The 72,089-nt window shown below is 42.1% G+C and overlaps 2 protein-coding genes and 1 long non-coding RNA gene across 3 annotated transcripts; 2 read left to right on the top strand and 1 right to left on the bottom strand.

Moving 5' to 3' along the window:
• The first annotated feature begins 26,475 nt into the window (after positions 1–26,475).
• LOC127345007 (AP2-like ethylene-responsive transcription factor BBM2) lies at positions 26,476–30,837 on the top strand. Its single transcript, XM_051371399.2, has 8 exons — positions 26,476–26,791; positions 26,906–27,608; positions 27,907–27,989; positions 28,280–28,368; positions 28,538–28,611; positions 28,733–28,783; positions 28,910–28,986; positions 29,557–30,837. Exons 1-8 carry the CDS (start codon positions 26,677–26,679, stop codon positions 30,459–30,461), a joined length of 2,097 nt encoding a protein of 698 aa, XP_051227359.1. The 5' UTR covers positions 26,476–26,676; the 3' UTR covers positions 30,462–30,837.
• Positions 30,838–32,412: 1,575 nt separating this feature from the next.
• On the bottom strand, positions 32,413–35,611 carry LOC127345009 (uncharacterized). The gene is made up of 2 exons (XR_007878380.1): positions 35,404–35,611; positions 32,413–32,986 (listed from the first exon to the last, which is right to left on the bottom strand). It is a non-coding gene; the product is annotated as an uncharacterized lncRNA (long non-coding RNA).
• On the top strand, positions 32,774–34,970 carry LOC127345008 (uncharacterized). Its single transcript, XM_051371400.1, has 3 exons — positions 32,774–32,993; positions 33,473–34,509; positions 34,742–34,970. The coding sequence occupies exons 1-2, from the start codon at positions 32,774–32,776 to the stop codon at positions 34,483–34,485; spliced, it is 1,233 nt and encodes a 410-aa protein (XP_051227360.1). The 3' UTR covers positions 34,486–34,509; positions 34,742–34,970.
• Positions 35,612–72,089: the final 36,478 nt, after the last annotated feature.

Genomic DNA, 72,089 nt, shown 5'->3' with positions numbered 1-72,089 from the left:
GTCTCTCTAAAGTCTAGATATTTTCTGGTGAGGGTTTGAACAACAAGGAAGACAGTGTAGAGTCTTATAATGCTTGCAATATGTTCTTATGTAAGTTTTGCTGTACCGGTTCATACTTTTGTTTGCTTCAAACAACCTTGCTAGCCTAAGCCTTGTATTGAGAGGGATTACTTCTCGTGCATCCAAAATCATTGAGCCAAAAACTATGCCATTTGTGTCCACCATACCTACCTACTACATGGTATTTCTCTGCCATTCCAAAGTAAATTGCTTGAGTGCTACCTTTAAAATTTCATTCCTTTGTCTTTGCAATATATAGCTCATGGGAAAATAGCTTAAAAACTATTGTGGTATTGAATATATACTTATGTATCTTATCTCTTAATAAGTTGCTTGTTGAGCGGTAACCATGTTCCTGGGGACGCCATCAACTATTTCATCTTTGTTGAATATCATGTGAGTTGCTATGCATGTTCGTCTTGTCTGAAGTAAGGGAGATTTATCATGATCAAATGGTTTGAGTATGCATATTGTTAGAGAAGAACATTGGGCCGCTAACTAAAGCCATGATCCATGGTGGAAGTTTCAGTTTGGACAACAATCCTCAATCTCTTATGAGAATATTATCTGTTGTTGAATGCTTATGCATTAAAGAGGAGTCCATTATCTATTGTCTATGTTGTCCCGGTATGGATGTCTAAGTTGAGAATAATCAAAAGCGAGAAATCCAATGCGAGCTTTCTCCTTAGACCTTTGTACAAGCGGCATAGAGGTACCCCTTTGTGACACTTGGTTAAAACATATGCTATGCAATGATAATCCATGTAAATCCAAGCTAATTAGGACAAGGTGCGGGCACTATTGGAATACTATGCATGAGGCTTGCAACTTATAGGATATCTTATACATAACACATATGCTTTATTACTACCGTTGACAAAATTGTTTCTATGTTTTCAAAATAAAAGATCTAGCACAAATACAGCAATCCATGCTTCCCTCTGCGAAGGGCCATTCTTTTACTTTTATGTTGAGTCAGTTTACCTACTTCTTTCCATCTTAGAAGCAAACACTTGTGTCAACTGTGCATTGATTCTTACATACTTGCTTATTTGCATTCATCATATTACTTTGTGTTGACAATTATCCATGAGATAAACATGTTGGAGTTGAAAGCAACTGCTGAAACTTATATCTTCCTTTGTGTTGCCTCAAAACTTTCTACTAAGAATCTGTTGCTTTATGAGTTAACTCCTATGCAAGTCTTATTGATGCTTCTCTTGAAAGTACTATTCATGAAAAGTCTTTGCTATATGATTCAGTTGTTTATTCATTGTCTTTACCATTGCTTCGAATCACTTCATTCATTACATATGCTTTACAATAGTATTGATCAACATTATGATAGCATGTCACTTCAGAAATTATCTTTGTTATCGTTTATCTACTCGAGGGCGAGTAGGAACTAAGCTTGGGGATGCTTGATACGTCTCAAACGTATCTATAATTTCTTATGTTCCATGCTACTTTTATGATCATACTCACATGTTTTATACACACTTTATGTCATTATTATGCATTTTCCGGCACTAACCTATTGACAAGATGCCGAAGAGCCAGTTGCTGTTTTCTGCTGTTTTTGGTTTCAGAAATCCTACAAAGGAAATATTCTCATAATTGGACGAAATCAACGCCCAGGGTCTTATTTTTCCACGAAGCTTCCAAACGACCGAAAGGATTACGAAGTGGGGCGACGAGGCGCCGCCACGTTAGGGCCGCGCGGCCAGGGTGGGCCCCGCGCCGCCCTAGTGTGCGGGCCCCTCGTGACGCCTCCAACCCTACCCTTCCGCCTACTTAAAGCCTTCGTCGCGAAAACCCCAGTACCGAGAGCCACGATACGGAAAACCTTCTAGAGACGCCGCTGCCGCCAATCCCATCTCGAGGGATTCAGGAGATCGCCTCCGGCACCCTGCCGGAGAGGGGAATCATCTCTCGGAGGACTCTTCATCACCATGATCACCTCCGGATTGATGTGTGAGTAGTTCACCCCTGGACTATGGGTCCATAGCAGTAGCTAGATGGTTGTCTTCTCCTCATGTGCTATCATTGTTCGATCTTGTGAGCTGCCTATCATGATCAAGATCATCTATTTGTAATGCTACATGTTGTGTTTGTTGGGATCCGATGAATATGGAATACTATGTTATGTTGATTATCAATCTATCATATATGTGTTGTTTATGATCTTGCATGCTCTCTGTTGCTAGTAGAGGTTCTGGCCAAGTTGATACTTGTAACTCCAAGAGGGTGTATTTATGCTCGATAGTGGGTTCATGCCTCCACTTAATCTGGGACAGTGACAGAAAGTTCTAAGGTTGTGGATGTGTGATACGTCTCCAACGTATCGATAATTTCTTATGTTCCATGCTTGTTTTATGACAATACCTACATGTTTTATACATACTTTATGTCATATTTATGCATTTTCCGGAACTAACCTATTGACGAGATGCCGAAGTGCCAGTTCCTGTTTTCTGCTGTTTTTGGTTTCAGAAATCCTAGTAAGGAAATATTCTCGGAATTGGACGAAATCAACGCCCAGAATCTTAAAATTCCACGAAGCTTCCAGAACACCCGAGAGGGACCAGAGGAGAGCCACAGGGCCACCACACATGTGGCCGGCGCGGCCAAGAGGGGGCCCGTGCCCCCCTATTGTGTGGCGGCTCCGTAGCCCTTCCGACTCCGCCTCTTCGCCTATAAGAAGCCCCCTGACCTAAATCTTCGAGATGAATAAGCCACGGTACGAGAAACCTTCCAAAGCCGCCGCCATCGCGAAGCCAAGATCTGGGGGACAGAAGTCTCTGTTCCGGCTCGCCGCCGGGACGGGGAAGTGCCCCCGGAAGGCATCTCCATCGACACCACCGCCATCTTCATCAACGCTGCTGTCTCCCATGAGGAGTGAGTAGTCTCCCTTGGGGCTAAGGGCTCTACCGGTAGCTATGTGGTTCGTCTCTCTCCCACGTACTTCAATACAATGATCTCATGAGCTGCCTTACATGATTGAGATTCATATGATGAGCTTTGTATCATTATCAATCTATGTGCTACTCTAGTGATGTTATTAAAGTACTCTATTCCTCCTCCATGATGTAATGTTGACAGTGTGTGCATCATGTAGTACTTGGCGTAGTTTATGATTGTGATCTCTTGTAGATTATGAAGTTAACTATTACTATGATGGTATTGATGTGATCTATTCCTCCTTTCATAGTATGATGGTGACAGTGTGCATGCTATGTTAGTACTTGGTATAATTGCGTTGGTCTATCATGCACTCTAAGGTTATTTAAATATGAATATCGAATGTTGCGGAGCTTGTTAACTCCGGCATTGAGGTGCTCTTGTAGCCCTACACAATTAATGATGTTCATCATCCAACAAGAGAGTGTAGAGTAGTTTTATTATGTGATCAATGTTGAAAGTGTCCACTAGTGAAAGCAGGATCCCTAGGCCTTGTTTCCACACATCGAATCTCCGTTTGTTTACTGTTTTGTTGCATGTTTACTCGCTGCCATATTTTATTCAGATTGCTATTACCACTCATACTCATCCATATTACTTGCATCTCACTATCTCTTCGCCGAACTAGTGCACCTATACATCTGACAAGTGTATTAGGTGTGTTGGGGACACAAGAGACTTCTTGCATTGTGATCGCAGGGTTGCTTGAGAGGGATATCTTTGACCTCTTCCTCCCTGAGTTCGATAAACCTTGGGTGATCCACTTAAGGGAAAACTTGCTGTTGTTTTACAAACCTCTGCTCTTGGAGGCCCAACACTGTCTACAGGAAAAGAAGCGTGAGTAGACATCAAGCTATTTTCTGGCGCCGTTGCCGGGGAGGAAAGGTAAAAGGCACTCACACTCCGGTCCCAAGTAACTAAGTTATTTTCTGGCGCCGTTGTAAGTGCTCGAAGCTATTTCCTTTAGATCCTGCAATTGCATCTTTTTGTTTCTTGTTTTTATTTTCACTAGTTAGGCATAATGGAAAGAAACTATGAGCTTTTTAATCTATTTCCTAAGTTAAGACATGAATTGTGTGATGCGAAAATTAAAAAACCTATGGATCCTTATTCGCATGCTAGTAGCAATGTTATTAGTATGAACACAATCACTGCTAATGCTATGGAGAAGTCTAAGCTTGGGGAAGCTAGTTTTTATGATCTTTTTAGCTTTCCATCTTTAGGGGAGAAAATATGCTCTGATAATACTTTATCTCGCATATGCGACAACTCTAATGATACTTGTGATATTTTAAATCCACCTACTGCAAGTACTGCTTTCGAGATACCCATGAAAATTATTGAACGTGTTATGGATAACCGATATGAAGGGGATGGAACTGTCCATCCTGGAGATCATTTACTGTTTTTGCATGAATTATGCGGGTTATTCAAGTGTGCAGGTATCTCTATGGATGAAGTGAGGAAGAAACTATTCTCTATTTCGCAGTCTGGTAAAGCGGTGCATTGGTATAAATTGCTAAAGAATAGTCATTCTCTTGGTTGGGAGGAAATTGTATCTCTCTTTTATTCTAAATTTATCCTCCTCATGAAGTGCATATTGATAGGAATTACATTTATAACTTTTATCCTTGTGATGGAGAGAGTATTTCTCAAGCATGGGGGAGATTGAAGTCACTAATGCTCAAATGTCCCATTCATGAGCTCCCCCGTAATGTTATTATTAATAATTTTTATGCAAGACTTTCAGGACATCACAAGGACTATCTAGATGCCTGTTCGGAGGGATCTTTCACAAGCAAGGAGGTTGAAGCTAGGTGGGATCTTCTTGATCGGATTGAGGAGAACGCTGAAGGATGGGAGAACAACAAAGGTAAAGAGTCAGGTATAAATCATGATTATGAATGCATTGAAACTTTTATGGATACTGGTAAATTTCGAAATATGAGTGCTACTTATGGTCTTGACTCTCAAGTTGCTGCAAATCTTTATAAAGCTTTTGCCTCTCATTTTGAATTGCCTAAAAAGAATTTTGATAAGTATCATGAACCTTTTAAAGAGGCTTGCATGAAGGATGAAATTGTTGTTAATGATTGCAATAAACATGCTCAAACTCCTAAGACTGCTATTTCCTATAAGCATGTTAATTTTTGTGGAATGCATAGACCTTGTGGAATTAATCAAATCGAAGATGAATATTGTATCCATCATATTAATGAAAAAACTAGAAAGTGGGCTAGGGCTCTAGATGATCTTGGTAAAAAAGTTTGTGCCCTTTATCCTTTTATTTGTGAACTTTGCCATAGAGTGGGTCATTTTAATTTTCAATGCTCCTCTAATGATAATTTGAACCCCATGAGTTCCGCGAATTTGTATTGTGATGATGAAATTACTCCTAATCAGCATGATGAACTTACTTTATTTTTGTGGTGTGAAGAGCTATCAAGAAAAATCTCTTTGTTACATATGAGTGATCTTGATATTGACGATGTCCTGCATGGGTGTTTTTCTTATTGCATTGATCATTGCCATGCAAATACTTACATGCAAAATATTTTAGAAGATGACACCTTGCCAAAATATGATAGGACCGCTGTGTGTTTTGAACTTATTAATGAAAAGGAGGAATCCTCCCAAGTTTCTTCTATTTTTTCTGGAAATAAATCAGGTTATGTGGAGAAGCCTCCCTTCAAGCCTCCTCCTCCTAAAGAAGAGAACGAGGAGAAGGAAGAGAAGAAGAAGAAGAAGGGAACGAAGAAGAAGAAGAAGGAGAATAAAGAGAAAGAGGTAACGGCATATCCCCGCATGAATGAGATAACGATAGGTAACCGTAAGTATGTTGCTCCTAATGATTATTATGATAATGAATCTGAATACAATGATCTTCCTATGCCCTTTACATACATTTGTGATCATGATTTGAAAGAGCACACTACTTTTGATATTGCAAATCTCTCGGAAACTAATTCTGAAAATGATGATGTTAATAATTGCCATAGTATCAGTACTATCCATGCTTCATCCCATAATGATATAGAAAGCTCTAAGCTTGGGGAAGAGGTGTTTGAAAATCCTTTTTCTACTGGTCATTAAATGTTTGATACATCTCCTTCTAATAACAATGATGGTATGATCACAGATGAACCTACTGTGAAAGATAACTATTCTATTTCTTATGATGACACTATGCCTCCGACCTTTGATGATTAGTATAAAGAATGCTATGATATAGGTATTAACTATCCTTATGAAACTTGTCATAGTTATGATTGGATTGCCAAAAATAATTCCCTTAATATGCAACTTGTTTACCATGTTCAAATTCTTGATAATAATCTTGCTCCAATTACTATTAATGAAAAGAACTCTTCTTATGCCAAAATTAATGATACTTCTATGCATATGAACCATGATAAGAATGTTTTAAGTGATGGGTATATTGTGGATTTCATCAATGATGCTACTGAAAGTTATTATGGGAGAGGGAAACATGGTTATATGCATCTTAACAATATTAAGTTTCCCCTCTTTATGTTGATAATCTTGAAGTTACTCGTGTTTTATCTTCCTATGCTTGTCACTTTGTTCTTCATGAATTCATTTGTGTACAAGATTCCTTTGCATAGGAAGTGGGTTAGACTTAAATTTGTTTTGAATTTGCTTCTTGATGCTCTCTTTTGCTTCAACTCTTATTTCTTGGGAGTGCATCATTAAAATTACTGAGCCCATCTTAATGGCTATAAAGAAAGCACTTCTTGGGAGATAACCCATGTGTTTATTTTACTACAGCACTTTTATTTTATATTTGAGTCTTGGAAGTTGTTACTACTGTAGCGACCTCTCCTTATCTTTATTTTATTGTATTTTTGTGCCAAGTAAAGTCTTTGATAGTAAGGTTGATACTAGATTTGGATTACTGCGCAGAAACAGATTTCTGTCTGTCACGAATTTGGGCAGTGTTCTTTGTAGGTAACTCAGAAAAATCTGCCAATTTACGTGCGTGATCCTCAGATATGTACGCAACTTTAATTAAATTTGAGCATTTTCATCCGAGCAAGTCTGGTGCCTCTAAAAAATTCGTCTTTACGGACTGTTCTGTTTTGACAGATTCTGCCTTTTATTTCGCATTGCCCTTTTTGCCGTGTTGGATGGATTTCTTTGTTCCATTAACTTCCAGTAGCTTTGTGCAATGTCCGGAAGTGTTAAGAATGATCGTGTCACCTCTGAACATGTGAATTTTTGATTATGCACTAACCCTCTAATGAGTTTGTTTTGAGTTTGGTGTGGAGGAAGTTTTCAAGGATCAAGAGAGGAGGATGATACAATATGATCAAGAAGAGTGAAAAGTCTAAGCTTGGGATGCCCCCGTGGTTCATCCCTGCATATTTCAAGAAGACTCAAGCATCTAAGCTTGGGGATGCCCAAGGCATCCCCTTCTTCATCGACAACATTATCAGGTTCCTCTAGTGAAACTATATTTTTATTCCATCACATCTTATGTACTTTACTTGGAGCGTCTGTTTGTTTTTATTTTTGTTTTGTTTGAATAAATTCATGCTTGTGTGGGAGAGAGACACTCTCCGCTGGTTCATATGAACACATGTGTTCTTAGCTTTTAATGTTCATGGCGAAGGTTGAAACTGCTTCATTAATTGTTATATGGTTGGAAACAGAAAATGCTACATGTGGTAGTGGTATAATGAAACACTTGCATAATCTTGTAGATCATTGAGCTTTGATAACTTGATTCTTTGCAAATGTTTTGAGGTATTTAGATGGTAAAGCTTGCTGGATGAATAAGTTAAAATTAGTAGTGGATTGTTGTCTTTAAGCTTGTGCCGTACTACAAACTCTATTTGAATAGTTGAAGGTGTAGTTGGACTTGATAGCTTTCCATGTCTGAGAGTTCATCGTAATAACTAAGTTGTGCTGAAGGTCGAGGGAGCTAGCGGGGTACTTGTGCCACCGTGAACGGCCCTCCTTGGAGTAAATTTTAATCATGCTCTCAATGATGAACCTGCTAGTTGTTTGCAATAATTTTGTGAGTTCTTTTTGACTAATGTTAAGCTACGGTTTTTAGCACTTCCACCATCCAAATTTGCTAGCCTCTTCGGTACTGTGCATTGCCTTTTGCTCACATTGAGAATTGTGCATACTTCGCCAGTACATCCAAACCCGTGGGAGGACTTTCTCTTGTTCTCCTACACATAAGCCCATACATCTCCTCAAAACAGCCACCATACCTACCTACCACAGCATTTCCATAGCTGTTCCGAGATATATTACCATGCAACTTCCATTTTACATTACATGCTGTCATTTATCATTTATATATTGCTTTGCATGATTCTATACAACTGATGTGTGGTTTACCCATGTTACGCTAGATCATTGCACATCCTGCTACACTGGCAGAGGCATACAGTTTCATACATCATGTTTTATTCATTATGAGTTATTTGTACCAAAAAGTGTGTTGTCATATTAGGATGTTGCCCCTAAAAATGAAAAGAGCCATGGAGGCCATCAAAAATAGAAAAATAAAAGAAAGAAAAAAATAGAGAAGAAAAAGAAAAAGAAAAACAAAAAAAGAGAATAAAGAAAAAGGGGGCAGCATTACTATCCTTTATCCACACTTGTGCTCATGTTTTAGCACCTGCAGTATTCATAGTCATCATTTGTGCTCATGTTTAGCACCTACACTCCATATGAGAGAGTTTTCATGTTTTACTAGTATAACTATGTGGGGAATTTACACTATAAAACTTGGGTTGTATATTCCAATGATGAGCTTCCTCAAAAGTGCTCTAGGTCTTCGTGAGCAACCAAGTTGGATGCACCCCCACTAGTTCCATTGGAGAGCTTTCATACACATATAGCTCTATGTGCATCCGTTGCATGGCAATCACTACTCCTCGCATAGCTTCGATCATAAGACTTCCTCTTGTCTAATGATCACTTTTAGCTTTGTAAGACTTTCTTCCATTTGGCCTTCCAAACCCCCATTAACGTTCTTTATGCCATAACATCCTGGTGCCAATGCCAAATGCTTGCGCTCACCGGTTGAGTAGACTTCGAAACAGTTGATTCATGATGTTCATGTTTATGTTTACTTGACTGAATCCTTCTTATGTTGTGAAAATTTACTTGATGCTTGGAATGAAGGATAGAACTTCTATGCTGGATACTTAACACATCTTTAATGAACTTTGTACGGTTTCATGTCTTTAAAGCAATAGTTCATGAAAACTTCTAGCTTGTTTAACTCTTGCATTAGCATCTCTTATATCAATATAGACATTTGCTTTGAGTGATTTGATCTCAGTTCATATGCTTTACATCATTATTGGATCAAGATTGTGTTGGTAGCATGTCACTTCAGAAATTATCTTTGTTATCGTTTACCAACTCGAGGACGAGTAGGAACTAAGCTTGGGGATGCTGATACGTCTCCAACGTATCGATAATTTCTTATGTTCCATGCTTGTTTTATGACAATACCTACATGTTTTATACATACTTTATGTCATATTTATGCATTTTCCAGAACTAACCTACTGACGAGATGCCGAAGTGCCAGTTCCTGTTTTCTGCTGTTTTTGGTTTCAGAAATCCTAGTAAGGAAATATTCTCGGAATTGGACGAAATCAACGCCCAGAATCTTAAAATTCCACGAAGCTTCCAGAACACCCGAGAGGGACCAGAGGAGAGCCACAGGGCCACCACACATGTGGCCGGCGCGGCCAAGAGGGGGGCCGCGCCCCCCTATTGTGTGGCGGCTCCGTAGCCCTTCCGACTCCGCCTCTTCGCCTATAAGAAGCCCCCTGACCTAAATCTTCGAGACGAATAAGCCACGGTACGAGAAACCTTCCAGAGCCGCCGCCATCGCGAAGCCAAGATCTGGGGGACAGAAGTCTCTGTTCCGGCACGCCGCCGGGACGGGGAAGTGCCCCCGGAAGGCATCTCCATCGACACCACCGCCATCTTCATCAACGCTGCTGTCTCCCATGAGGAGTGAGTAGTCTCCCTTGGGGCTAATGGCTCTACCGGTAGCTATGTGGTTCATCTCTCTCCCACGTACTTCAATACAATGATCTCATGAGCTGCCTTACATGATTGAGATTCATATGATGAGATTTGTATCACTATCAATCTATGTGCTACTCTAGTGATGTTATTAAAGTACTCTATTCCTCCTCCATGATGTAATGTTGACAGTGTGTGCATGATGTAGTACTTGGCGTAGTTTATGATTGTGATCTCTTGTAGATTATGAAGTTAACTATTACTATGATGGTATTGATGTGATCTATTCCTCCTTTCATAGTATGATGGTGACAGTGTGCATGCTATGTTAGTACTTGGTATAATTGCGTTGGTCTATCATGCACTCTAAGGTTATTTAAATATGAATATCGAATGTTGTGTGATACGTCCAATTTGCATCACTATTTTATATCATAATTTGCTGTTATTCATTGATATATTCCATATTGGGACACAATACTTATGTTATTTCATCTATTTTGCATGTTTCATCATTATTGGAGGATCAAACACCGGAGCCAGGATTCTGCTGGAAAAAGCGCCGTCAGAACGCAATATTTCGGAAGATCAACTGTGGAAGGAAATTATACCAAAAATCCTATTTTTCAAGATGACGAAGGAAGCCAGAAGGAGGAGCCAGGAGGACCCAGGGTGGGCCCACACCATAGGGCGGCGCGGCCCATGGCCTGGCCGCGCCACCATGTGGTGTGGGGGCCCCACAACCCCTTTCGCCTCCTTTTCTTCGCGAAACCCTTCGTCCCGAAAACCTAAGCCACAGAGGGTACCTCGCGAAGAGTTACAGCCGCCTCTGCGGGGCGGAGAACACCAGAGAGAAAAGAGCTCTCCGGCGGGCAGGAATCCGCCGGGGAAATTCCCTCCGGGAGGGGGAAATCGACGCCATCGTCACCGTCATCGAGCTGGACATCATCTCCATCACCATCATCATCATCTCCACCATCATCACCGCTGGACACCGTCACCGCCGTAGCAATTTGGGTTTGATCTTGATTGTTTGATAGGGGAAACTCTCCCGGTATCGATCTCTACTTGTTGTTGATGCTATTGAGTGAAACCATTGAACCAAGTTTATGTTCAGATTGTTATTCATCATCATATCACCTCTGATCATGTTCCATATGATGTCTCGTGAGTAGTTCGTTTAGTTCTTGAGGACATGGGTGAAGTCTAAATGTTAGTAGTGAATTATGGTTGAGTAATATTCAATGGTATGATATTTAAGTTGTGGTGTTATTCTTCTAGTGGTGTCATGTGAACATCGACTACATGACACTTCACCATTTATGGGCCTAGGGGAATGCATCTTGTATTCGTTTGCCAATTGCGGGGTTGCCGGAGTGACAGAAACCTAAACCCCCGTTGGTATATCGATGCAGGAGGGATCGCAGGATCTCAGAGTTTAAGGCTGTGGTTAGATTTATTCTTAATTACTTTCTTGTAGTTGCGGATGCTTGCAAGGGGTATAATCACAAGTATGTATTAGTCCTAGGAAGGGCGGTACATTAGCATAGGTTCACCCACACAACACTTATCATAACAATGAAGATTATTTAGCCGTATGTAGCGAAAGCACTAGACTAAAATCCCGTGTGTCCTCGAGAACGTTTGGTCATTATAAGTAAACAAACCGGCTTGTCCTTTGTGCTAAAAAGGATTGGGCCACTCGCTGCAATTGTTACTCTCGCACTTTACTTACTCGTACTTTATTCAACTGTTGCATCAAAAACCCCTGAATACTTGTCTGTGAGCATTTACAGTGAATCCTTCATCGAAACTGCTTGTCAACACCTTCTGCTCCTCGTTGGGATCGACATTCTTACTTATCGAAAATACTACGATACACCCCCTATACTTGTGGGTCATCAAGACTATTTTCTGGCGCCGTTGCCGGGGAGTGAAGCGCTATTGGTAAGTGGAATTGGTAAGGAAAACCTTTACTGTTTGTGCTGATTTTATTTCTACCTGCTGCTATAAGTCATTATGGAGAGATCTTCTCTTCAATTTTTATTTGGGAAATCTACTACTACTGCAACGGTAGTGGATGAGGCGCCAGGTGAGGAAGTGATACCATATAAAATACCTATGAAAATTATTGAACGTGTTATGGATAACCGCTATGAAGGGGATGGAACTGTCCACCCTGGAGATCATTTATTGTTCTTACATGAATTATGCGGTTTATTCAAGTGTGCTGGTATTGCTATGGATGAAGTGAGGAAGAAACTATTCTCTTTATCGCTGTCTGGTAAAGCGGCGCATTGGTATAAATTACTGGATAATGGGGACTCTCTTGAATGGAATGATATTGTGCCCCGGTTTTATTCTAAGTTCTATCCTCCAAGTGAAATTCACAAGGATCGAAATCGCATATATAATTTTTGGCCTCATGATGGAGAGAGTATTGCCCAAGCTTGGGGGAGATTGAAGTCTTTAATGCTCAAATGCCCCATTCATGAGCTTCCTGGTAATGTTATTATTGATAATTTCTATGCAAGACTTTCTTTTCAAGACAAGACCTTGCTGGATACTTCTTGTTCTGGATCATTTACACGCAACAAAGAAGAGTTTAAAAGGGACCTTCTTGATCGGATCCAAGAAAATCGAAGGATGGGAGAACGACAAGGATAGAGAATCAGGTATAATTTATGATTATAAATGCATTGAAGCTTTTATGGATACTGATAAATTTCGTAATATGAGTGCTACATATGGTCTTGATTCTCAAGTTGCTGCAAATCTTTTTAAAGCTTTTGCCTCTCATTATGAATTGCCAAAGAAGAATTTTGATAAGTATCATGAACCGTATAAAGATAAAATTGATTCATCTATTAATAAATGCGTTGTAGTTGAAACTGCTGATCATGTTATTCCTGAAGCTTATATTGAAAAAACTCCTTTTCCTGCTAAAATGAAGGAGTACTCTGTTATAAATAGTGCGGTTCATAAAAGTGAAAAGAAACCTGTAGAACCTGAAGAACAAATAAAAGTTGAACCTGTTGTTGCAATAGTTAAAGATCTTGTGACTGAAAAATGTGGAGGATGGTCATATTATTTTCTGTGAAGATGCTTCTAATATTGTTTCACATCCTAATAAACCCAAACAAGCTAGTGTTCCTATGCTATCTGTTAGAATTGGTGATCATTGCTATTATGGATTATGTGATATTGGTGCAAGCGTTAGTGCTATTCCTTATGAGCTTTACACGGAGATTATGCACGAAATTGATTCTTGTGAACTTGAAGATATTGATGTGGTTATTCAGCTGGCTAATAGAGAAACTATTTCTCCAATTGGTATTGTTCGAGATGTGGAAGTTTTATGCGGTAAGATTAAATATCCTGCTGACTTTTTGGTACTTGGTTCTGCTGCTAGTGATTATTGTCCTATTATTTTTGGTAGACCTTTTCTAAATACTTGTGGAGCTATTATAGATTGCAAGAAAGAGAAAATTTTGACTAAATTTGCTGGTGAATCTTATGAGTTTAACTTCTCTAAATTTACCAAAACTCCTTATAAAGCTGATTTGCCTAGTGATGATTTTAAAATGGAGCAGTGTGCATCAATTGTTCTTGTTCCTAACAATCCTTTGCAGCAACATTTGGAGGATAGCGAGAGTGAAGTTTTTAGGAAAGAAAGAGATGAGCTTGAGGAAATTTTTCTTCGCCAACCTATTCTCAAGCATGATTTACCGGTGGAAGATTTGGGTACAACACCGCCACCAAAGGAAGATCCTGTTTTTGATTTAAAGCCTTTGCACGATAATCTTAAATATGCTCATATTGATGATAAGAAAATATATCCTGTTATTATTAGTTCTAAGCTTTCAGAGATTGAGGAAGAAAGGTTATTGGAAATATTGAAGAAGCACCGAGGAGCTATTGGCTACACTCTTGATGATTTGAAAGGGATTTCTCCTTCTATTTGCCAACATGCTATTAATATGGAAGATGATGCAAAGCCTGTTGTTGAACATCAGCGTCGTCTAATTCCGAAGATGAAGGAAGTGGTAAGGAATGAGGTATTAAGACTTCTTGAAGCTGGTATTATATATCCTATTGCTGATAGTAGATGGGTTAGTCCTGTGCATTGCGTTCCCAAGAAAGGAGGTATGACAGTTGTGCCTAATGATAATGATGAGCTCATCCCTCAAAGAGTAGTTGTAGGGTATAGAATGTGCATTGATTTTCGAAAAGTTAATAAAGTTACTAAGAAAGATCATTACCCTTTACCATTTATTGATCAAATGCTAGAAAGATTGTCTAAAAATACTCATTTTTGTTTTCTTGATGGTTATTCTGGGTTTTCACAAATTGCTGTTAAAGCTAAAGATCAAGAGAAAACTACTTTCACTTGTCCCTATGGAACTTATGCTTATAGACGTATGCCTTTTGGTTTATGTAATGCTCCTGCTACTTTTGAAAGATGCATGTCTGCTATTTTTCATGGTTTTTGTGAGAGTATTGTAGAGGTATTCATGGATGATTTTTCCGTCTATGGGAATTCTTTTGATAGTTGCTTGCGAAACCTTGATAAAGTTTTGCAGAGATGTGAAGAAACTAACCTTGTTCTTAATTGGGAGAAATGCCACTTTATGGTTAATGAAGGAATTGTATTGGGACATAAAATTTCTGAGAGAGGTATTGAAGTTGATAGAGCTAAAGTTGAAGCAATTGAGAAGATGCCCTATCCTAGAGATGTTAAAGGTATTCGTAGTGTTCTTGGTCATGCTGGGTTTTATAGGAGATTTATTAAAGATTTCTCCAAGATTTCAAAACCTCTTACTAATCTTCTTCAAAAAGATGTACCATTTGTTTTTGATGATGATTGTAAGGAAGCTTTTGAAACTCTAAAGAAAGCCTTAACAACTGCTCCTATAGTTGAACCTCCTGATTGGAACTTACCATTTGAAATTATGTGTGATGCTAGTGATTTTGCTGTAGGCGCTGTTCTTGGACAGCGGGTAAACAAAAAACTGAATGTTATTCATTATGCTAGTAAAACTCTTGATGCTGCTCAAAGAAATTATGCTACTACTGAAAAAGAATTATTAGCTGTAGTCTTTGCTTGTGATAAATTTAGATCTTATATTGTTGATTCAAAAGTTACTATTCATACTGATCATGCTGCAATTAGATACCTTATGACAAAGAAAGATGCTAAGCCGAGGCTTATTAGATGGGTACTTCTTTTGCAAGAATTTGATTTACATATTGTAGATAGGAAAGGTGCTGATAATCCCTGTTCTTGATAATTTGTCTAGATTGGAAAATATTGCTTATGATCCTGTTCCTGTTAATGATAGTTTTCCAAATGAACAATTGGCTGTAATAAAGATGAGCTCGCGAGACAGTCCTTGGTATGCTGATTATGCTAACTTTATTGTTTCCAAGTACTTGCCTCCAACCTTTTCAGCTCAGCAAAGGAGGAAATTCTTTTATGACTTGAGGCATTATTTCTGGGATGACCCACACTAATATAAAGAAGGAGTGGATGGTATCATGCGAAGGTGTGTTCCCGAATATGAACAACAAGAGATATTGAGTAAATGTCATTGTAGTGCTTATGGAGGACATCACGCCGGAGAAAGAACCGCGCAAAAGGTTCTACAATCAGGTTTTTATTGGCCAACTCTCTTCAAAGATGCGAGAAAGTTTATTTTATCTTGTGATGAATGCCAAAGGGTTGGTAATATCTCCAGACGCAATGAAATGCCTATGAATTATACTCTTGTTATTGAACCATTTGATTGTTGGGGATTTGACTTCATGGGACCTTTTCCGTCTTCAGAAGGTAACACTCACATACTTGTTGCTGTTGATTATGTTACTAAATGGGTGGAAGCCATACCTACAAAAAGTGCTGATGGTGAGACCTCTTTAAGAATGCTTTTAGACATTATTTTTCCTAGATTTGGAGTGCCTAGATATATTATGACTGATGGAGGTTCTCATTTTATTCATGGAGGTTTTAGAAAAACCCTTGCTAAGTATGGTATTAATCATAGAATTGCTTCCGCTTATCATCCTCAAACTAGTGGTCAAGTGGAATTATCAAATAGAGAAATTAAATCTATTTTGGGAAAGACCGTTAATAAAATTAGAAAGAATTGGGCTAGTAAATTGAAGGATGCACTATGGGCTTATAGAACTGCTTATAAAAATCCCATGGGAATGTCACCTTATAAAATGGTTTATGGGAAAGCTTGTCATTTACCTTTAGAACTAGAGCACAAAGCTTATTGGGCTGTTAGAGAATTAAATAAAGATCCTAAACTTGCCGGTGATAAGAGGTTGTTGCAATTAAGTTCTCTAGATGAATGGAGAAGTGAAGCTTATGAAAATGCTAAACTCTTTAAAGAGAAAGTTAAAAAATGGCATGATAGAAGGATTATCAAAAGAGAATTTAATATTGGGGATAAAGTCCTATTGTATCGGTCTCGTCTCAGATTCTTTGCAGGGAAATTACTCTCGAAATGGGAAGGACCATATGTTGTCGAGGAGGTGTATCGTTCAGGAGCAATCAAAATTAGCTCTCTCCAAGGCAATGCTACGCAAGTGGTGAATGGACAAAGACTCAAGCATTATATCTCAGGTGATTCTTATAATGTTGATGTTGATATTATTCAAGTGGAAACACCGGAGGCTTTCATCAAAGGGCAAATTGACAGTCCGCCAGAACTCGACTTTGAATAGGTAACAGTACTGGTAATGAAAAGTACGCAATTTACTTTTCGAACAATATTTTTGCTGTTTTTGGAAAATATGAAAAATTACGAGTTCGAAACGGAGTGGAAAGGACGCACGAGGGGGTGCCACCATAGGCCGGCGCGGCCTGGCCTGGGCCCGCGCCGCCCTATGGTTTGGCCGCCTCGTCGCCCCTTTCCGACTCTGGTTCGATCTGGTACTTTCCGTTTGTCGTGAAATTTTTTGCTATATAATCCCCCGGACCCCTGGAGGTCCGTATATCATTTTCTCGACGTGTTTTGTTTCGAGCTGTTTCTGCTAGGATCTGTTTTCAGTTTAGAAGCACCATGGTCTCCAAGAACAAGGGCAAGGAGTTTCCGGATGAAGATGATCGAGATCTTGGGTGGAAAGAGGAAGACAAGGACGTCAAGGAAGAGGATGAAGAAGAGATGGAGGAAGATTCGCGCGCACACCCGCGTGCTACCATCGCAAGCATCAAGGTGGTGGACAACCCTTTTAGTGCAAACAAGAGCGCAAGAATTCGCACTGGAGGAGCGGTTCCACGTCATTACCTAGCTCCGAAGACATCCTTATCAGGCACTCATCACCCCTTCCACAATCTAATTTTCAATAATCAAATTGAAGGGACTCCCAAGGCAGCATTGCCTAGCCAGTGGGATATAGATCGCTCTAACACTGCAGGAAGGAGGGAGCCTGAGGCTGAAGAGTGGGGAAATAACTCCAAGAGCTGGGACTCGCCATCGGACAGACTCCTTAACCGCGTCGAGCACAATTCAGAGATGATTCGCAATCTCACATACAGGATTGATGAGCTTCAGGAGCTTATTGAGAAGCTTGTCAGGAATTCATCACCACCATCGCCGAAGGAGTAATTCATCATCGGTATTGGCATCCCCTTGGTTTGTTCCAATCTTGGGGGAGTGCCGCGGTATCACATCATCACTACCTTTTACTTTTTATTGTCAAGTAGTGTCATATCATGAGTAGGTAAGTTATCATATAAGATGGGTTGCAGTTTGGAAGTATCTCTCCTGTAGTTGGTTATTTATGTATCCCTTGGTGTGAGTTATCGTTATGGAATATTAATGAGAAGTCTTATCATTTACATATTGCACATCTTATTTTAGTTTGCAATCTCTACCATATGATTTACCTTGTCATTAGTATTGGTATCGCTTTGGGAGCATTGAATAAATCTATTTGGTTTTGGCAAACTTAGCATTGGTCAATAGCAACAACACTTTGAGGTTTAAGTAGAAAAGAGAAATACATGTAGATGTTTCATTGTCTTTCTTTCTTGTTAGCTCATAGCTTATTATTCTGAAGTTAAAATTGTTTGTGCTTACAAGGAAGATGCATGATTGTTTCTATCACATGTATATTTGTTTGTTTCCCTCAACTCTTATGCTTGCTATTTAACCTTGCTAGCCAAAAACCTGTACTGAGAGGGAATACTTCTCGTGCATCCAAACCTTAGCCCAAACCTATGCCATTTGTGTCCACCATACCTACCTACTATATGGTATTTTCTGCCATTCCAAGTAAATACTTCATGTGCTACCTTTAAACAATTCAAAACTTAGTATCTCTTATTTGTGTCAATGTTTCATAGCTCATGAGGAAGTATGTGGTGTTTTATCTTTCAATCTTGTTGGGCAACTTTCACCAATGGACTAGTGGCTTCATCCGCTTATCCAATAATTTTGCAAAAAGAGCTGGCAATGGGATTCCCAGTCCCAAATTAATCAAACCAAATAGACACTCCTCCATGGTATGTGATTGATGGACGGCACCCGAAGGATTCGGTTAGCCATGGCTTGTGTAAGCAAAGGTTGGGGGGAGTGTCATCATCATAATAAAACTAAAATAAAAAGGCACTCCTTCATGGTATGAGATTGTTGGCAGGCACCCGAGGATTCGGTTAGCCATGGTTTGTGAAAGAAAGGTTGGAAGGAGTGCCACACAAAATAAAAATAAAATGGGAGCCGCTCTTTGAAGGTTTGTCTGGCAAGGGGGTTAGAGTACCCGCTACCAGTCGTTGACAACAACAAACACCTCTCAAAATGTTACTTTTATTCTCTTTGTATGATTGCAAAACTGAAAAAGCTCTAGCACATGATTTAATCCCTGCTTCCCTCTGCGAAGGGCCTGTCTTTTACTTTATGTTGAGTCAGTAAACCTATTTCCCTCCATCTCAAGCAAGCATTTGAGTAGTTGTGATCAAACCATTATATTGTGATTTGCTTCGTCATGTCTTTTATTCTTCCTTGTTTAGTACAAGTTTTATCTGAATGAATATAGCTTTGCAAGTTATCAATGATCATGAAGAGACCATTATGATTGAGTATGCAAGTTGTGCCTTATAAACTTTAACATGAGAGCGCTGTTCAATGAGATAAGTATAATCTGTTAATTGTTCTCTGACCAAGAACGAAGTTTGCCATCACCAATTACGATTTCTTATGCACCTTTATTTGTGATTACCTTATACTTGTTTCAAGTTGAGTTATAAGAGGAAGTTGTCCACTATAATGTCTTGTGCGAATGAATATGATGCTTCTTGTCCGTATTTTATTTATCGACTCTTCACTCCATAAACATGTGGTCCTGTTTATCGAGCTCAGTTTCGCTTGGGGACAAGCGAAGTCTAAGCTTGGGGGGAGTTGATACGTCCAATTTGCATCACTATTTTATATCATAATTTGCTGTTATTCATTGATATATTTCATATTGGGACACAATACTTATGTTATTTCATCTATTTTGCATGTTTCATCATTATTGGAGGATCAAGCACCGGAGCCAGGATTCTGCTGGAAAAAGCGCCGTCAGAACGCAATATTTCGGAAGATCAACTGTGGAAGGAAATTATACCAAAAATCCTATTTTTCAAGATGACGAAGGAAGCCAGAAGGAGGAGCCAGGAGGACCCAGGGTGGGCCCACACCATAGGGCGGCGCGGCCCATGGCCTGGCCGCGCCACCATGTGGTGTGGGGGCCCCACAACCACTATCGCCTCCTTTTCTTCGCGAAACCCTTCGTCCCGAAAACCTAAGCCACAGAGGGTACCTCGCGAAGAGTTACAGCCGCCTGCGTGGGGCGGAGAACACCAGAGAGAAAAGAGCTCTCCGCGGGCGAGGGAATCCACCAGGAAATTCCCTCGGGAGGGGGAAATCGACGCCATCGTCACCGTCATCGAGCTGGACATCATCTCCATCACCATCATCATCATCTCCACCATCATCACCGCCGTCTCCACCGCTGGACACCGTCACCGCCGTAGCAATTTGGGTTTGATCTTGATTGTTTGATAGGGGAAACTCTCCCGGTATCGATCTCTACTTGTTGTTGATGCTATTGAGTGAAACCATTGAACCAAGTTTATGTTCAGATTGTTATTCATCATCATATCACCTCTGATCATGTTCCATATGATGTCTCGTGAGTAGTTCGTTTAGTTCTTGAGGACATGGGTGAAGTCTAAATGTTAGTAGTGAATTATGGTTGAGTAATATTCAATGGTATGATATTTAAGTTGTGGTGTTATTCTTCTAGTGGTGTCATGTGAACGTCGACTACATGACACTTCACCATTTATGGGCCTAGGGGAATGCATCTTGTATTCGTTTGCCAATTGCGGGGTTGCCGGAGTGACAGAAACCTAAACCCCCGTTGGTATATCGATGCAGGAGGGATCGCAGGATCTCAGAGTTTAAGGCTGTGGTTAGATTTATTCTTAATTACTTTCTTGTAGTTGCGGATGCTTGCAAGGGGTATAATCACAAGTATGTATTAGTCCTAGGAAGGGCGGTACATTAGCATAGGTTCACCCACACAACACTTATCATAACAATGAAGATTATTTAGCCGTATGTAGCGAAAGCACTAGACTAAAATCCCGTGTGTCCTCGAGAACATTTGGTCATTATAAGTAAACAAACCGGCTTGTCCTTTGTGCTAAAAAGGATTGGGCCACTCGCTGCAATTGTTACTCTCGCACTTTACTTACTCGTACTTTATTCAACTGTTGCATCAAAACCCCCTGAATACTTGTCTGTGAGCATTTACAGTGAATCCTTCATCGAAACTGCTTGTCAACACCTTCTGCTCCTCGTTGGGATCGACATTCTTACTTATCGAAAATACTACGATACACCCCCTATACTTGTGGGTCATCATTGTGGAGCTTGTTAACTCCGGCATTGAGGTGCTCTTGTAGCCCTACACAATTAATGGTGTTCATCATCCAACAAGAGAGTGTAGAGTAGTTTTATTATGTGATCAATGTTGAGAGTGTCCACTAGTGAAAGCAGGATCCCTAGGCCTTGTTTCCACACATCGAATCTCCGTTTGTTTACTGTTTTGTTGCATGTTTACTCGCTGCCATATTTTATTCAGATTGCTATTACCACTCATACTCATCCATATTACTTGCATCTCACTATCTCTTCGCCGAACTACTGCACCTATACATCTGACAAGTGTATTAGGTGTGTTGGGGACACAAGAGACTTCTTGCATTGTGATCGCAGGGTTGCTTGAGAGGGATATCTTTGACCTCTTACTCCCTGAGTTCGATAAACCTTGGGTGATCCACTTAAGGGAAAACTTGCTGCTGTTCTACAAACCTCTGCTCTTGGAGGCCCAACACTGTCTACAGGAAAAGAAGCGTGAGTAGACATCAATGTGCTGTTGCCACTAGGGATAAAACATCAATGCTTTGTCTAAGAATATTTGTGTTGATTACATTACGCACCATACTTAATGCAATTGTCTGTTGTTTGCAACTTAATACTGGAAGGGGTGCGGATGCTAACCTGAAGGTGGACTTTTTAGTCATAGATGCATGCTGGATAGCGGTCTATGTACTTTGTCGTAATGCCCAATTGAATTTCACACTACTCATCATGATATGTATGTGCATTGTTATGCCCTCTTTATTTGTCAATTGCCCAACTGTAATTTTTTCACCCAACATGCTATTTCTTATTGGAGAGACACCACTAGTGAACTGTGGACCCCGGTCCATTCTTTTACATCTGAATACAATCTACTACAAACATTGTTCTTTACTGTTCTTCGCATACAAATATCATTTTCCACACCATACATTTAATCCTTTGTTACAGCAAGCCGGTGAGATTGACAACCTCACTGTTAAGTTGGGGCAAAGTATTTGGATTGTGTTGTGCAGGTTCCACGTTGGCGCCGGAATCCCTGGTGTTGCGCTGCACTACACTCCGTCACCAACAACCTTCACGTGCTCCTTGACTCCTACTGGTTCGATAAATCTTGGTTTCTTACTGAGGGAAAAACTTGCTGCTGTACGCATCACACCTTCCTCTTGGGGTTCCCAACGGGCGTGTGCTTTACGCGTCAACAAGCTCTTTTTGGCACCGTTGCCGGGGACGTGAAGGAAATTACACCACAGAGATTTCTAACTCCCACGTCAACTGCACGCCAGCAGGGGGCGTCAGAGGCTGGCCGAGGCGGCCTCACCATAGGGCGGCGCGCCCCCCTCCTAGGCCGCGCCGGCCTATGGTGTGGAGGCCGTGGGCCTCCCCGTGGCCTGCCCTTCTGGCTCCGTGAATCTTCTGGGAAAATAGGCCCTTTGACATTAATTCCGGGGATTTTCCTGAAAGTTGAATTTCTGCACAAAAACGAGACACCAGAGCAATTCTGCTGAAAATAGCGTTAGTCCGTGTTAGTTGTATCCAAAATACACAAATTAGAGGCAAAACAATAGCAAAAGTGTTCGGGAAAGTAGATACGTTTTGGACGTATCACCAACCTGTACAAAAATCCTTTACTCCTTTTTCATAAGCTATAGCCAACTTCGAGATAAAGCGTATGCAACTAATCTGTAATTGGATAATTGTATTGTCACTTGACCACATATATATGATAACATAGAAAGGATCATAGTATCATACTCCACGATAAATGTAACAAAATAACACATTTCTATTTACAATATGGAGGAACCATATGCATGTACAATATGGAGGAACCAAAAATGTGAGTTTTGGTAGAATAATATGATCATACATGTATTACTTTATGTAACTTTAAAATCCTATAATGGATGATTCAAACTTTCACTTGCTGATGTGTAATAACTTTATCTTTTTTTTACTTTTTGTCAACTTCTAGATTTCATCATATTTTCTACTAAATTTCACATATGTATGTGTCATATTTTGTATGTTTTTTCATTTCAAAATGGTAGTATCCTTTTGTAACTTTGCAAGTACGCATATAATTGAAAGCCATGAAAAATCTCATTTATCAGCGACGAATAGGGAGGAATGCTTTTCTCGTGTGCACGGGAGGCCCCGTGCATGTTTATGACATCGATTTTGTACTTTAAGATTCGTGCCACATTAGTTCGATAATTTTCTCGAGTTTCACCATGTTTTGATTTGTCCTGACAGATGGGACCGCAACGATACCTAATGAAACAATTCACGGGAGGTCCCATGCATGGAATAATAGCTGGTTTCTTTATTTATTATCATTCCACTCTTCGAGGTTATGTTAGTTTGTTTCCTTCCTTATTTCATGCTTGATTTTTGTAAAAAATCACACAACTTCTAGATATGATTTTTCGCTACGTTAGTTTGTTTCCTTCCTTATTTCATATATGAGAAAACTCCTAAAAGGATTGGTAGTCAAGTTTTCGTTGTCATACTCCCTTCATTCAAACGAATAGTGCATGAAATAAACTTTATCCAAACTATTAGAAAAAAGATCAACCACTGTAATATTACATATATACCATATGAAAATACATTTTGTGATGTATCTAACGATATTGATTTTGTTTTTTACATGTTAATAATTTATTTTTAGAACTTGGTGAAACTTTACATAGTTTGAACTTTTTAAATGGCTTGTTCATTGGAACGGAGGGGTATGTATATCATATAGACCCATCAAGCAAGCAAGCAGAGTGGGGGAGCACGTGGGGTGGTATTTGCCTCGTGTCAAAGGACCCTTGATCATATGCACTAGGAGGCTCACTTTCCCCCCGCTCTCTCCACGCACCACCCCTGGAAACTCGCCCCGCTCCTCCCGGATCCCGTCCCTCTCTTCTCCAACGACCTCTTCAGCCGGAGGGGATACGAGAGAGGAGTCTATCCTTCTAAGTAGCATGCCGGTGGTTGTTTTTCCTCCAAGCTTGGCGCCACTACGGAGGATCTTCATCCTCTCCGTCCGAGCGCTTCACAATAGTGTTGCCCTAAGTGGTTCATCCCCAGCGGCGGCGAAGCTAGTACGGATGTTGAGCGGATCTCCGTGTTGTGGTGGAGAAGGACTAGATTGCTTCTTCTTCATTTTTTTCGGGGTTCTTGTTGCAAAGTTGTAGATCAAGTTAGTAATTTTATTTACCTTTTCGACCTTCCTGTAAACTGTAATCCCACCACTGAAATATAACACAGCTTCTGGCTCGTTCGGGACCCATCCCTGTTCAAAAGAAAAAATCTTCTGCACTCTGCACTATTTGGTGCAAGATCGAGCCAGCCACACGTGTGAGTGTCCAGACCTGAGTAGAAGAAGAGCATGCATGCACATGCCAATGGCCCTCGCACATGCACTTTATCGTTCTAAGAGAAGATTGAGCAATCGACGGTGGACTGTGATCAGTGTGTGCACGTGACAAGGCCAGCTTAATTAGATTACACTCCATTCCTAAATCATATCATCAGGCGTGTCTAATAATATGCTATGCAAATCATATATACTTCTATGATCATAAGAATGTTAACACACGAATACTACTATATATACTCCTATATATGATCATACTACTATGATCATACAGTACTAAGTAGGATATTTATTTGTACGCGCATTCATTTTGAAAGGAATCTCCACTGCGTTTCCACCTCGCGATGGTTACATATTCACACTACCGGGTTACTCATTAATTAACTACGCGGTTAATTAGTAAAAGATGATGCGCTTCCAGTGTGAACCAGATCCGAATATGTGCAATTTAAGAGACACAGCCGGCCTCAAGCATGCACGCTTGGAGCATGCAGTTTGAATACAATCGAGCTTTGACGGTCAAAGTTTTAGGCGGAGGCAAGGGGTGCAATTACCTAGGTAAAAAACATACACCCGGCCTATCTTAACCTCCACTTCTCCTCCTCCCCATAAAGAGAGAGAAGAAGAAGGCTTGAGCATTGTTAATCTCTTTCTCTCTCTGGTAACTACTGACTGGCCTGCTGCTTAGGGGGGAGAGAGAGAGGCAGATTACCTCTTGTTAACAACTTGTCCTGGAGGATCCTATGCGAGGTGATTAGGGTTTTCCGCTCGTTTCTCCATGCGTTTTTCTGGAGAGGATCGACGCCAAGCTTTTTCTATGGCCGGAAGACGAGGGTCCGTGTCCTCTCCTAGGGTGCAGGTAGCACATCATCTCCTCCTCCTTGCATCCATCAAGCTATGAGAATGAGACAAGTTCTAGTTGCTTTCCTTTTTCCCAGCTTCTGTTTGATCTGCTAGCTACCTTATTCTTTTCTATTCAAGCCAATAAGCTAGATTGCATGGCTAGCTTCATTTTGATCATGTTTTTGATCTTCACTCCTAGGAAAAGTATGATCTCTCTATACATACTTGAAATCTTATACGATGCTATATGAATAAATAATTAATAAACATATGATTTTCTATTTGGGAATTAAGATTTTATGATTTATGTTTTCATTGCAATTTTGTAATGATATTAAGTTTATTCATGAGATTTGGACGGGGATTTCGTTCAAGTTGTTAAATTACCCAATACTGTAGTTGTTCTAGGGGGAGACTACACTCAAATGTAGGGTCTGTCGTCACTGTACATGCTACCCTTTGTGTGTGCCGAGGAAGGCAAAGCCTGGTGCTTTGCAAGAAATAAAAATCGTCAGGAATTCAACTTCTGCAGGTTGAAGTGTATGATTTTATCTAGGGTTTGAGAGAGGCCAAGACTTAATGGTTCATATGTGGATTCGTCACCGTTGAACAGTGTTTTGGCACATAGTTAGGAATTAACAATGCTACTAGTACTAGTTATATAATTATTTACAGATGCATATGTCAACTGCATCGATGCATATATGTCCAGCCACCCAACCGTGCAGCAGCATGTGCATCCCTGCATTTGAAAAAGAGAGAGATATACCACTACGCGTGCAAGAACATCTTCTTGCGAATTGAGATCCTAGACAAATAGAATGTGAAGCAAGATCTTTGTAACATTTCTTTTCTCCCAGGAGGGATTAGTTTTCTAATCACTGTGAATATCAGCTTTCCAGTCAAAAAAGGACATGACAACTCATACTGTTATCGAGTAAAGGGCACCACTTTACTACTACATGTACATGCAGGGCATCAGGGTGCACTCATGTAGGGCTCTATACTATCTTGGCATGTTTTTGGGGAAAATGAGACAAAATATAGTGGACTCTCCCCCCAGAAAGCCAAGCAAAAGCTGTCTCTGTTCAGTTAAACCATGGCACTGTTTTTGTATTGCACACAGGTACTACAAAAAATGCAGTGCTTTTCTTTTATTTGGAAAAAGCTTCTCCTACATAAAACTAATAGAGTAGTCTCACATAGCATCAATATCATATATCCATCCGCAGTAGTCTCACGACATATGAGTATTAGGGAGTACTAGTACTTTGTATAAATATCTGCCTCAGGAGTACTACTAGTACAGTTGCTTAAGGTTCCGAAACTCTCTTGGCTCTTGACCTCTCCAGCTCTTCCCCTAGCCTTGAACTGCGCACCGGAATGGCTTCTTGATCTGCTCCTCTATTATCCAGCCTATCTAACAGCAACCTTAAGTAGAGACCGGCTAATCACTTCCTTATCTATCTTTAGCTAGCTAATCATCCGTCGACCATGGCCGCTGTGAACAACTGGCTGGGATTCTCCCTCTCCCAGCAAGAGCTCCCGCCCTCCGGCGCTGTCTCGGCTGACGTCTCGGGCGCCGACGTCTGCTTCAATATCCCCCAAGGTAAATACAGATATACACAGAGTCACAGATGGTTAACTGCATCAAAGAGTAGTACTGGACTACTGGTGAAGTGGTAAGCGGAATATGAAATCTTGTGCTTGATTTGATGTGCAGATTGGAACATGAGGGGATCGGAGCTATCCGCGCTGGTGTCGTCGGAGCCGAAGCTGGAGGACTTCCTCGGCGGCATCTCCTACTCCGACCACCACCATCACCAGCACAAGGCCACGGCCGGCAATATGGTCGTCCCCGCAGGTAGCGGCAACCCCAGCGGCGCTAGCTACGCCAACTCCGGCGGCAGTAGCGTCGGCTATCTGTACCACCCCAGCTCCGCCTCTCTCCAGTTCGCTGACTCCGTAATGGTGGCCTCATCCGCCGGCGTCCACCACAACGGCTCTGGCGTGATGGACAACGCCACAGCCAACAATAGCAATGGTGGCGGCATAGGGCTGTCCATGATCAAGAGCTGGTTGCGGAGCCAGCCGGCGCCAGCGCAGCAGAGGGTGGAGATGGTGGCCGAGGGCGCGCAGGCGGCGGCGCAGGGGCTCTCTCTGTCCATGAACATGGCGGCAGGGATGCCGCAACATCTCGGCGGAGAGCGAGGCGTGTTGGAGAGCGTGTCCACGTCGACGCAGGGAGGGATGGCTGCTCGGAAGGAAGACGCCATCGGTGCCAGCAGCACTGGTTCCGGCGCCGTGGTATCCGCCGGTGCTGATAGCACAGGCGGCAGCGGTGGCACAGTGGTGGAGTTACCGGCAGCGAGGAAGTCGGCCGACACGTTTGGGCAGCGGACCTCGATTTATCGTGGCGTCACCAGGTAGTGTGCATTGCAACTACAGAAGTTTTGGTTACTTTGTTTGCTTTTACTAATAAGCATCAAATGATTCAACTTTGTTTGAGCTCTGCCTTCTCTTTTTTATTTTTCTGCAATCTAGTGGTAGTAGCTAGCTAGGATTGTTCATACTTTTGTCTTTTTTTTTCACCAAATGAGTTAATGCTAAATGCTTTTAAGGAGTAGTAACGTATATACATAGGTATTAGGAGTGCCATTATGTGGGCATGATTGTTGTAGCCTTACAAAGTTTGATCATTTGTTTGTGAATGGCTTTAATTAGGCATAGATGGACCGGGAGATATGAGGCTCACTTGTGGGACAACAGCTGCAGAAGAGAAGGGCAAACTCGCAAGGGTCGTCAAGGTACTGATACAACATCTTTTAAATTTGTTTTTTGCTATCAATATATATCATTATTTTTCTCCAATGTACTAACTGTAGTTTTGTTTCACTGATGATTCAACCCTTGTTTGAACTTGACGTCTTCGACTCTATGCAGTCTATCTAGGTAAGCACGATCCAGATGGAACAATTTCAATTCGTTGCCACATTTAATTTAGACGTATTTTTTAATTTTTGATTCAGTGATGTTAGTAGTATCACTTGTTTACATTTTCTTCTGTACATCTTTTAATGTTGACACACATATGCAGGTGGCTATGACAAAGAGGAGAAAGCTGCTAGAGCTTATGATTTGGCTGCTCTCAAGTATTGGGGTCCGACGACGACAACAAATTTTCCTGTAAGCATTGTTTTGCATTAATTGCTGTTAAGATACCATTTATCACTCTTCTATTTGGAATTGATCAATGTAATGGTGAATGAAAATATTATATTATATTATTTTTATGATGCCTAGTTTACCGAGGTTGTACTTAAAAACATGCATATGTTTTTATATATTTAACCAGGTGAACAACTATGAAAAGGAATTAGAGGAGATGAAGCACATGACAAGGCAGGAGTTTGTGGCATCTCTGCGAAGGTCGGTCCCAAATCCTTTATATATGCACATATAGGTCTATGTTTACTTAATCAGTTAATGTTAATATTATTAGATCATTGATGATACTTAACTAATCCTATCAATCCATTTGTATGTGCAGAAAGAGTAGTGGTTTTTCGAGAGGTGCCTCCATTTACCGCGGAGTAACCAGGTATGCAATTTCTTTTTCTTTGTTGTGTGCATCGTGTGATGTAGAGATTGAGAGGACTATCCTATCTTTCTCTAAAAGAAAAATCTTCACTTCCTGACGAACCATCTTAACTCTGCACAAATAAAGACACCACCAACATGGGAGATGGCAAGCAAGGATAGGGAGAGTTGCAGGGAACAAGGATCTCTACCTAGGAACCTTCAGTAAGTATATATGCTGCATGTATATATGCACATTACATAAGGCATCTTTCTTGTACCGAATTAATTACCACCTCATATATAAATTCTTCACTCATTTGTACATCTTAGAATACACTGGTGGAAAAATTACATCTTCTTGTGGAAAGATAAAAAAAAACACAATGATTTCATTCTAGATGTCTCTAACGCGTGGGTCCAAGGTCATCACAAGCATGTGAGACCCAAGGGTCATCACAAGCATGTGAGACATGGAGTGAGAATTCATAAAATGCCATCAAATATAGTGAAAAATCCTAGATTTTCCGTTAAAAATGCGACCACCTTTTAAGTCATGCCAAGTTGCATCTCTCCTCATGTGGCTAACCTTTTTAAACGTACGTACCTTCCATGTTTAGTGCTGCCACTGTCTCCACTCACCAGTGCATCCAGTCAAAATATTGGAGCTGGATTTGCAGTAAACTAATACGTACAGTTGATTAATATAATCAAGCTAGCCCATCTTGCATGCATCCATGCATGGCATGCATTCGTCGAGTGGTTCTAAACCATCTATGTACGTGTTGTGCGTAGGCACACAGGAGGAGGCAGCCGAGGCGTATGACATCGCGGCGATCAAGTTCCGAGGTCTCAACGCCGTCACCAACTTTGACATGACACGCTACGACGTCAAGAGCATTCTGGACAGCAGTGCACTCCCCATTGGCAGCGCCGCCAAGCGCCTTAAGGACGCAGAGACTGGGGCAGCCACATCGGCGTCCCTCCAGCAGCAGCACGCCGGTGTGGTGAGCAGCTACGACATCGGTGCACTTTCTGCTTACGGCGCAGCCTACCACCACCCTTCTGTGGCCGCCGCCTCAGCGTGGCCGACCATTGCGTTCCAGGCGTCGCCCCTGCAGTCATCCGGCGGACAGTACATGTACCACCCCTACGCCGCCCAGGCGCAGCCGCTGCGCGGGTGGTGCAAGCCAGAGCCGGACCACGCGGTGATTGCGGCCGCGCACAGCTTGCAGGAGCTCCACCACCTTAACCTTGGCGCCGGGGCTGGCGCCCACGACTTCTTCTCGCAGCATGCCCAGGCGATGGCGATGCAGCAGCATGGTGGCCTCAGCAGCATTGACAACACCGGCGCCTCGCTTGAGCACAGCACAGGGTCTAACTCCGTCGTCTACAATGGCACCGTCGAGAGCAATGGTGGCGGCAGCTACATGCTGCCAACAGCGACAGCAAGCCACGAGCAGGCAGCACTAGCCCATGGACGCGTGGCGCAGGCTTATAACAATGGTAGCATGAGAGATCAAGACGACGGCAAGATCGCCTACGAGAACTTCCTCCTGGGCACCACCGAGGCCTACGGCGGCGGGAGGATGACATCTGCCTGGACTCCGGCCTCGGCCCCACCAGCGACGAGCAGCAGCGACATGAGCGGTGGCTGCAACGGCGCACAGCTCTTCAGCGTCTGGAACGATACTAATTAGGTCAGCTTCAAGGAAAAACTAACATCACAGAGCACTTAGGGTTCATGAGATGGCCATTAAGCTGTTATTGTCATGTTCTATTACTATTACTTGGTAGATTCTAGCTAGTCGGAAGGGGATACTTGGTTCTTCTGGAGAGGAAGGTGTAATGGCTTCTGAGAGGGCTACGCATTGCATTGCATGGTTCTTCAATCAGTTGTGCTGTTATTGTTTTGGGGTTAAGTTCAGAAGGACATATATGTTGTCTGATCAATTGACTAGAGAATTAGATGGACTAGTGATCAATGGAGCTCAAAATATCCTGCTTGTAAATTTTGAACTTCAGGGTGGATTATCATCGCATGATGGTTATCGATGGGCGTATCTTTATGGCATGAAAAACTAGCTGATTCTTGTCTACCTTTTGTCCGTATGACCAAGCAGGGAAGTCAGCAAAGTTTACTACTGGTCCTGAAATATATTCTTCAAGTTCCAAATTTCGTGAAATATATCCTTTAATATGTTGTTGTTTTCTTCTATCGGAGCTGGGCTGGGCTGGATTGGGCTGTCCTTCACATGGACCGAGCTGTTTATACAGATTTAGCCGCCTTCCCTAGTGCTGCAAGATGAAACAAAACTCTGTCTGAATTGGCAGCCACCAATTGCCATACATTTCCTCCACTAAATTAACCGCCACAGGTTTCCTCTACAAAATTAGCCGCCATTCGTTTCCAGCAAATAAAATATCCATCTATTATGCACTAGCTAAGCAAGCCACGACTACAAGTCCTGAATTCCTGAAGCTTAACATTTTTTTTTGTAGTATGAAAGGTTGCTTTCTCTGTAAACAATAGTACTATCCATCTGTTCACGCAGTAAAAAAAACCATGCATGAAAAACTATTTCTTATTCTGTTAATCGAATAGACCTCCTACCCTCTAAAACCTCTCAAGATGATCGCAAGAGAATAAACTCAGAGTGCACAAACCAAAACAAAATCAAAGCATATTTAATTGTTAGTAAACCTGCCCAACTCATTCATGGAGCAGAGGAGGCAAGGCAAGCATGTGCCTTGCAGAAGCTACCCTTTGACCAGGGACATGATAACACATTTTTTCTTTGCTTTACCTGAGGTGGGTGACCTGCTATGTTGTGGTCAGCGGGCTAGTATATTTGAGCAGTTGAAGCTACACATACCACTCACTCCGGCTCACCTGCCAAAGATAATCGAAGCACTGCGGCAGTTAACTTTCTCTCCCCGCTTCTCAAAATCTACCACCAGCACCAGTCGACCGCCTATGCACCCAGCTGGAAAAAATTGAGTGAATCTGTTTTTTCGTGTATTTCTAACTATTTTAAGCAAAGGGTGAATCTGCAGCTATAAACATTGACAGCGAGAGATGGAAATAGTCTTAAATGGATGACGAAATGGACTGAAAATGTTACCTTGTATCAGGCAATTCCTCAAACTGCAGGAGTTCTTCTTCCACAACAGGGAAAACATACCAAAGATGCCACGCAGTACTAGATGTTTACCAGAATGGATTTGGTTTAACCACACCTCTACGAAGATTCAATGGAGCAGGAAATTAGGTGCCTGATGAATTAACATCATAACAATCCTTCCCGATTATTTTTCGAGAATACAACCCTTCCCAATTATTACCATTGTGGTTTCGTCCTCGAAAATGACTGACCTATCCGTTTGATATCGTAGTCTCACATATTGTTTTTCTTCCAATTCCAAGTGGACTTACCTGGAAATTCATCAGTTTCGGTAAATGACACGCCTTCACAGACTCTGGGTTTGAACAACTCGGATTGAATTTTTTTAATAAAAAACATGAGAAATTGCATCACAATTTCCGTCCTCTGTTCTTTTACAAGAGGTCAGATGAATTCAGTATGCAAGATAAACTGCAAAAGATATTTACAAAGAGTCTTCAAAATTTAGAAGCAACTGAAATCGGTATATCACGCTAGTGAATTCTTCACTAACAAAATGTTATATTTGCGGCCACTTAAAATTTTACAGTATTATTCTCTGAAATTACATCCCAGAAGATTTATATACACCATACTAAATAGTACTCTAACTACAAAATGTTATCTTAAATCACACCTAGTTTCATACTCCCCCTGAAATCAAGTGGGTGACAAAGTGCAGGCACTAAACATTCAGATGGACATACTGCCACCTCCACCCCCTACCTGCTGTGTCACAAACCCTGCCAAATGCCACCTTGAACATTATAAATACCTACCCATACCAAAGCCAAATTCATTCACAATCTCCCCTCTCCTCCTCTCACCAGAGAAAGCACTGCTCAGCCATGAAAATGAACATCGGAGGCCGGCCAAAGGGTCACCTATGGCTGGTCTTAGCTGTGCTGGTTGCCATTCCAATGCTTGGTGAGGCAGCCAGAAGCTTGTCACCACCTTCTCTCTCATCGACATATGCTCCTATCATTAAGGTGATAGGGAAAGCATACTGCTATAGATGCTTCAGCGAGGCACACCCAGAAGAATCACATGGGAAGGAGCACCTGGAAGGTGAATTTTTTGTTATTATGCAGTTCTTGTTATCTAAGCATGCTAGTGCAGTTAGCTTGTAAATAAGTCATTTTTCTTATTCTTGATAATCAACACCACTTGTTTACATGAAAAATGTACTCAAGCATATCATGCAGAATGTCCAGGAACATGGCTATTAGAAAAAAAAAGCTCTGTGGTTATTACTATGTGTCGTGGTTACACAAATCTGTCGAAGGCTGTAGAAGAACACTAAACATTCTTGCTTTAAATAAAAATACCAAGCTGCTACCAGGTAGGAAAAAACAGTAGAGAAAGGATTTGAGGACATAGAAACATGGAACTAATAACTGCACGATGCACTGCAAATCCAAACTGTAGCTAAATCACATTGGAGAAGAAGACTAACATTAAAGAGGGGTGATGTTTTACAAGTTGACACTTATGTCCTTCAACATTTCATACTGTCACTTATGACCTATTATCCTGATTTGGTGCAGGAGCCATGGTCAAGGTCACTTGTCAGGCCAATGACCAGGCACTAGTGGGATTTGGCTACACAGAAAGCAATGGCAAGTACAGTGTGGCCATTACGGGCTTGCAACTTAGCGGCACCTTTGGGGCTGACTCGTGCAAGGTTGAGCTCCATGCAGCAGCAGGAGGATCTGACTGCAATGTGCCCATGGAGTTAAGTCTCTCTGGAGTTAGTGTTTACTCCAAGTCTAACGAGGAAGTGGTTCTCCAAGCCAACCAAGTACTGGCATTTGGATCAAAGAAGACATTTGCTGGATGTTCACAACCTCACATTCTACCACCGATGCATCAATCTAATTCGCCGCCACTCCCATACCAGCATCCCTCACCTCCATCAAATTACAAGTTCCCACCATTGCCGCATCAGCATTCACCACCTCCTAAGAACTTCTACTCTTCGCTACCACCCTACCAACAGACCACACCTCCAACCAATTACCAACCTCCACAGATATCTAACAATCATCAGCCACCTCCACAGGGTTACAAGTATTTACCACCTCCATACTATTACAACTCCCCACCACCGCAATACCAGCATTCACCACCTCCGAACAACAACATAGCAGCACCACTGCCTTACCTGCACTCCCCACCTCCGTACAACTACAAGTCACCTCTTCTACCGTTGTCACCAATGCCTCCAAGCCACTATAACTCCCTGCCTCCATTTAACTACGGATCTTCACCCCCACCTTACCAATATTCTCCACCCTTACTTCCAAAGCATATACAGCCAAGTGTTCCCAATTTAAATTCCTCACCAGCATCAGTATCTCCACAGCCTCTTTACCCCTACAGTTCTCCACCACCATCTCTGAACTCCTACCAATCCCCACCACCACCGATCCAGCTTCCTCATGCGAAACCCCTACCAGTGTCTTCAACATCTCCACAGCCTCTCCACCACTACAGCTCTCCGCCACCATCGCTTCTGAACTCGTACCAATACCCACCACCGCCAAATCATCTGTCGTAAGCATCAGGAAGGCTTTCTTGAAATGTAAGTCTCCAACTGGGCTTTACGTGGTACAGTAAACCATTTAAATTTTACATTATTGTATATCATAACTTTGAGCTTGGATCGTAGTAATGTGAACTTTTAGCCTTTCAAGATAGCTCATATAAACTCAACATAAAAGACTGCATTGGTGAGATGATTTTCAAGTAATTAGATTCCCAAAGTACAAGTCACACGAGGTCTTAACCATATGATTTTACCTATCTCATTTCAGGATCAGACTTGGGCAGAATAAAAGGAAGAAGAGTTGATGATTATCTCGAGAGGAAGAGGCGATGTAGCTGGACTTTTCAGCTGTGGATCTCAGTCCTTTGAATCAAAATATCGCAGTGTTATTTCAGCTTTCATTTCATTTCCTATAGCTGTTTCAGCAATGTAAACATAAGTCGTATTATCTATGTTCACTATTCAACCCAATATATGGTGTTGGTTTCCTCCGTTTAGTTCCATGGTTTATACTGCGGCATCTTATCCAAGATGCAACAATCCAGAAGGGAGTTCTCACCACAAAAATCCATTACTCAGATTCTATTCGACATAATCACAAGTGAGCGTAGAGTACAGCGTGCACATCGATCAACATTGGCCACCCAAAAGCGCAATATCATTAGTAATCGTGCGGTTCCTAGACAAATCCACAGAAATATATGTCACCCAACAACGCGCGGCGAGGAACATTTATTCAGTGGGCAGTCTCAGTTTTCACGAAAATTTGACTGGTAAATGAGAACAAAATGACAACAACGCTCGGTTATTCAACTATAGCATCTTTCGGGAGGATCTCGCGGTATCTTTCATGGATTATTCGTCTACAAGCAAGGAACGAAACCAGCTTCTACCAAATACCAACACGAACGAGTAACCCAGCGTACTGACCTGGCTACAGTAACTCGTCGCAGATAAAGAGGACAGCCACGGAAGGCGGCGGTCTCCGAGCATGTACCCCTCGTCGCCGGCGGACCGGCGGCCGGTGGTCCGGTCCGGGTATGAGGCTACCAGAGCCTGGCGTGGCGGCGGAGACGCCGAGAAGAACGGCGGGCCAGTTTTGGTGGGCTTGGCCCGTCAATGTCCACGCGATCTTGAAGTTAGATTATGAGAAAGCCCATGATAAAGTTAGTATAGAATTTCTCGAAGAAATACTCAAGCAACGAGGCTTTAGCCAAAAATGGTTGGATAAAATCCATTGTCTGCTCCACAAAAGATCTGCGAGGATTCGAATCAATGATCAAAATAGTAATTTCTTTGAAATAGGTAATGGTTTGAGGCAGGGAGACCCTTTTGCTCCCATCCTTTTTAACATGATTTGCGGACATGTTTTCGAAAATGCTTATTAAAGCTGCTAATAGAGGTCTTATTTCTGGGTTGCTCACTAGGTTCAGAGTGGGAGGGATCATCAGCCTGCAGTATGCAGACGATACCTGTTATTCTTGGAAAATGATTTGGAAAAGGCTTCAAAGCTTAAATGGGTGTTGTCGATTTTTGAACAAATGTCGGATATGAGGATTAACTTTGACAAATGTGATCTGGTACCTATTAATGTTCCAGAAGAACAAACTAAAGTCCTTTCCCAAGTGTTCGGGTGTAAAGTGAGCAAGTTTCCGCTGAAATACCTAGGTGTTCCCCTTCACTACAGTAAGCTTAGAAAAGACCTCCAGCCTCTGATTGACTCTATTCTTAAGAGGGCTGCTGGGTGGAGGGGTACGCTTTTGTCCTACGCTGCTAGAATAACCTTGATACAATCTTGTCTGTCAAGTATCCCTGCCTATTTACTCTCGGCTATTAAGTTTCCTTCTTGGACGATTAAAGCAATCAATTCTCAGATGGCACACTGCTTGTGGATAACTATGAGGGGCATTATAAGTATCACCTTGCTAACTGGGAGTTGGTCACTATGAAAAAAGAGTATGACAGTCTGGGTATCCCTAATATTAGAGAGCTTAATCTCTGTCTTCTGGCCTCGTGGATAAGGTATAGTTTAATTGACAACAAGCTTTGGAAGCAAATAATTGGCTTCAAGTATGACACTGAGAGCCCTAATGTTTTCAACCGTAGAGAAATGGCTTTTTGGAAGTGAGTTCTTTGGGCGCTAGAGCCGCGAAACTAGGCTATCAGTGGTCGGTTGATACGTCCAATTTGCATCACTATTTTATATCATAATTTGCTGTTATTCATTGATATATTTTATATTTGGAAATGATACTTATGTTATTTCATCTATTTTGCATGTTTCATGATTATTTGGGGATCGCACACCGGAGCCAGGATTCTGCTGGAAAAAGCACCGTCAGAATGCAATATTTCGGAAGATCAACAGTTGACGGAAATTATACGAAAAATCCTATTTTTCCAGATGACGAAGGGAGCCAGAAGGGGGAGCCGAGGGGACCCGAGGTGGGCCCACCTCATAGGCCGGCGCGGCCCAAGGCCTGGCCGCGCCGCCCTGTGAGGAGGGGGCCCACAGCCCTCTCTCGCCTCCTTTTCTTCGCGTACGTCTTCGTCCCGAAAATCTAAGCTCCAGAGGGTACATCGCGAAGAGCCACAGCCGCCTCTGCGGGGCGGAGAACACCAGAGAGAAAAGAGCTCTCCGGCGGGCAGGAATCCGCCGGGAAAATTCCCTCCCGGAGGGGGAAATCGACGCCATCGTCACCGTCATCGAGCTGGACATCATCTCCATCACCATCGTCATCATCTCCATCATCATCACCGCCATCTCCACCGCTGCACCTCGTCACCGCTGTAACAATTCGGGTTGGATCTTGATTGTTTGATAGGGGAAACTCTCCCGGTGTTGATTTCTACTTGTTATTGATGCTATTGAGTGAAACCATTGAGCCAAGGTTTATGTTCAGATTGTTATTCATCATCATATCACCTCTGATCATGTTCCATATGATGTCTCGTGAGTAGTTCGTTTAGTTCTTGAGGACATGGGTGAAGTCTAAATGTTAGTAGTGAATTATGGTTGAGTAATATTCAATGTTATGATATTTAAGTTGTGGTGTTATTCTTCTAGTGGTGTCGTGTGAACGTCGACTACACGACACTTCACCTTTATGGGCCTAGGGGAATGCATCTTGTACTCGTTTGCCAATTGCGGGGTTGCCGGAGTGACAGAAACCTGAGCCCCCGTTGGTATATCGATGCAGGAGGGATAGCAGGATCTCAGAGTTTAAGGCTGTTGTTAGATTTATCTTAATTACTTTCTTGTAGTTGCGGATGCTTGCAAGGGGTATAATCACAAGTATGTATTAGTCCTAGGAAGGGCGGTACATTAGCATAGGTTCACCCACACAGCACTTATCAAAACAATGAAGATTAATCAGCTGTATGTAGCGAAAGCACTAGACTAAAATCCCGTGTGTCCTCAAGAACGTTTGGTCATTATAAGTAAACAAACCGACTTGTCCTTTGTGCTAAAAAGGATTGGGCCACTCGCTGCAATTATTACTCTCGCACTTTACTTACTCGTAATTTATTCATATGTTACATCAAAACCCCCTGAATACTTGTCTGTGAGCATTTACAGTGAATCCTTCATCGAAACTGCTTGTCAATACCATCTGCTCCTCGTTGGGATCGACATTCTTACTTATCGAAGATACTACGATACACCCCCTATACTTGTGGGTCATCAAGACTATTTTCTGGCGCCGTTGCCGGGGAGTGAAGCGATATTGGTAAGGGAAATTTCTACTATTTGTGCTGATTTTATTTCTGCCTGCTGCTATAATTCATTATGGAGAGATCGTCTCTTGAGTGTTTATTTGGGAAATCTACTACTACTGCAAAGGTAGTGGATGAGGCACCAGGTAAGGAAGAAATACCATACAAAATACCTATGAAAATTATTGAACGTGTAGTGGGTAACCGTTATACAAGGGATGGAACTGTCCACCCTGGAGATCATTTACTGTTCTTACATGAATTATGCGGTTTATTCAAGTGTGCAGGTATTGCTATGGATGAAGTGAGGAAGAAATTATTCTCTATATCGCTGTCTGGTAAAGCGGCGCATTGGTATAGATTACTGGATAATGGGGATTCTCTTGAATGGAATGATATTGTGCCCCGGTTTTATTCTAAGTTCTATCCTCCAAGTGAGATTCACAAAGATCGGAATCGCATATATAATTTTTGGCCTCATGAAGGAGAGAGTATTGCCCAAGCATGGGGGAGATTGAAGTCTTTAATGCTCAAATGCCCCATTCATGAGCTTCCTGGTAATATTATTATTGATAATTTCTATGCAAGACTTTCTTTTCAAGACAAGACCTTGCTGGATACTTCTTGTTCTGGATCATTTACACGCAACAAGGAAGAGTTTAAAAGGGACCTTCTTAATCGGATCCAAGAAAATGAGAAGGATGGGAGAACGACAAGGATAGAGAATCAGGTATAAATTATGATTATAAATGCATTGAAGCTTTTATGGATACTGATAAATTTCGTAATATGAGTGCTACTTATGGTCTTGATTCTCAAGTTGCTGCAAATCTTTATAAAGCTTTTGCTTCTCATTATGAATTGCCTAAGAAGAACTTTGATAAGTATCATGAACCGTATAAAGATAAAATTGATTCATCTATAAATAAATGTGTTGTAGTTGAAACTGTTGATCATGTTATTCCTGAAGCTTATATTGAAAAAACTCCTTTCCTGCTAAAATGAAGGAGTACTCTGTTATAAATAGTGCGGTTCATAAAAGTGAAAAGAAACCTATAGAACCTGAAGAAAAAATAAAAGTTGAACCTGCTGTTGCAATAATTAAAGATCTTGTGACTGAAAATGTGGAGGATGGTCATATTATTTTCTGTGAAGATGCCTCTAATATTGTTTCGCATCCTAATAAGTCTAGGAAAGCTAGTGTTCCTATGCTATCTGTTAGAATTGGTGATCATTGTTATTATGGTTTATGTGATATTGGTGCAAGTATTAGTGCTATTCCTTATGAGCTTTACACGGAGATTATGCACGAAATTGGTTCTTGTGAACTTGAAGATATTGATGTGGTTATTCGGCTGGCTAATAGAGAAACTATCTCTCCAATTGGTATTGTTCGAGATGTGGAAGTTCTATGTGGTAAGATTAAATATCCTGCTGACTTTTTGGTACTTGGTTCTGCTGCTAGTAAATATTGTCCTATTATTTTTGGTAGACCTTTTCTAAATACTTGTGGAGCTATTATAGATTGCAAGAAAGAGAAAATTTTGACTAAATTTGCTGGTGAATCTTATGAGTTTAACTTCTCTAAATTTATCAAAACTCCTTATAAAGTTGATTCGCCTAATAGTGATTTTAAAGTTGAACAGTGTGCATCTATTGCTCTTGCTCCTAGTAATCCTTTGCAGCAACATTTGGAGAATAGTGAGAGTGAAGTTTTTAGGGAAGAAAGAGATGAGCTTGATGAAATTTTCCTTCGTCAACCTATTCTTAAGCATGATTTACCGGTGGAAGATCTGGGTAGAACGCCACCACCAAAGGAAGATCCTGTCTTTGATTTAAAACCATTGCCTGATAATCTTAAATATGCTCATATTGATGATAAGAAAATATATCCTGTTATTATTAGTTCTAAGCTTTCAGAGTTTGAAGAAGAAAGGTTATTGGAAATACTGAAGAAACACCGAGGTGCTATTGGCTACACTCTTGATGACTTGAAGGGGATTTCTCCCTCTATTTGCCAACACGCCATTAATATGGAAGATGATGCGAAGCCTGTTGTTGAACCTCAGCATCGTCTAATTCCTAAGATGAAGGATATGGTAAGAAATGAGGTATTAAGACTCCTTGAAGCTGGTATTATATATCCTATTGCTGATAGTAGATGGGTTAGTCCTGTGCATTGTGTTCCTAAGAAAGGAGGAATGACTGTTGTGCCTAATGATAATGATGAGCTCATACCTCAAAGAGTAGTTGTAGGGTATAGAATGTGCATTGATTATCGAAAAGTTAATAAGGTTACTAAGAAAGATCATTACCCTTTGGCTTTTATTGATCAAATGTTAGAAAGGTTATCTAAAAATACTCATTTTTGCTTTCTTGATGGTTATTCTGGGTTTTCACAAATTGCTGTTAAAACTAAAGATCAAGAGAAAACCACTTTCACTTGTTGATACGTCTCCGACGTATCGATAATTTCTTATGTTCCATGCCACATTATTGATGTTATCTACATGTTTTATGCACACTTTATGTCATATTCGTGCATTTTCTGGAACTAACCTATTAACAAGATGCCGAAGTGCCGCTTCTGTTTTTACTGCTGTTTTTGGTTTCAGAAATCCTAGTAACGAAATATTCTCGGAATCGGACGAAATCAATGCCCAAGTTCCTATTTTCACCGGAAGCATCCAGAACACCCGGGAAGGACCAGAGGGGGGGCACTGGGCCCCCAGACCATAGGCCGGTGCGGCCCAGGCCCTGGCCGCGCCGCCCTATGGTGTCGTCGCCCCTTCGACCCTCCTGCGCCGCCTCTTCGCCTATTTAAAGCCCCTGGATCGAAAACCCTGATACGATTGACGAAAACCACAGAAACCTTCCAGAGCCGCCGCCATCGCGAGGCCAAGATCTGGGGGACAGGAGTCTCTGTTCCGGCACGCTGCCGGAACGGGGAAGTGCCCCCGGAAGGCTTCTCCATCGACACCGCTGCCATCGACACCGCCATCTTCATCACCGCTGCTGCTCCCATGAGGAGGGAGTAGTTCTCCATCGAGGCTCGGGGCTGTACCGGTAGCTATGTGGTTCATCTCTCTCCTATGTACTTCAATACAATAATCTCATGAGCTGCCTTACATGATTGAGATTCATATGATGATGCTTGTAATCTAGATGTCATTATGCTAGTCAAGTGAGTTTTACTTATGTGATCTCCGGAGACTCCTTGTCCCACGTGTGTAAAGGTGACAGTGTGTGCACCGTGTGGGTCTCTTAGGCTATATTTCACAGAACACTTATTCACTGATGAATGGTATAGTGAGGTGCTTATTTATATCTCTTTATGATTGCAATGTGTTTGTATCACAATTTATCTATGTGCTACTCTAGCAATATTATTAAAGTAGTTCTATTCCTCCTGCACGATGTAATGGTGACAGTGTGTGCATCCGTGTTAGTACTTGGTTTATGCTATGATCATGATCTCTTGTAGATTATGAAGTTAATTATTGCTATGATAGTATTGATGTGATCTATTCCTCCTACATATGCATGAAGGTGACAGTGTGCATGCTATGTTAGTACTTGGTTTAGTCTTTTGATCTATCTTACACTATAAGGTTACTTAAATATGAACATTTAATTGTGGAGCTTGTTAACTCCGGCATTGAGGGTTCGTGTAATCCTACGCAATGTGTTAATCATCCAACGAGAGTGTAGAGTATGCATTTATCTATTCTGTTATGTGATCAATGTTGAGAGTGTCCACTAGTGAAAGTGTAATCCCTAGGCCTTGTTCCTAAATACTGATATCGCTGCTTGTTTACTGTTTTACTGCGTTACTACTGCTGCAATACTACCACCATCAACTACACGCCAAATAAGCTATTTTACGGCACCGTTACTCTTGCTCATATATATTCATACCACCTGTATTTCACTATCTCTTCGCCGAACTAGTGCACCTATTAGGTGTGTTGGGGACACAAGAGACTTCTTGCTTTGTGGTTGCAGGGTTGCATGAGAGGGATATCTTTGACCTCTTCCTCCCTGAGTTCAATAAACCTTGGGTGATCCACTTAAGGGAAAACTTGCTGCTGTTCTACAAACCTCTGCTCTTGGAGGCCCAACACTGTCTACAGGAAAAGGAGGGGGAAGTAGACATCAAGCTATTTTCTGGCGCCGTTGCCGGGGAGGAAAGGTAAAAGGTACTCACACTCCAGACCTCGGCTACTAAGCTATTTTCCGGCACTGTAAGTACTCGAAGCTATTTCCTTTAGATCCTGCAATTGCATCTTTTTGTTTCTTGTTTACACTAGTTTGGCATAATGGACAAGAATGAGCTTCTTATTCTATTTCCTGATTTAAAACATGGATTGTTTGATGCGAAAATTAAAAAACCTATGGAATCTTATTTGCATGCTGGTAGTAATATTAGTATGAACGCTTTGAACACCATTGTTGATAATGATATAGAAAGTTCTAAGCTTGGGGAAGCTGGTTTTCATGATCTTTTTAGTCCCCCAAGCATTGAGGAGAAAATTTTCTTTGATGATACTTTGCCTCCCATATATGATGATTATAATGATAGTGGTCTTTTGGTGCCACCTACTATGGAGAGTAAATTTTGTTGTGATTATACTATGCCTCCTACACTTGATGAGAATAATAATGATAGCTACTTTGTTGAATTTGCTCCCACTATTACTAATAAAATTGATTATGCTTATGTGGAGAGTAATAATTTTATGCATGAGACTCATGATAAGAATGCTTTGTGTGGTAGTTACATTGTTGAGTTTGCTCATGATGCTACTGAAAGTTATTATGAGAGAGGAAAATATGGTTGTAGAAATTTTCATGTTACTAAAATACCTCTCTATGTGCTGAAATTTTTGAAGCTACACTTGTTTTATCTTCCTATGCTTGTTACTTTGCTCTTCATGAACTTGTTTATTTACAAGATTCCTATGCATAGGAAGTATGTTAGACTTAAATGTGTTTTGAATTTGCCTCTTGATGCTCTCTTTTGCTTCAAATACTATTTCTTGCGAGTGGATCATTAAAACTGCTGAGCCCATCTTAATGGCTATAAAGAAAGAACTTCTTGGGAGATAACCCATGTGTTATTTTGCTACAGTACTTTGTTTTATATTTGTGTCTTGGAAGTTGTTTACTACTGTAGCAACCTCTCCTTATCTTAGTTTTGTGTTTTGTTGTGCCAAGTGAAGCCTCTAATCGAAGGTTGATACTAGATTTGGATTTCTGCGCAGAAACAGATTTCTATCTGTCACGAATCTGGGCTGTTTTCTCTGTAGAAAAATCAGAAAAATATGCGAATTTACGTGCGTGTTCCTCAAATATGTACGCAACTTTCATTAGTTTTGAGTTTTCTGATCTGAGCAACGGAAGTATTTATTAGAAATTCGTCTTTACGGACTGTTCTGTTTTGACAGATTCTGCCTTTTATTTCGCATTGCTTCTTTCGCTGTGTTGGGTGGATTTCTTTGTTCCATTACCTTCCAGTAGCTTTGAGCAATGTCCAGAAGTGTTAAGAATGATTGTGTCACCTCTGAACATGTGAGTTTTTGATTATGTACTAACCCCTCTAATGAAGTTTATGAGAAGTTTGGTGTGAAGGAAGTTTTCAAGGGTCAAGAGAGGAGGATGATATACTATGATCAAGAAGAGTGAAAGCTCTAAGCTTGGGGATGCCCCGGTGGTTCACCCCTGCATATATCAAGAAGATTCAAGTGTCTAAGCTTGGGGATGCCCAAGGCATCCCCTTCTTCATCGACAAATTATCAGGTTCCTTCTCTTGAAACTATATTTTTATTCGGTCACATCTTATGTGCTTTGCTTGGAGCGTCTGTATGTTTCTTATTTTTGTTTGTGTTTGAATAAATTGGATTACATCATGCTTGTGTGGGAGAGAGACACGCTCCGCTGGTTCATATGAACACATGTGTTCTTAGCTTTTAATTTTCATGGCGAAGTTTCTTCTTCGTTAAATTGTTATATGGTTGGAATTGGAAAATGATACATGTAGTAATTGCTATAATGTCTTGGGTAATGTGATACTTGGCAATTGTTGTGCTCATGTTTAAGCTCTTGCATCATATGCTTTGCACCCATTAATGAAGAAATACATAGAGCATGCTAAAATTTGGTTTGCATATTTGGTTTCTCTAAGGTCTAGATAATTTCTAGTATTGAGTTTGAACAACAAGGAAGACGGTGTAGAGTCTTATAATGTTTTCAATATGTCTTTTATGTGAGTTTTGCTGCACCGGTTCATCCTTGTGTTTGTTTCAAATAAGCCTTGCTAGCCTAAACCTTGTATCAAGAGGGAATACTTCTCATGCATCCAAATACTTGAGCCAACCACTATGCCATTTGTGTCCACCATACCTACCTACTACATGGTATTTCTCCGCCATTCCAAAGTAAATTGCTTGAGTGCTACCTTTAAACAATTCAAAATTTATCACCTCTGATTTGTGTCAATGTTTTATAGCTCATGAGGAAGTATGTGGTGTTTATCTTTCAATCTTGTTGGGCAACTTTCACCAATGGACTAGTGGCTTCATCCGCTTATCCAATAATTTTGCAAAAAGAGCTGGCAATGGGATTCCCAGTCCCAAATTAATTAACAAAAATAGACACTCGTCCATGGTATGTGATTGTTGGACGGCACCCGAAGATTCGGTTAGCCATGGCTTGTGTAAGCAAAGGTTGGGAGGAGTGTCATCATAATAAAACTAAAATAAAAAGGCACTCCTTCATGATATGAGATTGTTGGCAGGCACCCGAGGATTCGGTTAGCCATGGTTTGTGAAAGAAAGGTTGGAAGGAGTGCCACCCAAAATAAAATAAAATGGGAGCCGCTCTTTGAAGGTTTGTCTGGCAAGGGGGTTAGAGTACCCGCTACCATTCGTTGACAACAACATACGCCTCTCAAAACTTTATTTTTATGCTCTCTTTATGTTTTCAAAATCAAAGCTCTAGCACAAATATAGCAATCGATGCTTTTCCTCTATGGAGGACCATTTTTTTACTTTCATTGTTGAGTCAGTTCACCTATTTCTCTCCACCTCAAGAAGCAAACACTTGTGTGAACTGTGCATTGATTCCTACATACTTGCTTATTGCACTTGTTATATCGCTTTGCATTGACAATATTCATGAGACATACATGTTACAAGTTGAAAGCAACCGCTGAAACTTAATCTTCCTTTGTGTTGCTTCAATGCCTCTACTTTGAATTATTGCTTTATGAGTTAACTCTTATGCAAGACTTATTGATGCTTGTCTTGAAAATACTATTCATGAAAAGTCTTTGCTTTATGATTCAGTTGTTTACTCATGTCATTACCATTGTTTTGATCATTGCATTCATTACATGTGTTTACAACAGTATGATCAAGTTTATGATGGCATGTCACTCCAGAAATTATCTGTATTATCGTTTTACCTGCTCGGGACGAGCAGAACTAAGCTTGGGGATGCTGATACGTCTCCGACGTATCGATAATTTCTTATGTTCCATGCCACATTATTGATGTTATCTACATGTTTTATGCACACTTTATGTCATATTCGTGCATTTTCTGGAACTAACCTATTAACAAGATGCCGAAGTGCCGATTCACTGTTTCTGCTGTTTTTGGTTTCAGAAATCCTAGTAACGAAATATTCTCGGAATCGGACGAAATCAACGCCCAAGTTCCTATTTCCACCGGAAGCATCCAGAACACCGGGAAGGACCGGAGGGGGCACTGGGCCCCAGGACCATAGGCCGGTGCGGCCCAGGCCCTGGCCGCGCCGCCCTATGGTGTCGTCGCCCCTTCGACCCTCCTGCGCCGCCTCTTCGCCTATTTAAAGCCCCTGGATCGAAAACCCTGATACGATTGACGAAAACCACAGAAACCTTCCAGAGCCGCCGCCATAGCGAGGCCAAGATCTGGGGGACAGGAGTCTCTGTTCCGGCACGCTGCCAGAACGGGGAAGTGCCCCCGGAAGGCTTCTCCATCGACACCGCTGCCATCTCCACCGCCATCTTCATCACCGCTGCTGCTCCCATGAGGAGGGAGTAGTTCTCCATCGAGGCTCGGGGCTGTACCGGTAGCTATGTGGTTCATCTCTCTCCTATGTACTTCAATACAATAATCTCATGAGCTGCCTTACATGATTGAGATTCATATGATGATGCTTGTAATCTAGATGTCATTATGCTAGTCAAGTGAGTTTTACTTATGTGATCTCCGGAGACTCCTTGTCCCACGTGTGTAAAGGTGACAGTGTGTGCACCGTGTGGGTCTCTTAGGCTATATTTCACAGAATACTTATTCACTGATGAATGGTATAGTGAGGTGCTTATTTATATCTCTTTATGATTGCAATGTGTTTGTATCACAATTTATCTATGTGCTACTCTAGCAATATTATTAAAGTAGTTCTATTCCTCCTGCACGATGTAATGGTGACAGTGTGTGCATCCGTGTTAGTACTTGGTTTATGCTATGATCATGATCTCTTGTAGATTATGAAGTTAATTATTGCTATGATAGTATTGATGTGATCTATTCCTCCTACATATGCATGAAGGTGACAGTGTGCATGCTATGTTAGTACTTGGTTTAGTCTTTTGATCTATCTTACACTATAAGGTTACTTAAATATGAACATTTAATTGTGGAGCTTGTTAACTCCGGCATTGAGGGTTCGTGTAATCCTACGCAATGTGTTCATCATCCAACGAGAGTGTAGAGTATGCATTTATCTATTCTGTTATGTGATCAATGTTGAGAGTGTCCACTAGTGAAAGTGTAATCCCTAGGCCTTGTTCCTAAATACTGCTATCGCTGCTTGTTTCTTGTTTTATCGTTACTACTGCTGCAATACTACCACCATCAACTACACGCCAAGCTATTTTTACGCACCGTTGCTACTGCTCATATATATTCATACCACCTGTATTTCACTATCTCTTCGCCGAACTAGTGCACCTATTAGGTGTGTTGGGGACACAAGAGACTTCTTGCTTTGTGGTTGCAGGGTTGCATGAGAGGGATATCTTTGACCTCTTCCTCCCTGAGTTCGATAAACCTTGGGTGATCCACTTAAGGGAAAACTTGCTGCTGTTCTACAAACCTCTGCTCTTGGAGGCCCAACACTGTCTACAGGAAAAGGAGGGGGAAGTAGACATCACTTGTCCCTATGGAACTTATGCTTATAGGCGTATGCCTTTTGGTTTATGTAATGCTCCTGCTACTTTTCAAAGATGCATGTATGCTATTTTTCATGGCTTTTGTGAGAGTATTGTAGAGGTATTTGTGGACGATTTTTCCGTCTATGGTAATTCTTTTGATAATTGCTTGCGGAACCTTGATAAAGTTTTGCAGAGATGTGAAGAAACTAACCTTGTTCTTAATTGGGAGAAATGCCACTTTATGGTTAATGAAGGAATTGTATTGGGACATAAAATTTCCGAGAGAGGTATTGAAGTTGATAGAGCTAAAGTTGAAGCCATTGAGAAGATGCCCTATCCTAGGGATGTTAAAGGTATTCGTAGTGTTCTTGGTCATGCTGGGTTTTATAGGAGGTTTATTAAAGACTTCTCCAAGATTTCAAAGCCTCTTACTAATCTTCTTCAAAAAGACGTACCTTTTGTTTTTGATGATGATTGTAAGGAAGCTTTCGAAACTCTAAAGAAAGCCTTAACAACTGCCCCTATAGTTGAACCTCCTGACTGGAACTTACCATTTGAAATTATGTGTGATGCTAGTGATTTTGCTGTAGGCGCTGTTCTTGGACAGCGAGTAGATAAAAAACTGAATGTTATTCATTATGCTAGTAAAACTCTTGATGCTGCTCAAAGAAATTATGCTACTACTAAAAAGGAATTGTTAGCTGTAGTCTTTGCTTGTGATAAGTTTAGATCTTATATCGTTGATTCAAAAGTTACTTTTCATACTAATCATGCTGCAATTAGATACCTTATGACAAACAAAGATGCTAAGCCAAGGCTTATTAGATGGGTACTTCTTTTGCAAGAATTTGATCTGCATATTGTAGATAGGAAAGGTGCTGATAATCCTGTTGCTGATAATTTGTCTTGATTGGAAAATATTGCTTATGATCCTGTTCCTGTTAATGATAGTTTTCCAAATGAACAATTGGCTGTAATAATATTGAGTTCGCGAGACAGTCCTTGGTATGCTGATTATGCTAACTTTATTGTTTCCAAGTACTTGCCTCCAACCTTTTCAGCTCAGCAAAGGAGGAAATTCTTTTATGACTTGAGGCATTATTTTTGGGATGACCCACATTTATATAAAGAAGGAGTGGATGGTATTCTGCGAAGATGTGTTCCCGAATATGAGCAACAAGAGATATCGTGTAAATGTCATGGGAGTGCTTATGGAGGACATCACGCCGGAGATAGAACCGCGCAAAAAGTTCTACAATCAGGTTTTTATTGGCCAACTCTCTTCAAAGATGCAAGGAAGTTTATTTTATCTTGTGATGAATGTCAAAGGGTTGGTAATATCTCCAGACGCAATGAAATGCCTATGAATTATACTTTTGTTATTGAACCGTTTGATTGTTGGGGATTTGACTTCATGGGACCTTTTCCCTCTTCAGAAGGTAACACTCATATACTTGTTGCTGTTGATTATGTTACTAAATGGGTGGAAGCTATACCTACAAAAAGTGCTGATGGTGAGACCTCTTTAAGAATGCTGTTAGACATTATTTTTCCTAGATTTGGAGTTCCTAGATATATTATGACAGATGGAGGTTCTCATTTTATTCATGGTGGTTTTAGAAAAACTCTTGCTAAATATGGTATTAATCATAGAATTGCTTCCGCTTATCATCCTCAAACTAGTGGGCAAGTAGAACTATCAAATAGAGAAATTAAATCTATCTTGCAAAAGACTGTTAATAAAACTAGAAAGAATTGGGCTAGTAAATTGAAGGAAGCACTATGGGCTTATAGAACTGCTTATAAAAACCCCATGGGAATGTCACCTTATAAAATGGTTTATGGAAAAGCTTGTCATTTACCTTTAGAACTAGAGCACAAAGCTTATTGGGCTGTTAGAGAACTAAACAAAGATCCTAAACTAGCCGGTGATAAGAGGTTGTTGCAATTAAATTCTCTAGATGAATGGAGAAGTGAAGCTTATGAAAATGCTAAACTCTTTAAAGAGAAAGTTAAGAAATGGCATGATAGAAGGATTATCAAAAGAGAGTTTAATATTGGGGATAAAGTCCTATTGTATCGGTCTCGTCTCAGATTCTTTGCAGGGAAATTACTCTCGAAATGGGAAGGACCATATGTTGTTGAGGAGGTGTATCGTTCAGGAGCAATTAAAATTAGTTCCCTCCAAGGCAATGCCACACAAGTGGTGAATGGACAAAGACTCAAGCATTATATCTCAGGTGATTCTTATAATGTAGATGTTGATGTTATTCGAGTGGAAACACCAGAGGCTTTCATCAAAGGTCAAATTGACAGTCCGCCAGAACTCGACTTTGAATAGGTAACAGTACTGGTAATAAAAAGTTCGCGATTTGCTTTCCGAACAATGTTTTTGCTGTTTTTGGAAAATATGAAAAATTACGAGATCGAAACGGAGTGGAAGAGACACACGAGGGCGTGCCCCCATAGGCCGGCGCGGCCAGGCCTTGGCCCGCGCCGCCCTATGAGCTGGCCGCCTCGTTGCCCCTTTCTGACTCTGGTTCGACCTGGTACTTTCCGTTTGTCATAAAAATTACTGCTATATAATCCCCCGGACCCCTGGAGGTCCGTATATCATTTTCTCGCCGTGTTTTGTTTCGAGCTATTTTCTGCCAGGATCTGCTTCGGATCTAGATCCACCATGTCTTCGTCGGGAACTCCAAAGGACAGCTTCTTTGAGGACGTCGTCAACCCGTACATGAATGAGCTGAAGATGCACCCAAAGGAATTGCTGCTCGTAGATGGAGAGTTGCAGATCAAAGATGTCCAGGGTCCTAAAGGAGAAGGAAGCTTGGAAGACAGGGTGGAGAAACTAGAACAAGAGGTATTCAACTACAAGAAGATGGCTGAGCGTGAAGTGGACATCTTTCACAAGATTGTGTCTGAACTTATTGATGGACACAAGAAGGAGACTGCAAAGTTGTGGGACGATATCTTCTCGCTTCACGACACCACCAACAAACTCCAAGCTCAACTCTATGATGTTCAGAATCAAAACTGTGAGTATGAAAACAGGTTTAAACACATAAGTTATGCTGCTAGTTTCAGGATTCCGGAGACCAAGATGTCTTTTGTTGATGGAGAGCCTCTTCCCTGGAAGTCTGATGATGGCAAGGATTCACCATCATCACCGAAGCAGTAATTCATCATCGGTATTGGCATCCCCTTGGTTTGTTCCAAGCTTGGGGGAGTGCCGCGGTATCACATCATCACTACCTTTTACTTTTTATTATCAAGTAGTGTCATATCATGAGTAGGGAAGTTATCATATAAGATGGGTTGCAGTGTGGAAGTATCTCTCCTCTAGTTGGTTGTCTATGTATCCCTTGGTGTGAGTTATCATTATGAAATATTAATGAGAAGTCTTATCATTTACATATTGCACACCTTATTTTAGTTTGCAATTTCTATTATATGATTGATCTTGATTTTAGTATTGGTACCACCTTGGGAGCATTGAGTAAATCTATTTGGTTTTGGCAAACTTAGCATTGGTCAATAGCAACAACACCTTGAGGTTTAAGTAGAAAAGAGAAATATATATAGTTGTTTCATTGTCTTCCTTTCTTGTTAGCTCATAGCTTATTATTCTGAAGTTAAAATTGTTTGTGCTTACAAGAAAGATGCATGATTGTTTCTATCACATGTATATTCGTTTGTTTCCCTCAACTTTTGTGCTTGCTAATTAACCTTGCTAGCCAAAGGCCTGTACTGAGAGGGAATGCCTCTCATGCATCCAAACCTCAACCCAAACCTATGCCATTTGTGTCCACCATATCTACCTACTACATGGTATTTCTCCGCCATTCCAAAGTAAATTGCTTGAGTGCTACCTTTAAAATTTCTATCCTTTACCTCTGCAATATATAGCTCATGGGACAAATAGCTTAAAAACTATCGTGGTGAAGAATATGTACTTATGTGTCTTATTTCTTAGTAAGTTGCTTGTTGAGCGGTAACCATGTTTTCTGGGGACGCCATCAACTCTTACCTTTGTTGAATATCATGTGAGTTGCTATGCATGTTCGTCTTTTCTGAAGTAAGGGCGGTTTTCACAATCAAATGGTTTGAGTATGCATACTGTTAGAGAAGAACATTGGGCCGCTAACTAAAGCCATGATTCATGGTGGAAGTTTCAGTATGGACAGCTAATCCTCAATCTCTTATGAGAATAATAATTGTTGTTGAATGCTTATGCATTAAAGAGGAGTCCATTATCTGTTGTCTATGTTGTCCCGGTATGGATGTCTAAGTTGAGAATAATCAAAAGCGAGAAATCCAATGCGAGCTTTCTCCTTAGACCTTTGTACAGCCGGCATAGAGGTACCCCTTTGTGACACTTGGTTGAAACATATGCTATACAATGATAATCTGTGTTAATCCAAGCTAATTAGGACAAGGTGCGAGCACTATTAGTATACTATGCATGAGGCTTGCAACTTATAAGATGTCTTATACATAACACATATGCTTTATTACTACCGTTGACAAAATTGTTTCTTGTTTTCAAAATGAAAAGCTCTAGCACAAAAATAGTAATCCATGCTTCCCTCTGCGAAGGGTCTGTCTCTTACTTTACGTTGAGTCAGTAAACCTATTCCCCTCCATCTTAAGCAAGCATTTGAGTTGTTGTGATCAAACCATTATATTGTGATTTACTTCATCATGTCTTTTACTCTTCCTTGTTTAGTACAAGTTTTATCTGAATGAATATAGCTTTGAAAGTTATCAATGATTACTATGATTGAGTATGTAAGTTTACCATAAGCTTTAATATGAAAGCGCTGCTCCATAGATAAGTATAATCTGTTAACTGTTCTCTGACCAAGAACAAAGTTTGCCATCACCAACTATGATTTCTTATGCACATTTATTTGTGATTACCTTATACTTGTTTCAAGTTGAGTTATATGAGGAAGTTGTTCACTAGAATGTCTTGTGTGAATGAATATGATGCTTCTTGTCCGTATTTGATTTATCGACTCTTCACTCCATAAACATGTGGTCCTGTTTACCAAGTTCAGTCTCGCTTGGGGACAAGCGAAGTCTAAGCTTGGGGGGAGTTGATACGTCCAATTTGCATCACTATTTTATATCATAATTTGCTGTTATTCATTGATATATTTCATATTTGGAAATGATACTTATGTTATTTCATCTATTTTGCATGTTTCATGATTATTTGGGGATCGCGCACCGGAGCCAGGATTCTCTTTGGAAAAAGCACCGTCGAGAATGCAATATTTCGGAAGATCAACGGTTGACGGAAATTATACGAAAAATCCTATTTTTCCAGATGACGAAGGGAGCCAGAAGGGGGAGCCGAGGGGACCCGAGGTGGGCCCACCTCATAGGCCGGCGCGGCCCAAGGCCTGGCCGCGCCGCCCTGTGAGGAGGGGGCCCACAGCCCTCTCTCGCCTCCTTTTCTTTGCGTACGTCTTCGTCCCGAAAACCTAAGCTCCAGAGGTTACATCGCGAAGAGCCACAGCCGCCTCTGCGGGGCGGAGAACACCAGAGAGAAAAGAGCTCTCCGGCGGGCAGGAATCCGCCGGGGAAATTCCCTCCCGGAGGGGGAAATCGACGCCATCGTCACCGTCATCGAGCTGGACATCATCTCCATCACCATCGTCATCATCTCCATCATCATCACCGCCATCTCCACCGCTGCACCTCGTCACCGCTGTAACAATTCGGGTTGGATCTTGATTGTTTGATAGGGAAAACTCTCCCGGTGTTGATTTCTACTTGTTATTGATGCTATTGAGTGAAACCATTGAACCAAGGTTTATGTTCAGATTGTTATTCATCATCATATCACCTTTGATCATGTTCCATATGATGTCTCGTGAGTAGTTCGTTTAGTTCTTGAGGACATGGGTGAAGTCTAAATGTTAGTAGTGAATTATGGTTGAGTAATATTCAATGTTATGATATTTAAGTTGTGGTGTTATTCTTCTAGTGGTGTCGTGTGAACGTCGACTACACGACACTTCACCTTTATGGGCCTAGGGGAATGCATCTTGTACTCGTTTGCCAATTGCGGGGTTGCCGGAGTGACAGAAACCTGAGCCCCCGTTGGTATATCGATGCAGGAGGGATAAACGAGGATCTCAGAGTTTAAGGCTGTGGTTAGATTTATCTTAATTACTTTCTTGTAGTTGCAGATGCTTGCAAGGGGTATAATCACAAGTATGTATTAGTCCTAGGAAGGGCGGTACATTAGCATAGGTTCACCCACACAGCACTTATCAAAACAATGAAGATTAATCAGCTGTATGTAGCGAAAGCACTAGACTAAAATCCCGTGTGTCCTCAAGAACGTTTGGTCATTATAAGTAAACAAACCGGCTTGTCCTTTGTGCTAAAAAGGATTGGGCCACTCGCTGCAATTATTACTCTCGCACTTTTCTTACTCGTACTTTATTCATCTGTTACATCAAAACCCCCTGAATACTTGTCTGTGAGCATTTACAGTGAATCCTTCATCGAAACTGCTTGTCAACACCTTCTGCTCCTCGTTGGGATCGACATTCTTACTTATCGAAGATACTACGATACACCCCCTATACTTGTGGGTCATCATCGGTCAATAAAGGAATCGAAATCCGGTTTTGGGAAGACCAATGGCTGGGTAATTCGAGTTTAGCTATCATGTTTTGGGACCTGTACTACGTGTGTAATCAACAAGATGTAACAATTAAAGAAGTGTGTGATGGAAATGTGTTGAAACTAACCTTTAGGAGAGTTTTCAACCAAAAAAATGATGGATCAGTGGTACCAACTGGAACAAATTGCTTCGTCTATCCGACTTTCAGATGTGGAAGATAGTTTAGTGTGGAAGCTTGATAGCTATGGCATTTATAGCTCTCAATCGATGTATGCGGTTCTCAATTACCGTGGGGTGACTCCGATGTTTATCCCTGCGGTGTGGAAGCTTAATGTGCCCCCTAGGGTCCAAGTTTTTCTCTGGTTGTTATCACACAATAAATTGCTTACCCGTGATAACCTTGAGAAAAAGCAAAATATTCTTGATAAAACTTGCCTTTTATGCTCTGAAAAGGAAATTGTGAACCATCTGTTCTTTTCTTGTGATATCATGAAAATCATGTGGATAGACGGTTCAACTTTGATTGGAAAGAACCTTGGGGTCAATTTTGAAAGTATTGCCAGATTTTGGATTAGCAATCAAAAGAATGTTGTTACTAACATGATTGTTGCTGCTCTTATGTGGTCAACTTGGAAACATTGAAATAACGTTCTGTTTGGGCGTTGCTCTTGGTCTGGGATGCAGGTGCTCTGGATGCATGTGGTGAAACTACTGAAGAGATTTTCCCATCCCAAATGATGACTTTTTGAGTTCAGAGGACTGGTGGCTGCAAGCAAGGAAAAAAGGCTCCAAAAGTTTTGCGGAGGGATTTCGACACGGTGGCTATTGTAGTGCATTGGCGGATCTGGAAGGAACGGAACGCCCGCATTTTTCAGCAGAATTTCTGAACGATTGGGAGGGTCGTTGAGTTGATCATTGAGGACATCCGTGCCTGGAGGGCGGCTGGTTGCATTGAAGCTTTTTAGTGAGTTGTCTCTACCTGTATGCGGCTGAGGTTTCTCTTAAATCCTTCCCTCCATTGTATTGGAGGTCTTTTGTTTCTTTTATTCGGCTACCTCTGCCGAGTTTGTACCAGACTTTGTACCTTCTTTTCTTCTACCTTAATGAAGTTCGGCCATAGGCCCTTCGAAACTACTGAAGAGATGACAGATGCTATGTCTAGCAAAAAACTTAGAGTTCCTGAAAGGATGCGTGAAACAATTGCAAGCGAAGATGGTGGCAGCCCAGCTCTTACAGTGGCTAGCCCAAGGACACCAGATGTGCTGAGGCCGCGGGCACTGGCAGGCGCTGGCTGAAAAAAACGTGTTGTGTGCCAAAAACTGTAATATGAGTGTCCATTTGCTTGGCTATAAGTTAAACTGTTGTCTTGTACAATCATTTCATTTTCTATGAAGAGTAAAGTTTGATTTAAACCTTCAACTCATAGAGCCGGTTGGAATTGAACCCTCAACTTCGAATACCTGAAATTAGCACCCTAAACTTCTCGATCCCGGCCAAGTCAAACCTCCTACAAGCAAAATGTTATTTGGTGCACCGGGAACCCAAATATCCCAGCTGGGATTAGAGTCTACTCTCTCAACTCCATGGGCCCATATGTCATACCTATCCCATTCACTCATCTCTCTTTGCATCGATTCTTCTCTTTCTCCTCTCCATTTTTTTCTCCGTTGTCGGACCGTTCTTCCTTTACTAAGAGCATCTCCACCGGCAGCCCCCGATAGCGGCCCCGATAGCGTTTTGGGCGTCGGCAGCGAAAATGGGCTCGCACCGGTGCGCTCCAAAGGGCGCCAGCTATTTTTCGAGCCCAATAGAATCGCCGGCATCCCCGTGCCGGCCCCTTGGCGAAGGGCACGAATCGTGCCGCGCGGAGCCGACCTGGTCGCTATTCTCTGCTTCTCTGCTCGAAAGTTGTAGCTCAACCTTCGCATAATTCTCGTTGATGCTAAGCGCACCGTGGAAGTGAGACGTCTCTTCGGCGCTGCACCTCCTCCACGTGTCGCCGCCGTTCACACGCCACGGCGCGTTCCCGCTCTTTCTTCCGGCGGCTTCTGGCATCTTCCCACCTTTTCTCGCGACGCCGACGTCTATAAAGGACCTCCTCCGTTCAATGGTTGCTACCACAGCTACCGGCATCCCTTTCTCCGCCGCAAACACATGTCTCATCGCCTACGCACCACCTACGAAATGATGAACCGCGCCGGTGACGCCAGTTGCCTCCACCACCGTCTCCACCTCCACCTCCATCTCCACCACCACAGGAGTTCGACGTCGACCCGGAGGCTGCGGAGAATAAAGCGTGGGAGGAGGCGGCGCTAGCGGACATCATAGCGGTGTTCGGCGCGACCACGGCGGAAGAGGCGTGCCTGTCCCGGGCGGAGGTGATGGGCGAGCGGTGGTGTGCAGAGCGGGAGCAGCGGCGCCGCCCTGCGGACGAGATGGAGCTGCGGCGGCGTGCGTACGAGCTGTACGAGCGGTAGCACATTCAGGAGCTGCAGGACCGGCTGCAGATGCGGGAGCTCCATCAACGACGGCGGAGGGCAGGCAACGACGGGGCGGGGCCATCGAACACACCGTCGAACGGCCAGTAGGCTAGGGTTAGATAATCTAGCCATTTTTGTTCAAATTTGTAAAATATAATCAAGTTTGAATGAAAATCTTTATTTTCGTGCAATTTTTTGATTTGGGACCTCGTTTGAGGGATGCGGGTAAGAAGCGACGTCCCTCAAACGCGGAACGAAAAAAACGTCCCTCAAACGTTCGATTCGGCGTCGTTCGGTAGAGGCGTTGGATACACTAGCCAACTACTCCGTCCAGCCAATGGGCGGCGTCCTGCGATGCTGTGGTGGACTCATGCTTGGCATCGTGTGCGTCAATCCGAGGGGCAAGGAATCAGCGTTCACGGCGAGGCGTAGTAGTAGTTTGCTCGTGTAGGAATGTACTATATAGAGAGAGGGACGGGGATCGGGAGTGAACTTGGGAGAGATTAGGGAAGAGGCTAGGTATGACATGTGGACCTGCGCGGTCAACGAGACTACAATCTGATCCCGGTTGGGATTTTGTTGGGTCCCTGATGCACCAAATAGCATTTTGCTTGTAGGAGGTTAGAGTTGGCCGGGATCGAGGAGTCTAGGGTGCCAATTTCTGGTATCCGAAGTTCAGGGTTTAATTCCAACCGGCTCTATGACTTCAAGGTTTAAATTAGACTTTACTCTTCTATGAAAATGGAATGGGATGGTGGCATGTTGAGCTAAAAAAATGTCCACGCGATAAGTCGGGCCTAAAACTGAACTAGGCCGTCAGGGCCACATGAGCAGGTGGTGTGTTTGGGCAGTGTAGTGGCTAGTGACGAACGTATTCCTCAGTGCCGGCGGTTACTGATACGTCCAAAACGTATCTACTTTCCCGAACACTTTTGCTATTGTTTTGCCTCTAATTTGTGTATTTTGGATACAACTAACATGGACTAACGCTGTTTTCAGCAGAATTGCCCTGATGTCTTATTTTTGTGCAGAAAATCAACTTTCAGGAAAATCTCCGGAAATAATTGCGAAGGGCCTATTTTTACAGAAGACACACGGAGCCAGAAGGGCAGGCCAGGGGGAGGCCCACGGCCTCCACACCATAGGCCGGCGCGGCCAAGGAGGGGGGCGCGCCGCCTTATGGTGAGGCCGCCTCGGCCAGCCCCTGACGCTCCCCTCTGGAATACTTAAAGCCCTCGACCTAAAAACGCGAGGGGGTTCGACCATTTTTCCAGAAGACATCCAGAACTCCGCCACCATCGCGAAACTCCGTCTCGGGACCAGAAACTCTGTTCTGGCACCCTGCCGGGACGGGGAATTGGAGGAGATCATCTCCATCATCACCACCGACGCCTCTCCATCGACCATCCATGCTTCCCCCATCCATGTGTGAGTAATTCCCCCGCTGTAGGGTGAAGGGGATGGTAGGGATTGGATGAGATTGATCACGTAATAGTCATACGATTGTTAGGGCATAGTGCCTAGTATCCGTTGTTGGTACTTTTATGATATTTTTGCAACTTGTTATGCTTAATGCTTGTCACTAGGACCCGAGTGCCATGATTTCAGATCTGAACATGTTATTGATTCATGATGATATTCACTGTTTTATGATCTTACCTGCAAGTTGTATACACATATTGCTGTCCGGAACCCGATGCCCCAAAGTGACAGAAATTGGGACAACCGGAGGGGAAGGCTGTGATATGAGGATCACATGTGTTCACGGAGTGTTAATGCTTTGCTCCGGTACTCTATTAAAAGGAGTACCTTAATTACCAGTAGTTTCCCTAGAGGCCCGGCTGCCACCGGCTGGTAGGACAAAAGATATTGTGCAAGTTTTTCATTGCGAACACGTACGACTATATACGGAACACATGCCTATGGTTGTTTAGTACTTGGACACCGTTTTATTATTATCTGCAAATGCCCTGCCTTGATTGTTACATGAGTTCTCTTATCCATGCAGCGCCCGTTCATCCATCCCTGTGCCTACAGTATTTTAATCTTGCTGTTTACTACAATCACTACTGCTGTCTTTATTACTCTGCTGCTTATATTTCACTACTGCTACTGTTATAAAACTGTTGCTACTAATAAACTCTTGCGAGCAAGTCTGTTTCCAGGTGCAGCTGAATTGACAACTCCGTTGTTAAGGCTTACAAATATTCTTTGGCTCCCCTTGTGTCGAATCAATAAATTGGGTTTTACTTCCCTCGAAGACTGTTGCGATCCCCTATACTTGTGGGTCATCAAGACTATTTTCTGGCGCCGTTGCCGGGGAGCATAGCTTTATTTGCAAGTTCACCTGAATTGATATTGTTCGCTGCAAATCCTCCATCATGGGTAAACCTCGCGATACTAAAGTAGCTTGTTTTCTGATGATATTAAGATGCGTACTTATTTTGTTGCTAAATTTTTTCCTTTCTCATTAAAGGATGATGCTAAAACTTGGTACTCCCTCTGTTCCTTTCTATAGTGCCTATTGTTTTTTGGCACGGAAATTAGCGCGAGCCATTTTTTCACACAAAACCCCCTAGCGATATCACAGACAAAATAGGAAACTAAAAACAGATCTCAGAAATACATGACCAGATCGGTTACCAGATTTTATGGACTTGACCTGATCGGTGGAAGGGGTTCTTTGCAAAAAAAAACATAGCTTTACTCTTATATTCTGAAACAAATGCAAAAAAACAATAGGCATTATAGAAAGGAACGGAGGGAGTATAATAGTTTGCCTCCTGATTCTATTGATAGTCCAGGTTGTTTGCTTGATGTCTTCTTTCGAAAATACTTTCCTGCTAGTGCTCAACATATTGCTCTGCAGAAAATTTATAGTTTTGACCAGGAGGATGGAGAGAAATTGCCTCAAGCTTGGGCAAGGTTTTGCTCTGTTATCAGAGCTCGGCCTGGACATGATTTGGAAAAGCATGACCTACTTGATATATTTTATAGTGGACTAACCATTGAGTCTAGGGCATACCTGGATAGTTGTGCTGGTTGTGTTTTCAGGAAAAGAACTCCACACGAAGCTGAAGAATTAATGGCTAGAATAGGCCGAAATCATGATAATTGGACTACACCTGAACCAACCCCAACACCAATATTGAAGAAGAGGGGTATGATTAAATTAAATGATGAAGATATAAAGGAAGCCAAGAAATCTCTTAAAGAGAAAGGTATTAAATCTGAAGATGTGAAGAATTTACCCCCCATAGAAGATTTATGTAAGATAACTCCCCCTTCATCCACAATTGAGGTACATTCTCTTCAACGCTTTGATAAAGGAGACATTCCTTACTCAAAACCTCCTGATCAATGTTTAGATGAATTTGATAATTATGTTGTTAAGCAAGATAATTTTAATATGAGAGTAGAGAATCATTTAATGGAAAATTCTCAAGCTATTAGTGAATTGCATGATATTGTGGAGAGAACCTCCAATGATGTTAAGATGCTTGTTAAACATTTTCATATGGTTCAAACTCAAATTGATCAACTTACTAAAGTGCAAAATGACTTGTTAAAAAATACTCATAAAGAAAAACATGCTTATTAAGTAACAACTAGAGGTGGTGTTTCCACTCAGGATCCTCTATATCCTGAGGGGCATCCCAAAAGAGTTGAACAAGATTCTCAACGAACTAAAGAAACTAGTGCTCCTTCTAAGAAAAAGAAGAAGAAACATAAAACTGTTGTAGAATTTCCATAACCTGTTAATGATCCTAATAGTATTTCTATTTCTGATGCTGAAACTGAAAGTGGTAATGAACATGATAAAGATAATGATAAGAATGATGTTTCTGATAAAGAAGAGATTGAAAATGAACCTGAAAAGCATGCTAAAAATAAAAGTACACTAAAGAAGATTTTATTGCTAAGAAACATGGTAATGAAAGAGAACCTTGGGTTCAAAAGCAAATGCCTTTTGCTGCTAAGAAACTAAAATCAAAGGAAGAAGAACACTATAATAAATTTTGTGATTGGATGAAACCTTTGTTTTTGCAAATCCCTTTGACTGATGCTATTAAATTGCCTCCTTATTCAAAGTATATGAAAGATATTGTCTCTAACAAAAGGAAAATTCCTAATGAGGAGATTTCCACTATGCTTGCTAATTACTCTTTCAATGGCAAGGTTCCAAAGAAGCTGGGAGACCAAGGTATACCAACTATCCCTTGTTCCATCAAGAATAATTATGTTAGAACTGCTCTATGTGATTTGGGAGCAGGAGTTAGTGTTATGCCTTTTTCTCTTTACAAGAGACTTGATCTAGATAAGTTGATACCAACCGATATATCTTTGCAAATGGCTGAGAAATCTACTGTTGTTCCTGTTGGTATATGTGAGGATGTTCCTGTTCAAGTTGCTCATAATTGCTTGATATTAACTGATTTTGTTGTGTTGGAAATGCCTGAAGATGATAATATTTCTATTATTCTTGGAAGACCTTTTCTTAATACTGCAGGGGCTGTTATTGATTGCAATAAAGGAAAAGTCACTTTCAATGTTGATGACAAGGAACATACTGTTTATTTTCCTAAGAGGATTGATAAAGTATATGGGGTTAATACAATTTCTAATTTGAGATCTATCCAAGTGGGAGTTATTGATTGTCCTATATATGAGCCTAAAGAAGGATATCAAACTCTTGTGATTGGATCCATATCAATACAATATAAGGTAACATGATTGATTTGAGGTTTATTTCTTCTTACATGTAAAATTTATTTGGTGGCAAGACTTGATCAACCTTGTTAACAAGTATATTTTATATGCATAGAAGAACTAAACAACATTTCTTTCTTTCTCCACTTGTTTTACTTGCTATAGTACTACTTGTTTTGCAAGATGCTTTAGTTGTTTAGAAGTTTGAAAATCTTTTTCTGCCCTGTAATAGTAATTTTAACACCCAGAAATGTGCGTTTTCCGAAGTTCTAAAAAATTTACAAAAATTATACCGTTGGTCCTATTTTTCAAAATGCAACCTGGGAGTGCCTGGGGCTGGCCCCCATGTGCCGGCGCGGCCAAGGACGGGGGCGCGCCACCCTGTGGTGAGGGCCCCACCTAGCCCCACTCAGTCATCCCTTCCACTCATTCCACTCTCTCTCCCGAAAAAACTCGTACCAGTTCGTTCTCACTCGCGTTTTCGCCCGAGAGCTCAGGATTTTTCGATCTCCTTGCTCAGCCCATCTTTGCTGCTGAGATTTGGAGCATTTGCTCTCCGGTATGTGACTCCTCCGATTATCCAAATAGAATTTTGTATGGTTGAGTATATCTTGAGTAATTTGCTGCTGTAGGTGACATGTTAAGTGAGTTTGCATGCTTGATTCAAGTTGTAGAAATTAGTTTTGATGCATGTTTAGTACTCTATCAAGTTCCTATAGTAGTTTCCCTCATTTATATGTCTCAAAATCAACTCTTATAATGATTGTTAAAAATTTCAGAAAAGGAAAATGAATAACCACACCTTTGGAGAAGTGTTTGAGAGGGATATGCCAAGAGTGACAAGGCCTTCAAGGAAGCCACTCGTGTTAGGCGATCCTATGATGAGGATGTCATTGCGCCTAGCTTTGAAGAGGAGGAGGACAACGGGATTCCTAATGCTTCATCCTTTCCATGCTTTGACTTTTTGCGTAATGCAGGGCTACTTGATGACTTCTTGTTTCTCATCAATAATGTGGGCTTGTCTACCTATATGGAAGATGGGAGCGATCAATTTTATAGGCTAACTAAAATCTTTGTTGAAAGCTTCAAATTTAGCAACACACCGTTCACACCATCAGTTAAATTTAAGATTTATGATAGGTCTGTTACTATGAAATTGTGTGATTTTTGTGCTGCACTGGACATTGCTCCTAAAGGTACATCGAAGAAGATCGAGAACCGGCCCAAAGCTTTGACGGAGCTCTATCGAGAAGTTACCAATGATGATAGCCGTACCATTTAGCGCGGCAAGATAAGGAACATCCAGCTCCCTACCATTAGATATTTCGCTTACTATCTTGCTACTAGCATTCTTGGTAGGGAGAATACTAGCAATATTTCTAGTTATCATCTTGCTTTTCTGGTTGCTGCACTGACTGGAAGTACACCTTACCATCTTGGTGCTCTCATTGCTCGTCGCTTAGCTAGTAAGGGACCTATTTATGTAGGAATTGTTGCTTCACGTATTGTTGCACATCTAGGTCTTTCTATTGAGCCTACTGATGAGATATTAACCCCTGTTAAACTTGATATTGCTGCTATGAAGAGTCACCAATTTGTCACAACTGACTCTAATTTATAAAATATTGTCTATAGAATGTTGTTTATTTACGGGGATGAGAGGGAAATCCCTTTTCCGCAAGCCGATTTGTTCAGTGTTCGCAGGAGACCGTGGTCGCGTTCCAAGGAGGAGGTGGATGAGCAGCTGAGGATACGTGGATTTCACCAGCAGCATGACTCCGAGGACGCCGGGCCTTCTGATGGGTACAATGTCACATATCCTGGTGCGTCCTCCAGTTCGTACCAAGGACAGGATCCTCCTTCATCATATTATGGAGGCGCCACCTCGTGGGCACCGTGGGATTAATCTCCACTTAGGCCAAAAGCCTAAGCTTGGGGGGAGGTATGCCGACATCACTCATTCAATGCATATTACAATTGCCGGATATGTGTATATATTTGTTTTGCTTCTTATGGTTGCCTCTAATATGAGGAAGATGATATTTGAGGAAGTGCTGTCTAAAAACAGATTCTGGACTGATACTGAAAATATTGCTGTGCGTAGCCAGAACGTTATTTTAAGCTGCAAATTTTTGTGCAGGTTCCCCAGGTTATTATCTAACTTTCATTAGTTGAGCACTTTTCGAGTTGAACAGCAGAAGATTTTCGAAAAAATTGATTACTGTACTGCTGTCAAGTTTATTATGGAGTTCAGCGGTCTCCGGTGGTTGGAGCTTGGTTTTTATTTCATATTATTCAAGCTACACAAGTGAAAGGCAATAATGACGATCTACGACAACTTGACTGTGATGAGAGGCTGGTATGAACTCTATTTGTTTTCATTTTTGTACATATACTCATCCATGTGAGCATGCTTAGTTGGTTCATGTGAGGTATATGTCATTTAATGAAAGTCTAGTAGTTCATGATCTCTCATATTTATCTCCAATTTATTAATATGAGTAGCATGTCATAGACATTTGCTTGCATTGTTTTATTCATAGATAGGTATGACATTGTGGTATCCTCCTCTGAATAACTCATTTGAATAGACTTGGCACATGCTCACGCATGCATATTACTAAACAAAAAGTCAATTAAGCCTTGATGATTTACTTTGCTTCAGAGTTCTTGTATCACTTTTATGCCTCCGTTAAATTTATTTTGTCGCAAGCATGATTATGACAGTTATTGCTCTCTTGATTGTCGCTTCCCAGTCTATTGCTAGCCTTCACTTGTACTGAGCGGGAATGCTGCTCGTGCTTCCAAACCCCTAAAAACCAAGTTATTCCAAAGTGTCCACCATAAATACCTATGCAGGGCATTTCAAACCATTCCAAGTAAATTCTCATGTGCTACCTTTAAACCTTCAAAGTACTTTTCAATTTGTGTTAATGTTTTATAGCTCATGAGGAAGTATGTGGTGTTTTATCTTTCAACCTTGTTATTTACTCCTGACAGACTTTCACCAATGAACTAGTGGCACATCCGCTTATCCAATAATTTTGCAAAAAGAGCTGGCAACGGGATGCCCAGGGCCCCAGCCCCAATTAATCAACCTTCATAAATAATTCTCTTCACATGTTTTGCCCTGATTTATCAGTAAGCAACTTAATTTGCAAATAGACACTCCTCCATGGTATGAGAATGTTGGAAGGCACCCGAGGATTCGGTTAGCCATGGCTTGTGTAAGCAAAGGTTGGGGGAGTGTCATCCATAATGAAACTAAAATACATGTGTAAACAAAAGAGAAGAGGGATGATCTACCTTGCTGGTAGAGATAACGTCCTTCATGGGAGCCGCTCTTGAAAGTCTGGTTGACAAGGTAGTTAGAGTACCCACTATCATTCGTTGACAACAACAAACACCTCTCAAAACAATTTTACTTCTGTCTTTAGAAAAATGAAAAGCTCTAGCACATGTTAATCCCTGCTTCCCTCTGCGAAGGGTCAATCTTTTACTTTTATGTTGAGTCATCATCCTTCTTTGAGCACCTTCTTGAGAGCATAATTGTCATTCTTAGTGTAATATGCTTGTCCCAAAATATGATTAGCTGTGGTATAACTTTGATGCTTTTATCTTTGATAATCTTTACTTCTAGTCTTTCCATGAAATTCAGAGGTGCCTGGGCATTTATGTTTTGCTGTACAAATACGGACAAGCGAGATACCACTTTATCATATCTCTTTATGAACATTGCAATCCTGCTGATAGATATGATTCATGATGCTTATTATTAGTTTGTTGGTATCTTTTTCATGATTGACATAACTATTAGATGACTTTATTTGCATTTATCTTATTATGAATTGCCTAAGTAGTCGTCCATATCATGAGAATATTTACATCATATGAACAAATGTGTTCGTGAAAGTTTTTTTATCGCACTCAGTTGTTAACTGAATTGCTTGAGGACAAGCAATAAGCTAAGCTTGGGGGAGTTGATACGTCCAAAACGTATCTATTTTCCCGAACACTTTTGCTATTGTTTTGCCGGAAATGCCCATCTGAACCCGGGCGTAGCTGCTCCTGAAACGACGGCCAATCCCGTTCACTCAGCCTTGTATTTTTTTTCTGTATTTTAGATCGTAGTGTGACGTTTGGTCCAATGGCCTGGCCCACATCTGCTAAAAAATAAATGCTCTAGATGCCGTCTCTTCCAAAACGGAATCGTTTATTTCAGGCCCCGGCCTCCCTCTTCTTCCTTGGTCCCTGCCGCCTCATCGAGCTCCTTGTGCGGGCACTCGATGGGCGCCACCCAGTCTCCTTCTACCTTGGTCCCTGTCACCTCATCGAGCTCCTCGTGCCTGCACTCGACGGGCGCCGCCCAGCCTCCATCTTCTTCCTTGGTCCCTGCCGCCTCATCGAGCTCCTTGTGCCGGCACTCGATGGGCGCCGCCCAGCCTCCGTCTTCTTCTCCTTGGTCCCTGCCGCCTCATTGAGCTCCTCGTGCCTGTGCTCGACGGGCGCGTGCAGCACGCGGCAAACGCGCTGCTCGCCAATGCACTGCTCTCGGCTGCTGGGCTCCATGCTCTGCTCGAGCTAGGCGTCCAGAGTGCGCAGCTGTTGCAGTTCGGCGTCCAGGGTCCCAAGCTCTCACGCGAGCATCTCCAAGTCATGGAGTTCCTAAAGAGTATTGCCCTGCTCTCGAATGGTTGTGTGGGTGTGCTAGCTAGCTCGGCTGTGAAAGGGTGAGAGGATTTTGTTCCGCCAACCAATTTAACGGAATCGACTTTCTGTACCACAGTCCACAGGTACACGACATGCGCCTCATCCGTACACACGAACAGTATCCATTTATGATCTTTTCTGCATTTCGTATCTCGCACTGAACATGTTATTGGTACATATCCCAAGATAGACTGGACGGTTCACAAAAGGAGCTCATCTGAGCTCGGGTTCAAAAACACCCTGCCCTTGTTTTGCCTCTAATTTGTGTATTTTGGATACAACTAACACGGACTAACGCTGTTTTCAGCAGAATTGCCCCGGTGTCTTATTTTTGTGCAGAAAATCAACTTTCAGGAAAATCCCCGGAAATAATTGCGAAGGGCCTATTTTTACAGAAGACACACGGAGCCAGAAGGGCAGGCCAGGGGGAGGCCCACGGCCTCCACACCATAGGCCGGCGCGGCCAAGGAGGGGGGCGCGCCGCCTTATGGTGAGGCCACCTCGGCCAGCCCCCGACGCTCCCCTCTGGACTACTTAAAGCCCTCGACCTAAAAACGCGAGGGGGTTCGACCATTTTTCCAGAAGACATCCAGAACTCCACCGCCATCGCGAAACTCCGTCTCGGGACCAGAAACTCCGTTCTGGCACCCTGCCGAGACGGGGAATTGGAGGAGATCATCGCCATCATCACCACCGACGCCTCTCCATCGACCGTCCATGCTTCCCCCATCCATGTGTGAGTAATTCCCCCACTGTAGGCTGAAGGGGATGGTAGGGATTGGATGAGATTGATCATGTAATAGTCATAAGATTGTTAGGGCATAGTGCCTAGTATCCGTTGTTGGTACTTTTATGATATTGATGCAACTTGTTATGCTTAATGCTTATCACTAGGGCCCGAGTGCCATGATTTCAGATCTGAACATGTTATTGATTCATGATGATATTCACTGTTTTATGATCTTACCTGCAAGTTGTATACACATATTGCTGTCCGGAACCCGAGGCCCCAAAGTGACAGAAATTGAGACAACCGGAGGGGAAGGCTGTGATATGAGGATCACATGTGTTCATGGAGTGTTAATGCTTTGCTCCGGTACTCTATTAAAAGGAGTACCTTAATTACCAGTAGTTTCCCTAGAGGCCCGGCTGCCACCGGCTGGTAGGACAAAAGATGTTGTGCAAGTTTCTCATTGCGAGCACGTACGACTATATACGGAACACATGCCTATGGTTGTTTAGTACTTTGATACCGTTTTATTATTATCTGCAAATGCCCTGCCTTGATTGTTACATGAGTTCTCTTATCCATGCAGCGCCCGTTCATCCATCCATGTGCCTACAGTATTTTAATCCTGCTGTTTACTACAATCACTACTGCTGTCTTTATTACTCTGCTGCTTATATTTCACTACTGCTACAGTTATAAAACTGTTGCTACTGATAAACTCTTACGAGCAAGTCTGTTTCCAGGTGCAGCTGAATTGACAACTCCGCTGTTAAGGCTTACAAATATTCTTTGGCTCCCCTTGTGTCGAATCAATAAATTGGGTTTTACTTCCCTCGAAGACTGTTGCGATCCCCTATACTTGTGGGTCATCAGTTTCCTTTCTCTTTCAGTACCGCACTGTACGGGTCACTGGTAGAAAAACAGGCTTCCGTCCAGCCCCATAAGTCGCGAAGCTATAGGAACCGCGACTAATGGGACCTTTAGTCGCGGTTCGGGAGGCGAACCGCGACCAAAGGCCTGGGCCCGGGGCGCTCGGTGGCCAGCTGGTGCACGTGGGGGGCTTTAGTCGCGGTTGGCCAGGCCAACCGCGACTAAAGGCCTTCGGGCACCTTTAGTCACGGTTTGCCAGGCCAACCGCGACTAAAGCCCCTCCCCCTATATATACCCATCCAGCAGCCAACACTTAGCCATTTGGAGCCATTCTCTTCACAAACTTCACAAGTGGGTGTTAGGTTTGCTTTTGGTTCCTCTTATGCACATAAGGTGTTTGATGAAATGCCCCAAGAGCATGAAACAAACATGATATGAAGTGTTGGAGCCACACTTGAGCTTTCTCATTTATTTTTTCCTCCTCGATCGCGGTTAGCAACTTGAACCTTTGATGTGTCATTGATAAAATATGCATGTGTAGTTCATTGTTTAATTTATATTGTTTGTAGCTAGTTAGTTTAACAAATGCATGATGGTTAATTATATATTTTATATTATAATAATGCAGATGAATCGGCAATGGATGTACGGTAACCGACTCTCCGGCGAGTTCACTACGGGTTTGAAAGATTTCCTCGTAGTGGCTAATGCGAACAAGCAGGGGGGTGTTGTTATCTGTCCATGTGTTAACTGTAAGAATCAGAAGGGTTACTCTTCCTCAAGAGATGTTCACATGCACCTGCTTCGGCACGGTTTCATGCCAAGCTATAATTGTTGGACCAAGCATGGAGAAAGAGGGGTTATAATGGAAGAAGATGAAGAAGGGGATGATTTCATCGATGAAAGCTATCTTGCTCATTTCGGTGATACTTTCATGGAGGATGCTGAAGGTGAAGGGGAACGTGAAGGGGAAGGTGAAGAAGAGGCACGTGATGAGCCCGTTGATGATCTTGGTCGGACCATTGCTGATGCACGGAGACGCTGCGAAACTGAAAAGGAGAGGGAGAATTTGGATCGCATGTTAGAGGATCACAGAAAGGCGCTGTACCCCGGATGCGATGATGGTCTGAAAAAGCTGGGCTGCACACTGGATTTGCTGAAATGGAAGGCACAGGCAGGTGTAGCTGACTCGGCATTTGAAAACTTGCTGAAAATGTTGAAGAATATGTTTCCAAAGAATAACGAGTTGCCCGCCGCATGCGTACGAAGCAAAGAAGGTTGTCTGCCCTCTAGGTTTAGAGGTTCTGAAGATACATGCATGCATCAACGATCGCATCCTCTACCGCGGTGAATACGAGAATTTGAATGAATGCCCGGTATGCACCGCATTGCGTTATAAGATCGCAGGCGATGACCCTGGTGACGATGTTGAGGGCCGAAACCCAGGAAGAGGGTTCCCGCCAAGGTGATGTGGTATGCTCCTATAATACCACGGTTGAAACGTCTGTTCAGGAACAAAGAGCATGCCAAGTTGTTGCGATGGCACAAAGAGGACCGTAAGTCGGACGGGGAGTTGAGACACCCCGCAGATGGAACGCAATGGAGAAAGATCGACAGAGAGTTCAAAGATTTTGCAGCTGACGCAAGGAACATAAGATTTGGTCTAAGTACGGATGGCATGAATCCTTTTGGCGAGCAGAGCTCCGGCCATAGCACCTGGCCCGTGACTCTATGCATCTACAACCTTCCTCCTTGGTTGTGCATGAAGCGGAAGTTCATTATGATGCCAGTGCTCATCCAAGGTCCGAAGCAACCCGGCAACGACATCGATGTGTACCTAAGGCCATTAGTTGATGAACTTTTACAGCTGTGGGGCAGACCTGGTGTCCGTGTGTGGGATGAGCACAAAGAAGAGGAATTTGACCTACGAGCGTTGCTTTTCGTAACCATCAACGATTGGCCTGCTCTTAGTAACCTTTCGGGACTGTCAAATAAGGGATACAATGCATGCACGCACTGCTTACATGAGACCGAAAGTGTACATTTGCCAAATTGTAAGAAGAACGTGTACCTTGGGCATCGTCGATTTCTTCCGAAAGGTCATCCAAGAAGAAAGAAAGGCAAGCATTACAACGGCAAGGTAGATCACCGGCCGAAGCACATGGAACACACTGCTTGGTGCCGAGGTATTTGATATGGTCAAGGATTTGAAAGTCATCTTTGGAAAGGGTCCTGGCGGACAATCGGTTCCGAAGGAGGACGGGCAGACAGCCCATGTGGAAGAAGAAATCTAAATTCTGGGAGCTAGAATATTGGAAAGTCCTAGAAGTCCGCTCTGCAATCGACGTGATGCACGTTACGAAGAATATTTGCGTGAACCTCCTAAGCTTCTTGGGCGTGTATGGGAAGTCAAATGATACAAAGGAAGCACGGCAGGACCAACAAAGTTTGAAAGACCCTGATGACCGGCATCCGGAACGGTTTCAAGGTCGTGCCAGCTACGCTACGACCAAAGAAGAGAAGGTCATCTTTTTGAATGCCTGAGCAGTATGAAGGTCCCGTCTGGATTCTCGTCCAATATAAAGGGAATAATAAACATGGCGGAGAAAAAGTTCCAATACCTGAAGTCTCACGACTGCCACGTGATTATGACGCAATTGCTTCCGATTGCTTTGAGGGGCTCTGCCGGAAAATGTTCGAGTAGCCATTGTGAAGCTATGTGCATTCCTCAATGCAATCTCTCGAAGGTAATCAATCCGGAAGTTCTACCACGGTTACGAACGATGTGATCCAATGTCTTGTCGATTTCGAGTTGGTGTTCCCGCCATCCTTCTTCAATATTATGACGCACCTCCTGGTTCACCTAGTCGATGAGATTTCCATTCTCGGTCCTGTATTTCTACACAATATGTTCCCCTTCGAGAGGTTCATGGGAATATTAAAGAAATATGTTCGTAACCGTGCTAGGCCAGAAGGAAGCATCGCCAAGGGCTATGGAAATGAGGAGGTAATTGAGTTTTGTGTTGACTTTGTTCCTGACCTTAAGCCGATTGGTCTTCCTCGATCGCGGCACGAGGGGAGACTAAGTGGAAAAGGCACGATCGGAAGGAAATCAACGATATGTATGGACAGCCATTCTCCGATCAAGCACACCACACGGTTCGACCAATTCCAGCTTGGTGGCTCCGTACTTTGAGAAACACAAGAATATTTTACGCTCGGACAACCACAGGAAGCCCGAATCCTGGATTAGGAAGGCCCACATGGAGACTTTCGGTAGTTGGTTGAGAAAACATTTAATGAATGACGATCATGTTGTAGATCAGCTGTACATGTTGGCCAAGACACCATCTTCGACTATAACGACTTTCCAAGGGTACGAGATAAATGGGAATACATTTTACACGATCGCCCAAGATAAAAAGAGCACCAACCAAAACAGTGGTGTCCGCTTTGATGCAGCAACCGAGAATGGGCAAAAGGTCACATATTATGGTTACATAGAGGAGATATGGGAACTTGACTATGGACCCTCCTTTAGGGTCCCTTTGTTCCGGTGCAAATGGTTCAAGCTAACAGGAGGTGGGGTAAAGGTGGACCAGCAATACGGAATGACAATGGTGGATTTCAACAATCTTGGTTACCTTGACGAACCATTCGTCCTAGCGAAAGATGTCGCTCAGGTTTTCTATGTGAAGGACATGAGTAGCAAACCGAGGAAACGGAAAGATAAGAAAACGATCAGTACATCATGCGATGATCCAAAGCGCCACATTGTTCTTTCAGGGAAAAGAAACATCGTGGGAGTGAAGGACAAGACAGACATGTCAGAAGATTATAATATGTTTGCTGAAATTCCGCCCTTCAAAGTGAACACCGACCCAAGCATTAAGTTAAATGATGAGGATGCTCCATGGATACGGCACAATCATAAGCAAGCAGGGACACAAGGGAAGAAATGATGTGTAATAATTTATTGTACCAAACTTTGTTGAATGGATCATGTGAATTATATTACCCGTGATGTGTTTGGTGTCCATTTTCGAATGATTCAATTGACTCGAGATAGCACTGATGATACATGAAATTTGGAGTGATTCAGTCATACTCCTGCCTAGGCGTATAATATGCATACTCGTAGTCTTCATAGCCGCCGCCGTTGTCTTTGGTAGTCGTCGCCTTCTAAGTTGCCGCCGTCGTCGTCGCTGCTATCGTCGGCGTCGTCGGGCGGCGCTCGTGGCTCGGGCGAGGGTAGCGCAGGTGGGGGATATCGCCGGCCGTGATGTAGTCCATGACGCTCTGCAGAGTCCGGCCGTACCACCATAGCCGACGGCCGGCCTCGTGGAAGTTTCCAGGAGGCAGACCGTCCTCCTCATACCTGGCGAGCGTCCTCTCACGCCGATTGATGAAGAAGGCGTCCCAAGTATGCTGGTTATCGGGATGCCAGCGGGGATTCATCCGCTGCTCCGGCGTGAGGTCGAGGTAGTAGTGGTTCGTGATGGCCGCCCGGCGCGCGGTACCCTGAGGGACGGGAGGGACCGGCACGCCGCC

This window comes from Lolium perenne, chromosome 3, assembly GCF_019359855.2.
Source record: "Lolium perenne isolate Kyuss_39 chromosome 3, Kyuss_2.0, whole genome shotgun sequence".
Classification (NCBI taxonomy): Eukaryota; Viridiplantae; Streptophyta; class Magnoliopsida; order Poales; family Poaceae; genus Lolium; species Lolium perenne.
Note: the sequence above shows the minus strand (reverse complement) of the source record. Positions and strands in the feature narration are given on the sequence as shown.

Coding starts and splice junctions, on each gene's coding strand:
- LOC127345007 (XM_051371399.2), top strand. CDS start 26,677: ATGGCCGCTGTGAACAACTGGCTGGGATTCTCCCTCTCCCAGCAAGAG. Junction 27,609..27,906: donor ATTTATCGTGGCGTCACCAG/GTAGTGTGCATT, acceptor GGCTTTAATTAG/GCATAGATGGACCGGGAGAT. Junction 27,990..28,279: donor AACTCGCAAGGGTCGTCAAG/GTACTGATACAA, acceptor ACACATATGCAG/GTGGCTATGACAAAGAGGAG.
- LOC127345008 (XM_051371400.1), top strand. CDS start 32,774: ATGAAAATGAACATCGGAGGCCGGCCAAAGGGTCACCTATGGCTGGTC. Junction 32,994..33,472: donor TGGGAAGGAGCACCTGGAAG/GTGAATTTTTTG, acceptor GATTTGGTGCAG/GAGCCATGGTCAAGGTCACT.